Consider the following 68259-nt stretch of genomic DNA (forward strand, 5'->3'; position numbering starts at 1 on the left):
GCTTCTATCATACCCAAAGTCCTGAGAGGTGACGCTCTGCTGTCTCAAGGAGTGTTCACACCTTAAATGGCCTTTTTATGTCATCAAAATCTGTCTCTCAAATTGCGCCCTGTTCACTATATGCTGGTCAAAAGTAGTGCATGATAGAGGGAGTAGGGTGCCATTTGGGACGCAGCCAAGGTCTGGGTTGATTATGGTCAATGATTACTCCTCCCTTCTTCATCAATCGTGTCCACTGAGGGTTGATCGTAAAGGGAGGTAGGGAATGATGTGTGTATGTGTGCGTTACTCACGTGGCGCTGCCTTACCCCTCCAACCCATGATTTGACAGGCACATGACATGACAGTCTTATCTCTTTGTAGTTTTAGTCATTCCTACTGATTTCAGCACATCATTCTGTCATGGTTGCACCACAGCACATCATTCTGTCATGGTTGCACCACAGCGCATCATTCTGTCATGGTTGCACCACATCATTCTGTCATGGTTGCATCATCATTCTGTCATGGTTGCACCACAGCATCATTCTGTCATGGCGCATCATTCTGTCATGGTTGTACCACAGCACATCATTCTGTCATGGTTGCACCACAGCGCATCATTCTGTCATGGTTGCACCACAGCACATCATTCTGTCATGGTTGCACCACAGCGCATCATTCTGTCATAGTTGCACCACAGCCGTCAGTAAAACCTCTCTCCTCCTTCGACCCCTTTTTGACTCGTGACTGAAGTGAGCTTCTGAAGTTCTTTGAGTGACTGATTTTGTCAAGATATGGACAATATCCCTGATAGGGTCTCTAGATAGCACATCGTCATGTCTTTATCTGTACACTTGTCTCTTCTCATTTCTAACCCCATCCATGATGTGGTTGTATAATAAATTAGTTGGCTATAGTGTCTCAATGGTTATTTCACAAAAGGAAAGTGCACAACTTCTCTGGAAATGAATGAGCACCTGCAAAAGTTATATTTGTATTTCTATCAAAAAGAATATAATGTAAAAACATAAAAGCAACATGCAACAATTTCAACGATTTTACTGAGTTACAGTTCATATAAGGAAATCAGTCAATTGAAATCAATTTATTAGGCCCTAATCTATGGATTCCATATGACTGGGCAGGGGCACAGTCATGGGTGGGCCTGGGAGGGCATAGTACCACCCATTTGGGAGCCAGGCCCACCTACTGGGGAGCCAGGCCCAGCTATTCAGAATTAGTTCCATACAAAATAACTTTATTACAGTCAGAAATACTCCTCAGTTTCATCAGCTGTCCGGGTCGCTGGTCTCAGACAATCCCGTAGGTGAAGAAGCCAGATGTGGAGGTACTTGGTAGGCGTGGTTACACGTGGTCTACAGTTGTGAGGCCGGGTGGACGTACTGCCAAATTCTCTAAAACAACGTTGGAGGCGGCTTATGGTAGAAAAATTAACATTAAATTCTCTGGCAACAGCTCTGGTGGACATTCCTGCAGTCAGCATTGCCAATTGCACGCTCCTGCAAAACTTGAGACATCTGTGGCATTGTGTTGTGTGACAAAACTGTACATTTTAGAGTGCCCAGCAAAAGTTGCACTGATCATGCTGTTTAATCAGATTCTTGATATGCCACACCTGTCAGGTGGATGGATTATCTTGGCAAAGGAGAATTGCTCACTAACAGGGATGGAAACAAATTTGTGCACAAAATTTGAGAGAAATAAGCTTTTACTATTTTTTTTATTTCAGCTCACTTTACATGTTGCATTTATGTTTTTGTTCAGTGTATATATATATATATATATATATATATATATATATATATATATATATATATATATATATATATATATAGTATATATATATGCAGTTGAAGTTAGAAGTTAGGGTTAGGGTTAGGGTTAGTTTTTCACAATCTGTCATTTAATCCTAGTAAAAATCGGTAGGATCACCATTTTATTTTAAGAATGTGAAATGTCAGAATAATAGTAGAGGGAATGATTTATTTCAGCTTTAATTTCTTTCATCACATTCCCAGTGGGTCAGAAGTTTACATACGCTTAATTAGTATTTGGCAGCATTGCCTTTAAATTGTTTAACTTGGGTCAAATGTTTCAGGTAGCCTTCCACAAGCTTCCCACAATAATTTGGTGAATTCCTCCTGACAGAGTTGGTGTAACTGAGTTAGGTTTGTAGGCCTTCTTGCTCACACACGCTTTTTCAGTTCTGCCCACAGATTTTCCATGGGATTGAGGTCAGGGCTTTGTGATGGCCACTCCAGTGCCTTGACTTTGTTGTCCTTAAGTCATTTTGCCACAACTTTGGAAGTATGTTTGGGGTCATTTGTCACGCCCTGACCTTAGAGCTTTTTATGTCTCTATTTTGGTTTGGTCAGGGTGTGATTTGGGTGGGCATTCTATGTTCTTTTTTCTATGTTTTTGTATTTCTTTGTTATGGTTCTCAATCAGGGACAGCTGTCTATCGTTGTCTCTGATTGGGAACCATACCAGGTAGCTTTTTCTCACATGGTTTTTGTGGGTAGTGTTTTGCACCTTACAGGACTATTTCGGTTTCGGTTGTTCGCTTTGTTATTTTTGTTAAAGTGTTCAGTTTCAATAAAAAGCATGAACACTTACCATGCTGCGCTTTGGTCCGATTCCTCTTCCTCAGACGACGAAAACCGTTACATCATTGTCCATTTGGAAGACCCATTTGCGACCAAGCTTTAACTCCCTGACTGATGTCTTGAGATGTTGCTTCAATATATCCACATAATTTTCCTACCTCATGATGCCATCTATTTTGTGAAGTGCACCAGTCCCTCCTGCAGCAAAGCACCCCCACAACATGATGCTGCCACCCCCGTGCTTCACGGATGGGATGGTGTTCTTTGGCTTGCAAGCTTCCCCCTTTTTCCTCCAAACATAACGATGGTCATTATGGCCAAACAGTTCTATTTTTGTTTCATCAGACCAGAGGACATTTCTCCAAAAAGTATGATCTTTGTCCCCATGTGCAGTTGCAAACTGTAGTCTGGCTTTTTGATGGCGGTTTTGGAGCAGTGGCTTCTTCCTTGCTGAGTGGCCTTTCAGGTTATGTCGATACAGGACTCGTTTTACTGTGGATATAGAGACTTTTGTACCTGTTTCCAGCATCTTCACAAGGTCCTTTGTTGTTGTTCTGGGATTGATTTGCACTTTTCGCACCAAAGTACGTTCATCTCTAGGAGACAGAACGCATCTCCTTCCTGAATGATATGACGGCTGCGTGGTCCCAAGGTGTTTATACTTGCATACTATTGTTTGTACAGATGAACGTGGTATGTTCTGGCTTTTGGAAATTGCTCCCAAGGATGAACCAGACCTGTGGAGTCTACAATTCTTCTTCTGAGGTTTTGGCTGATTTCATTTGATTTTCTCATGATGTCAAGCAAAGAGGCACTGGGTTTGTAGGTAGACCTTGAAATATATCTACAGGTACACCTCCAATTGACTCAAATGATGTCAATTAGCCTATCAGAAGCTTCTAAAGCCATGACATAATTTTCTAGAATTGCCCAAGCTGTTTAAAGGCACAGTCAACGTCTTGTATGTTAACTTCTGACCCACTGGAATTGTGTACATTGAATTATAAGTGAAATAAACTGTCTGTAAACAATTGTTGGAAAAATTACTTGTGTCATGCACAAAGTAGATGTCCTAACCGACTTGCCAAAACTATATATATATATATATATATATATATATATATAGTTTGTTAATCAACAAGAAATTTGTGGAATGGTTTAAAAACAAGTTTTAATGACTAAAAGTTAAGTGTATGTAAACTTCTGACTTCAACTGTGTGTGTGTGTGTATATACAGTGCCTTGCGAAAGTATTCGGCTCCCTTGAACTTTGCGACCTTTTGCCACATTTCAGGCTTCAAACATAAAGATATAAAACTGTATTTTTTTGTGAAGAATCAACAACAAGTGGGACACAATCATGAAGTGGAACGACATTTATTGGATATTTCAAACTTTTTTAACAAATCAAAAACTGAAAAATTGGGCGTGCAAAATTATTCAGCCCCTTTACTTTCAGTGCAGCAAACTCTCTCCAGAAGTTCAGTGAGGATCTCTGAATGATCCAATGTTGACCTAAATGACTAATGATGATAAGTACAATCCACCTGTGTGTAATCAAGTCTCCGTATAAATGCACCTGCACTGTGATAGTCTCAGAGGTCCGTTAAAAGCGCAGAGAGCATCATGAAGAACAAGGAACACACCAGGCAGGTCCGAGATACTGTTGTGAAGAAGTTTAAAGCCGGATTTGGATACAAAAAGATTTCCCAAGCTTTAAACATCCCAAGGAGCACTGTGCAAGCGATAATATTGAAATGGAAGGAGTATCAGACCACTGCTAATCTACCAAGACCTGGCCGTCCCTCTAAACTTTCAGCTCATACAAGGAGAAGACTGATCAGAGATGCAGCCAAGAGGCCCATGATCACTCTGGATGAACTGCAGAGATCTACAGCTGAGGTGGGAGACTCTGTCCATAGGACAACAATCAGTCGTATATTGCACAAATCTGGCCTTTATGGAAGAGTGGCAAGAAGAACGCCATTTCTTCAAGATATCCATAAAAAGTGTTGTTTAAAGTGTGCCACAAGCCACCTGGGAGACACACCAAACATGTGGAAGAAGGTGCTCTGGTCAGATGAAACCAAAATCGAACTTTTTGGCAACAATGCAAAACGTTATGTTTGGCGTAAAAGCAACACAGCTCATCACCCTGAACACAACATCCCCACTGTCAAACGTGGTGGCAGCATCATGGTTTGGGCCTGCTTTTCTTCAGCAGGGACAGGGAAGATGGTTAAAATTGATGGGAAGATGGATGGAGCCAAATACAGGACCATTCTGGAAGAAAACCTGATGGAGTCTGCAAAAGACCTGAGACTGGGACGGAGATTTGTCTTCCAACAAGACAATGATCCAAAACATAAAGCAAAATCTACAATGGAATGGTTAAAAAATAAACATATCCAGGTGTTAGAATGGCCAAGTCAAAGTCCAGACCTGAATCCAATCGAGAATCTGTGGAAAGAACTGAAAACTGCTGTTCAAAAATGCTCTCCATCCAACCTCACTGAGCTCGAGCTGTTTTGCAAGGAGGAATGGGAAAAAGATTTCAGTCTCTCGATGTGCAAAACAGATAGAGACATACCCCAAGCGACTTACAGCTGTAATCGCAGCAAAAGGTGGCGCAACAGAGTATTAACTTAAGGGGGCTGAATAATTTTGCACGCCCAATTTTTCAGTTTTTGATTTGTTAAAAACTTTTGAAATATCCAATAAATGTCGTTCCACTTCATGATTGTGTCCCACTTGTGGTTGATTCTTCACAAAAAAATACAGTTTTATATCTTTATGTTTGAAGCCTGAAATGTGGCAAAAGGTCGCAAAGTTCAAGGGGGCCGAATACTTTCGCAAGGCACTGTATATACACTGCTCAAAAAATAAAGGGAACACTAAAATAACACATCCTAGATCTGAATGAATGAAATATTCTTATTAAATACTTTTTTCTTTACATAGTTGAATGTGCTGACAACAAAATCACACAAAAATTATCAATGGAATTTAAATTTATCAACCCATGGAGGTCTGGATTTGGAGTCACACTCAAAATTAAAGTGGAAAACCACACTACAGGCTGATCCAATTTTGATGTAATGCCCTTAAAACAAGTCAAAATGAGGCTCAGTAGTGTGTGTGGCCTCCACGTGCCTGTATGACCTCCCTACAACGCCTGGGCATGCTCCTGATGAGGTGGCGGATGGTCTCCTGAGGGATCTCCTCCCAGACCTGGACTAAAGCATCCGCCAACTCCTGGACAGTCTGTGGTGCAACGTGGCGTTGGTGGATGGAGCGAGACATGATGTCCCAGATGTTCTCAATTGGATTCAGGTCTGGGGAACGGGCGGGCCAGTCCATAGCATCAATGCCTTGCTCTTGCAGGAACTGTGGACACACTCCAGCCACATGAGGTCTAGCATTGTCTTGCATTAGGAGGAACCCAGGGCCAACCGCACCAGCATATGGTCTCACAAGGGGTCTGAGGATCTCATTTCGGTTCCTAATGGCAGTCAGGCTACCTCTGGGGAGCACATGGAGGGCTGTGAGGCCCCCCAAAGAAATGCCACCCCACACCATGACTGACCCACCGCCAAACCGGTCATGCTGGAGGATGTTGCAGGCAGCAGAACGTTCTCCACAGCGTCTCCAGACTCTGTCACGTCTGTCACATGTGCTCAGTGTGAACCTGCTTTCATCTGTGAAGAGCACAGGGCGCCAGTGGCGAATTTGCCACTCTTGGTGTTCTCTGGCAAATGCCAAACGTCCTCCACGGTGTTGGGCTGTAAGCACAACCCCCACCTGTGGATGTCGGGCCCTCATACCACCCTCATGGAGTCTGTTTCTGACCGTTTGAGCAGACACATGCACATTTGTGGCCTGCTGGAGGTAATTTTGCAGGGCTCTGGCAGTGCTCCTCCTGCTCCTCCTTGCACAAATGCGGAGGTAGCGGTCCTGCTGCTGGGTTGTTGCCCTCCTACGGCCTCCTCCACGTCTCCTGATGTACTGGCCTGTCTCCTGGTAGCGCCTCCAAGGTCTGGACACTACGCTGACAGACACAGCAAACCTTCTTGCCACAGCTCGCATTGATGTGTCACCCTGGATGAGCTGCACTACCTGAGCCACTTGTGTGGGTTGTAGACTCCGTCTCATGCTACCACGAGAGTGGAAGCACCGCCAGCATTCAAAAGTGACCAAAACATCAGCCAGGAAGCATAGGAACTGAGATGTGGTCTGTGGTCACCACCTGCAGAACCACTCCTTTATTGGGGTTGTCTTGCTAATTGCCTATAATTTCCACCTGTTGTCTATTCCATTTGCACAAAAGCATGTGAAATGTATTGTCAATCAGTGTTGCTTCCTAAGTGGACAGTTTGATTTCACAGAAGTGTGATTGACTTGGAGTTACATTGTGTTGTTTAAGTGTTCCCTTTATTTTTTTGATCAGTGTATATATATATACATTGTCATGTTTTTTGCTGAAAAATACACACACACACACACACACATCCCCTTTCAGCTCGAATCTTAAGAGCATATCAATATTTCACTCAATGCTTTTAGGTGCATCAGCGTGAGTGTGTCCGTCTCTCAAATCTTTGTCTTGGTTCTGAACCAACCAATGGATTGAGATTCTGCCATGTGGTCCCCCTGCGATGCACTCTCTCTCTTTGGCCTACTTTGTTGTTGCTTTACCCAGAGGCACTGGCCACCGACTTGAGGGGCGCATTCAAAGGATGGAAGCCATGTGGATGGGATAGGAGCAGTTTGGCCTCACAGAGGTGTGTCTGACTGACTGACAGACGTACAGGGGTTGTTCCCAAGTGGGCATCAAGAGGTCACGTGCAAACAAACACACACACGCACACACACTTTGTTCCTTTCATTCTTTTATCTAAGACGATGGTATTTGTTCTTACTTAAAATAGCTCAGTGTAACAGATATAAAGTTCTCACGTGTTGATCTTTGGATATTTCTGCTGAAGGGACTCTTTTACTGTACCAGGCATGTAATGTATTGACCTTGTTATTCGCTATTCTGCCGTGTTAATTCAAGGTTACCGTAAGGTTGAGTTATCATATCATATGAACATTTTGGTGTAATTAATCTTGTTGTGATAGTTGCTTCATAGGGCTGAGGTTTTTCTCTGTGTGTGTGTATGTGCATGCACTTGTATGTGTGTGTGTGCGTGCGCTTGTGTGTGTGTGTGTACACATGTGGGCATGTGTGCGTGTATGTGTCAGCGTGGCGTTACTCATAACCAAGCTGAAACGGAGTTGATTTATAACGTTTGATTCTTTCACACCTCGTTCAGCAGTTTAGTAATTACACTCTAGCCTCGGTAGAGAAGAATCTAAATCCCTATACATCCTCCTCCCCAGATCTGCCTCAGCAGAAAAAAACACACTTTAGTGCCTCAAATTCTGCAAGCCATTGGAAAATTGTTGCTGTGTCTATTGCCTTATGCAGTGTTTCAAATGTACTGATATTGTAACTAATAATATGTGATGTGTTCAAATAGGACAGGTAGGGTAATAAACATGATGTCCTAAACTTCCCCAATCTGTCATATTTACTATCTCAGCATCTTTCTAGGCAAGTTGTCATAAAACGTGCTGATGAGGATAGTGTCGGCAGTTACAGAATTGCATTGCCGTCTTGTGATCTCAACAACACTTGATTAATATGCATCCTGGCCCAGAAACATCTGCATGTTCCTATTGTACTTTCTAAAGGTCATGTGTGAGAGCAAAATTTCAAGACTATGTTATAATGCTGTAATTGCATCAAATAGTTGTTTTATGCAACAGAATATAAGGTTCTTATAACTCTATTGTGTCTGTGTGAACTGAAAGTGGGCCTCTGGGAGATTTAACACTGACAGGAGATTTACGATGTCTTGGGTGATACCGCATTCCAGAGCATGAGTTAATGTTTCTGTACTGGGTACCAGGGGGAGATGGCTCCAATATAGATTTGCTGGGCAAGGCCCTGGTCTCTACACAATGAGGACAGTTTTACAGCAGATGCTGTCAGCTGTGAATTATAAGTATCTTTCATACAAATCTTAACCTTGTGACCCATTCCATACATCTGTTGTTTGTCATGTAGGCTGAAGGAGGATGGACTTTGCTATAAAATGCTGTGGCTCAAACCAGCTGGTTGAGTTCTTAGTGATCACTTATAGAGGTGACTACCGACCAGCTCCATTACTCCTCTAATTAAATTATAAAGTTTGATTGTTTTGAAGAAATCTAAAAGTCTCTCCTTTTGATTACAATAATTCCACCACACAGGTCAGACTGTAAGACATGTATGATTGACCTAGTCCTTATTGTCTTGCAGCACAAATAGTGAGTATTGTCCCAAGCCCTCCCTGGGTTGTCTCTCTATGCTGTTCTTTTAACACTCTGAGTCCTGATAAAGTCTGTCTGGGAAGTAGCAGAGCCGGTCTCCAGTCTGAACTTACTGATGGCTTACTTGGTGTTCAGCCAGAGCTGCCATGCCGGAGATGTTATATCTCATTCTGTTGGAAAAGCATTAGAGAGAAAGAGACACACAGATGTAGTCCAATATGCATTGTGTACATACCAGCCTCACCACTTATAGATTGGAACGTCGATAATGTGCTCTACTGTCCCTCAACTAAGTGTCTGTTCTAGGCTGTAAAATAGCTGAATTTTGAGCTTCTAGAGTCCAGAGGAGGGTAATTCATCTTCTCCTAATCTGGGCTCCAGTCTCTCACACACATGCACACACACACGCGCACACACACGCATGCGTGTGCGCACACACACACACACACACACACACCACCACCACTTTTTAGAGCTGGTTCCTAATTCATCTCAGAGGAGGCCAGACACATAGTGTTGGATGATGCATGGAGCACCACTTCTCCCAGGTAGCCTACACTACACTGAGGCTGCTGCTAGAATGACTGCCGCTATAACGACTGCCGCTATAACGACTGCCGCTATAACGACTGCCGCTATATCGACTGCCATGATACGACTGCTCTGATAACGACTGCTCTGATAACGACTGCCACTATAATGACTGCTCCGATAACGATTGCTGCTATAACGACTGCTGCTATAACGACTGCTATGATAACAACTGCTGCTATAACGACGGCCGCTATAACGACGGCCGCTATAACGACTGCCGCTATAACGACTGCCGCGATAACGACTGATGCTATTAACGACTGCTGCTATAACGACTGCTGCTATAACGACTGCTCTGATAACGACTGCCGCGATAACGACTGCCGCTATAACGACTGCTCTGATAATGACTGCTGCTATAACGACTGCTCTGATAACTACTGCTGCTATAACGACTGCTTTGATAATGACTGCTGCGATAACGACTGCTCCGATAACGACTGCCGCTATAACGACTGCCGCTATAACGACTGCCGCTATAACGACTGCCGCTATAACGACCGCCGCTATAACGACTGCTATGATACGACTGCTGCTATAACGACTGCCGCTATAACGACTGCCCTGATGACGACTGCTGCTATAACGACTGCTCTGATAACGACTGCTCTAATAACGACTGCTCTGATAACGACTGCCGCTATAATGACTGCCGCTATAACGACTGCTCCGATAACGATTGCTGCTATAACGACTGCTGCTATAACGACTGCTATGATAACAACTGCTGCTATAACGACGGCCGCTATAACGACTGCCGCTATAATGACTGCTGCTATAATGACTGCTGCTATAACGACTGCCGCTATAACGACTGCTCCGATAACGACTGATGCTATAACGACTGCTCTGATAACGACTGCTGCTATAACGACTGCCGCTATAACAACTGCTGATAACAACTGCTGCTATAACGACTGCCGCTATAACAACTGCTGATAACAACTGCTGCTATAACGACTGCTATAACGCTACCTCATGCTCTCTTTGTCCTCCCTTTCTCCCCCCCTCTCTCTCTCTCATCACAAATGTGGGGCACTGGTTAGTACTGAATTATCTGTAGGACAGTACATCTGTCATGACCAAGCTGGAGTTTATATCCACTCTGAAATGTTTCAATTTTACTAATCACACTTCACAATTTCATTGTGGACTGATTTCTGATGTAGTTCACAGACACTGACTGGATAATGCATTTTTTTCCAGTTAGAGAGGGGCTTGTCAAGCAATGAGGAAAGAACCACAGTGACAACTGTTACTAACCCAAGGAGACAGAGCAATTTGAGTCAAACCTTTACTTTTATGGCACTGGAGTTAAAGGAAATATTCACCCATTTTGAATGTTGTATTGTATTTGTGCATCTCTGAGTGATCTATCGATTCCCGGGGTCATTAAATGTTTTCATGTGATGCAAAACGGGTCATACCGGCTGTAATTCTGCCTGCTTGAACAGTGAATATTTCGGCTATATGAAAACGTGAAATGACCCCAGGAATCGATAGAACATCAGTCAGAGATGCACAAATACAATATAAGATTCAAAATGGATGAATCTTTCCTTTAACTTGTCTTATAAGTTAACTCTATCTTATTCTCATCGTTCTGAATCTGCAGTTTTGCATTTCTACAAAGAATTTCTTCAAAGAAAGGTTTGTATCAGGATCAATGTTGATGTACCGAACATCTTTCAGAGTGATTATTCACAAGGCAGTGATTGTCTTATTGACATTATTTTTTAATGAATAACTTAATGTTGTCTAATGGCACATGGTACAACAGATGCTTCATGTGCTTTGTGTTGTCCATGATGTTAACTAATGTCCTTGTTTTGCCTTTTTTGTCACAAATACATGATGGCTTTTGTTTTGAATCAATAAAAACCAAGTTAGACACGATAATGGAGCAATAGTTACAGAAACACAAGACGGCCAAACAAACTGTTTTGAGCAAGCAGAGTAGGACACGTGTGAGTGAGCTGACTGGGACACCTGTCTTTTGGCTCACATCTGTCCCGTGCCCGTCCATGTCTACCGAACCAACGTGGGCACTTTTATTATGGGTCTCTGTCTCGATCATGTTCTTCCGTCAGTACATTACAGTACATCTCTTCTTGGTTAAGTGGTGCTACTTAACACTCTTTGCGGTTGTCAGGATGACTCCGTTGATTGGAGTTAGGGTGCTGGCAACACTGGGGGTCATGTTCACCGTGTAGGGAACACTAGCAATACGTTGCGAAATGAAAACAAACTGTTCTCAGTGTTGGACAGACAGTACCTCTCCATTTTGGACGGTTGGGTTTTGGGGTATTCTGGCATGGGTACATATAATGCTTGATGTACAAGGAACTGCCCAATGAAACGGAAACGCCAACATAAAGTGTCTTAATAGGGAGAATGGGGGTGTGCTTGGCTTCCTTTTCCTGTATCCCACGATCATCTTAATAGGGCGTTGGGCCAGCATGTGCCAGAACAGCACCTAGCACCTCTACTCATTTGGTGTTTTGTTGATGGTGGTGGAAAACACTGTCTTAGAAGCCACTCCAGAATATCCCATAAGTATTCAATTGGGTTGAGATCTGGTCACTGAGATGACCATCAAAATCAAATCAAATGTTATTTGTCACATGCGCCTAATACAACAGGTATGTCTAATACAACAGGTATGCGCCTAATACAACCTTACAGTGAAATGCTTACTTACAACCCTTAACCAACAATACAGTTAAGAAAAAATAAGTGTTAAAGGTTTTACTAAATGAACTGAAGTAAAGAATAAATAAATACAAATAAAAATGAAAAAAATAAGAAAATAGAAAAATAAATCACTAAAGAGCAACAATAAAATAACAGTAACGAGGCTATATACAGGGGGTACCTGTAGAGAGTCAAAGTGCGGGGGCACAGGTCAGTCGAGGTAGCTCACCTCAGATTAGACAGAGTTTTTCTTCAATGAGTCGGAGGGGAGGGATAAACTATAGACACCCGACCAGGCCCAGATACCTGTCATTCGCTGGAGAAGGACACTGAGATTTCGCGGAAAAAGATCAGGGAGCCTTGTGATGATCAGACGACAAGTGGCTAATCTGCCTTTGCCTTCCGTCCTGCTAGCTAACATTCAATCACTGGAAAATAAATGGGACAAACTGAAGGCGCGTGTATCCTACCAACGGGACATTAAAAACTGTAATATCTTATGTTTCACCGAGTCATGGCTGAACGACGACATTAAGAATATACAGCTGGCGGGTTATACACTCTATTGGCAGGATAGAACAGCAGCCTCTGGTAAGACACGGGGCGGGGGCCTATGCATATACTGTATGTAAACAACAGCTGGTGCACGATATCTAAGGAAGTTTCGAGGTTTTGCTCGCCTGAGGTAGAGTATCTCATAGACTGGGTAGCCATTTGGTTAGCTGTTCAGCAGTCTCGCGGCTTGTGGGTAGTAACTTCTTATGGCTTAGATCCCGCTAACGGGATCAATATGACAACAGCCAGTGAAAGTGCAGGGCGCCAAATTCAAAACAACAGAAATCTCATAATTAAAATTCCTCAAACACACAAGTATTTTACACCATTGTAAAGATAAACTTGTTGTTAATCCCACCCCAGTGTCTAATTTCAAGAAGGCTTTACGACGAAAGCACACCAAACGATTATGTTAGGTCTGCACCTAGTCACAGAAAAACACAGCCATTTTTCCAGCCACAAAAAGAGTCACAGAGTCACAAAAAGCAGAAATCGAGATACAATTAATCACTAACCTTTGATGATCTTCATCAGAAGACACTCATAGGACTTCATGTTACACAATGCATGTATGTTTTGTTCAATAAAGTTCAAATTTATATCCACAAATCTCAGTTTTCATTGGCGCGTTACATTCAGTAATGTTTTGCTTCCAAAACATCTGGTGATTTTGCAGAGAGCCACATCAATTTACAGAAATACTCATCATAAATGTTGATGAAAATACAAGTGTTATGCTTGGAACTTTAGATAAACTTCTCCTTAATGCAACCGCTGTGTCAGATTTCAAAAAAGCTTTACCGAAAAAGCACCTCATGCAATAATCTGAGAACAGCGCTCAGACAACAAAACAAGCCATACAGATATCCGCCATGTTGAGGAGTCAACAGAAGTCAGAAATAGCATTATAAATATTCACTTACCTTTGATGATCTTCATCAGAATGCACTCCCAGTTCCACAATAAATGTTTGATTTGTTCGATAAAGTCCATAATATATGTCCAAATACCTTCTTTTTGTTTGCGCGTTTAGTACACAATCCAAACTCACGAGGCGCGGGCAAGTCCAGGCAAAAGTTCAGACGAAAGGTCATATTACAGTTCGTAGAAACATGTCAAACGAAGTATAGAATCAATCTTTAGAATGTTTTTATCATAAATCTTCAATAATGTTCCAACCGGATAATTAATTTGTCTGTAGAAATGTGATGGAACACAGCTAACTCTCACGTGAGCGCGCTTGATCAGCTCATGGCACTCTGCCAGACCCCTGACTCAATCAGCTCTCATTCCCACCTCCTTCACTGTAGAAGCCTGAAACAAGGTTCTAAAGACTGTTGACATCTAGTGGAAGCCTTAGGAAGTGCAATATGACCCCATAGACACTGTATATTCGATAGGCAATTACTTGAAAAACTACTAACCTCAGATTTCCCACTTCCTGGTTGGATTTTTTCTCAGGTTTTTGCCTGCCATATGAGTTCTGTTATACTCACAGACATCATTCAAACAGTTTTATAAACGTCCGAGTGTTTTCTATCCAAATCTGCTAATAATATGCATATATTAGCAACTGGGCCTGAGTAGCAGGCAGTTTACTCTGGGCAACTTATTCATCCAAGCTACTCAATACTGCCCCCAGCCATAATTAAGAATCCGTTTGGACCTTTTTTTTTGTAGTTTGTTGGTGATGTGGACAACCTGCTCCACTACAGCCCTGTCAATAAGAATGGTGTGTGCTCGGCCCTCCTTTTCCTGTAGTCTACGATCAACTCCTTTGTCTTGATCACGTTGAGGGAGAAGTTATGAGCCTGGCACCACATTGCAAGGTCTCTGACCTCCTCCCTATAGGCTGTCTCATCGTTGTCGGTGATCACTGTTGTGTTGTCTGAAAAAGTAATGATGGTGTTGGAGTCATGCTTGGCCACGCAGTCATGGGTGAACAGGGAGTACAGGAGGGGACTAAGTACACACCCCTAAGGGGTCCGAGTGTTGAGGATCAGCGTGGCAGATGTGTTGTTACCTACCCTTACCACCTGGGGGCGGCCCGTCAGGAAGTCCAGGATCCAGTTGTGATGAGGTTTGAGGGCACTATGGTGTTGAACGCTGAGCTGTAGTCAATGAATAGCATTCTCACGTATGTGTTCCTTTTGTCCAGGTGTGAAAGGGCAGTGTGAAGCGCAATAGAGATTGTGTCATCTGTGCATCTGTTGGGGCGGTATGCAAATTGGAGTTGGTCTAGGGTTTCTGGGATAATGGTGTTGATGTGAGCCATGATCAGCCTTTCAAAGCACTTCATGACTACAGACGTGTGCTACAGGTCGGTAGTTATTTAGGCAGGTTACCTTGTTGTTCTTGGGCACAGGGACTATGGTGGTCTGCTTGAAACATGTAGGTATTACAGACTCGGTCAGGGAGAGGTTGAAAATGTCAGTGAAGACACTTGCCAGTTGGTCTGTGCATGCTTTTAATTTTTTTATTTGACCTTTATTTACCTAGGCAAGTCAGTTAAGAAAAAAAATTGTATTTTCATTGATGGCCTAGGAACACAGTCGGTTTACTGCCTTGTTCAGTGGCAGAACTACAGATTTTTTTACTTTTCAGCTCGGGGATTCGATCTTGCAACCTTCCGGTTACTAGTCCAATGCTCTGACCACTAGACTTCCTGCTGCTTTGAGTACGCGTCCTGGTAATCCACCTGGTCACCTCGCTGACCAAGACCCTTCTCCCCTGATTGCTCAGTTTGGCCGGTCTGCCATTTCTAGGAAGGGTCTTAGTGGTTCCAAACTTCTTCCATTTAAGAATGATGGAGGCCACTGTGTTCTTGGGGACCTTCAATGATGCAGACACTTTTTGATACCCTTCCCCAGACCTGTGCCTCGACACAATCCCGTCTTGAAGCTCTACGGACAATTCCTTCAACCTCATGGCTTGGTTTTTGCTCTGACATGCACTGTCAACTGTGGGACCTTATATAGACAGGTGTGTGCCTTTCCAAATCATATCCAATCAAATTAATTTACCACAGGTGGACTCCAATCAAGTTGTAGAAACCGCTCAAGGATGATCAATGGAAATAGGATGCACCTGAGCTCAATTGTTTCGAGTTGCATAGCAAAGGGTCCGAATACCTTTTAATTTTAATACATTTGCAAAATTTCTAAAAACCTGTTTTCACTTTGTCATTATGGGGTATTGTGTGTAGATTGCAGAATATTTTTATTTATTGCATTTTAGAATAAGGCTGTAACATAACAAAATGTAGAAAAAGTCAAGGGGTCTGAATACTTTCCGTCTGCATTAAATGTATCCCTTATTTACTCATGTGTTTCCATTATTTTGTCAGTTACCTGTAAGTGTTATTGTTAACTAGAAGTTGCTTTGGATAAAGGTATCTGCTAAATGACTATTAAAATAATGACTAGTAAGGTTTTCCCCAGTTGCCTCACTCACTCCCTAAGCTGTGTGGTCTTTTCCGGTTTCTTTCTGCTGTTGACTGTGATGCCATTTGTTAATAGGTCACCTCGTTACAACATCCAGGTTACCTTTATAGTGCACAACTTTTCACCAGGGCCCATAGCTCTGGTCAAAACTACTGCAATACATAGGGAATAGGGTGCCATTGAATCATAGAAAAGGGATGATCCATCCATTAAGCAGCTTTACCATTGGCCTATCAGCTTACATAACATAACACTGTTGTTTTTTTGGTAAACGTCTCATCCACCGACAGCCTGTTAGTCTGTCAGCTTGGAACGTGACTCACCTCACACCCCTTCCCCTAGCATATGGCTCCTGTGTCACCAAGTCAGCTCCTCTCCGACCACAGACTCACTGCCCACAGACAGACATTCAACACAGCTGTGCTAAACATACACTTCCCCTATCACTCACTCACTCACTCACCACGGTTTTAACCATTACTAAAGATATGTTCTGTTTCTGTTCTTGACTGCTTGACTGTCCTCCCACTCTTTGTTCCAATGTGTAATAATACTGTTTTTCAATGAGGAAGAGCTATGAGCAATCTGTCAAAATGTATTATTTGATGTCTATATCCTCTTAGTCACCAACAGTTGCGTTTTTGAATGTCCTATTCGTTCTGGGAAGTTTTCTTTTTAACTAGTATTTTGTTTAATGATGACATCCATGATATTGCCTTCACAGGCCACATGTCACTCAAACAAAACAGTTTTGTTTTCATTGGTATGATGTATGATATTTTGCATCATAACACTACTGATGCATATGTATACTGTATTAGAGAGTGGAACGTGAAACGTGATTGCAAATTGTATTATAGATGATTATCTTGACTCTGAAAGCCATCCCACGGCTGTCATAACATCTCTCTCTCATTCTCTCGTTTTCTCTCTCTCTCACCATCTCTCCCTCTCTGTCTGTCAGTGTATTCACACCACTGAGTACAGGTAGTCACTGTGCGGCTGCTGTCTCTATACAGCTCAGTGTGTTCCTACTTCACCTTACCTTGTGTGTCCACCTCCACACATGTCACACTTTCCTCACAAACTGATGGTGTGAACTACATACGGTAAGCTCTGTGTGTCTGCGTGCGTAACGGGTGGTTTGTTGAAAACACTTGTGTGACCTTGCCTGAGACCTGAAGGATTCCGTTGGTTCCTGGAAACAACACGTAGGGCTAATGTGTGTTATTGACTAGGGCTCAATGTCAGTCTTAATGTAGCTTTGACAAGTATCCAAACCATAACTCACTTTTACACTCTCTTCTTCCCAGAAATCTGCCTCTTTTGGTTTCCTCGGCGTCAGTGGACTTTCCATCCTGTAGTTCCTCTGACTGTTACTGTAAAGTTTGCCTGACCTCTGTGAAATGGAATGAGCTGTTGGATCAAACTGAGATACTGACGCCTCACATCTCCATACCTTCCCCCCCACCCTATATGTATATCATGTGATCTAATCTGATGTGACTTGAAACAATACAAAACGACATAATATCCGTTCTCCCTTAACTGCCTGTTCAGGGGCAGAATGACAGATATGTACCTTGTCAGCTTGGGGATTTGAACTTGCAACCTTTCGGTTACTAGTCCAACGCTCTAACCACTAGGCTACCCTGCCGCCCCATTATAGCCCTAGCTGTATGGTCTGAGGGCTGCTGTTGTGCTGGTCTGTATGACGGTGGTTGACTGGGCATTGGAGAGAGAGGAAACAGAAGGGACAGGACAGGACAGCTCCATTAGGCTGTGTTTACACTCTGCAGGCTGACTGGTTCTGTTTCTCTGTCTAACGCTCGGCGCAATCAATCACACATGTTTTCTTCCCCAAAGACCGACCAGTCTTTGATGTCTTTATGTTGCTGCTCACCACCCGCATCACTTCTCACATTTCATCACATTTTGCCCCGGACTTGCTGTTATCATCTGATGAGTAGCATTCTTGGGATTCCCGTCGTGTGAGGTGCTATTATTTTCCCGACTATCTGTCGTCTTTTTGCTGTTTTGATCGTAATAAAACACATATCTCTGTCTGTGAAGCAATGACTAATACATCTTAAAAACTATTGTACACGTTGTTGGCAAAGAGCCAAAGATGTTGAGGCGGTCATTGCCGTACAGTCTTATAGGGTAGAAGGTCTATGGACTTCCAGACCACGGTCAGAATGCATATTGAAAGTGTTTCAGGTGCGCTTGATTTGAAGTGTGCAATATATCATTGGTTCCATTGTACCAGGGAAACTAAATCAAACGAAGACCAAGTATTTGAAAGTATTTCACATATTTTCTGTATTTGACCCAAGTCTGTGGGCATCTACTTTATGCCCATAGACCTCTACTGTAGACTAATTGATCAGTGATGCTTTAATGCTCTGTTTCCTTAGGATAGTGATGGACAGAGAACTGATTACAGAAATGAAGATAATGTAAAGCACAGTTCATTTCTTCACCAGCTGTCATATAAAAGAGTTGAAATGACCTTCTATGCTTTATACTAATGGCCGACTTTTACCTTGCTGCATTAATTAATATGAATTACTTCAATAGAGAGACCTTTTCTTACTCATGTGCAGTATATTTCACAATTAAGGAGATTTCAGCCCCTGGCTTTCATTTATTTATTTTTTGTCCTCTGAAAGAAGTGTGAAGTGGACTCTATTTGTGGACACCAGATCTACACAGACAGACATGTGGGAAATAAACCAGCTGGCTATGTAATCAACCTCATTTTCTTCAGACGAGTCTGTGCATTGTATTCAACACCTTGGTCATTGGTCTTTACGTCATCTCTTGGGACTGATCCTTGGTTGGGTGGAAGGTGGAGGGTTGGCTACGCCGAAGGTGCTAATGTTGTGGCACACGGCACCTGCACAACGTGTTGTTTTCGTTGAACGCCAATCACAACGTGTTGTTGCCAATCACAGTCACCTGGTCAGTGAGACACGTACCATTCCACTTCCCAGAACATCTGGACCATTCCTCTGAATCTTTCACATCCTTTACAGTAGCTCGGGGTTGTTATGGTAATGTTGCATGTACGTTGCTAGGTAAAGACAAATATTAAAGCTGTGTATCTGTATACTGTAGATATTTTTTCCACACTAAGACCTTGTTTGTGGGTTACTTATAATGTATATATATCAGCTCCAATCTGATGCATCTCTTACAATCTGCCACTCCGGTGAATATTTTCAGACCTGTCATAATCCCCATATCAACCTCATGGTTGAAGGATTCTTCACAGGGAAGAATAAGTGTCCTTAGAGGGATCGTCTGATGTGCTGTAGTCGTCTACCTCTCTGCAAGTCCTTTACTCTTTGAAACATGTAGAATGTAGTTGGGTATTCTTCGTTCTATAGAACTAATGGAACAAGGAATCAGGAATCAGCCAAGCATTCAGTAGAGTACTAGAGCTCTGAGACCAACAGAACACATCAATCTCTGCCATATCAAGTGACAAGGCTACTTAACAAAACTGCACTTATTGCTATCTGCTGTCTTCTTCCTGTAGTGATGAGTGTGTCACACTCTGGAATGAATAGTCCAGCAATATAAAGATGCACGTACTTTTGGCTTGTTAGTGCGACCTCACTCATTATAATGATCCAATAATTATTGGTGCCCCTCCAAAACATTAAGCCTCTGGCTCCCACAGCCGAATCACCTACCTCAAAGTTAATGGTGTGTCTGATGGTTGTGATACGTAGGAGGAGGTGTTAGCAGGATCCTCATTAATACACAATGAGTTGTATTCTGATTTTAGTGCACTTAAAAATGTAAATGTCTCCCATTAAGAACAATTCAGGATTTAAATGAAAGTCAAATGTTTAGTACGCATATCTCAACTTTCACTCTGGTCGAATCCTTGTCATATTCCAAACTGCTACAGTCAGATGACGCATTAAAATGACCCAATTGGTTCAGGCGGTGTTCTTCTCTTCTGTCTAATTTCCTTCACTTGAGAACATGAGAACATGTCATTCAATGGACAAAAGGGGAAATTGGGCGATTTTGTTTCGTGGAAATAGGTTGCAGTGTTTCTCTTAGTGAGGACTTTTATTCCCAGTGAGGGACTGTAGCCCAGAGGTATGCTATATTTAAAGGAGAGCAGCTCAGTGCTTGTTCAGTAATTGGCCAGTACTGTGTCTATTCTGCCAGTTTCTCTGAGAAAAAGCACAGCAGTTGGTTTTCTGACAAGATAGTTAAAACAGCACAATTTAGCGGTCTGTTGTTTCAGTGCTAACCTGCCTCTACAGATATTTTGGCTCTCTCTCTTCACCAAGCCTGATGTCCTAGATTGTAATGGCATGTGGGAGAGATGCCCTATATTCCAATCTAATTTTACCGTGCTCACAAAGTTTGTGAAGGGTCTTAGGAACCACCTGTGAGATCTGGACTGAAGTAGTTCTGGATGGATGGTCCAAGCTGGTCCAAACACACACACTCCCAGTACTGAAGTGAGCTGTTTAGAGGATATCTGTTGCCTCAGGTTGAAGAGAGAGATGCCAGAGATGGCCATAATGAACTCTGCAGTGTTTATGGTGACTAATTCAAACAGTCCATGTTGTAGTGTTGGTGCTTGAAATGATGTTGAAAGAAGTGATGTTTCAAAGACAAGAATTCGGTTGACAGCCATTTTGTGAGATTCTCTCACAAATGACAATTATTTAACAGACAGTAAATTTGAATTAGCTCTAGTGAATTCTCCTTCGATAATGGCAATAATTTCAGCGCCGCTGTACTGGTGATGCATTAGTATCTAAACAGAGAGTGGGATAGCTGGCTACATGGGGTTTGCTGCAATCTTTGATGGAAAAACACTGAAGAGAACTGCGCTACTGGGGACCATGGGGTGGGAGGGGGATGGAGATCTATCACGTGAACTGTGAGTGACCGGCATGTGGCCAACACCCCCCTCCCCCCTGTGGAATAGCTGTTCAGGGTTGTTTATGCCCCTAATGGCTGGCTGTCACAGGGACCTCTGTGGCTCTGCATTTGTGGGTGCGTCTGTGCATGTGTGCGTGTGTGTGTGTGTGTGTGTGTGTGTGTGTGTGTGTGTGCATCCGTGCGTGTGTGCGAGAGAGGAGCCAGTGAGATTCAGTGAGTTGTATCTCTGGGTAGAGTTCCTTTGCCTGGAGAGGCAGCCGAGGTGCGCCTGAGCAGTGAGCCCTCTGATTGGCGGAGAAGGATGCAGCTTGCCCCCCCCCCCTCTTCTTTTCCCAATTGCGTTAGAAGAGGAGAAGGATGGAGAGGAGCTGAGTAGCAGGCACATAGCACAGAGCACTAACACGGAGCAGAGAAGCAAGCAAGCTCTCTCTCAACCCATTCTCACTCTACGCAGCACAGGGAGACAACACGCAGAGCTACATCAGAGAGCCATTCTGCTACAGTACAGCTCCATAGTCTTCTCTTGAGCTTCAGCGTTCAACCAGTTCTTCAGTTATCCTCTCGTGCACGGTAGAGCTGCCTGGAGACCTGTAACCTCCGCTAGAAGGCCACTTGACTCAGGTGATCAGTTGTTGATCAGTGACCATGGGTAGGCAGGGGCATGATGCCACTGCAGCGGCTGGCGCCCCGGGGTCCGGGATGCGCATGCAGCGTTCCCAGAGCAAGATGAGCCTGTCTGCGTCGTTCGAGGCGCTGGCCAACTACTTCCCCTGCATGAACTCCTTCGACGAGGAGGACGGAGGTAAGACGAGATGGCCCCCTAACCTTGGGACACTGAGGCAGACACACACAGCTGCTGCTGCTGGAGGGAGAGAGGAAGGAGCTGAGGGGGGGGGAAGAGGGAGCAAAGGGATGGGGGGATGGAGAGGGGCAGCGGGAAGAGAGGGAGCAGATGAAGGGGTGGAGAGAGATGGAGCGGGGGATAGAGGAGAGGGAGGGATGGACTGATGGTTGACTGATGACCTGACGGGGGAGAGGGAGCATGGGGAGGCTGGAGGCTGTTGTAGTATTAGCTGAAGTACAGTACTGTGTTGCTGGTGGATGGGCATGCTCAGTGTGTTTTTGGAGAGGCTTCTTTTACTTCAGTAGCTACTTCCCTGTTTGTGTCGTTGGCTACTGCTTTAGTCTGATGTTCTGTTCTGAAACACTGGCAAGCATGCTTGTCTTGTCTCGATTGGAATGAATCATTATTTGTTTTGGTGTGGGCAGTAGAATAGATTTAGATATTGTGTTGACCTCGTCTCCAGTGTCGAGTGTGTGTGTTTATAGTTGTTTTATTTCTGAGTGGGTGTTGAGAATATGTTTGATAATCCAGATAGGATGTTTTCATAAAACTAGGTTAGGGGGATTGTTTTAGCTGTGCTTGTATTAGCTGGGTTAGGGGGATTGTATTAGCTGTGCTTGTATTAGCTGGGTTAGGGGGATTGTATTAGCTGTGCTTGTATTAGCTGGGTTAGGGGGATTGTATTAGCTGTGCTTGTATTAGCTGGGTTAGGGGGATTGTATTAGCTGTGCTTGTATTAGCTGGGTTAGGGGTTAGGGGGATTGTATTAGCTGTGCTTGTATTAGCTGGGTTAGGGGGATTGTATTAGCTGTGCTTGTATTAGCTGGGTTAGGGGGATTGTATTAGCTGTGCTTGTATTAGCTGGGTTAGGGGGATTGTATTAGCTGTGCTTGTATTAGCTGGGTTAGGGGGATTGTATTAGCTGTGCTTGTATTAGCTGGGTTAGGGGGATTGTATTAGCTGTGCTTGTATTAGCTGGGTTAGGGGGATTGTATTAGCTGTGCTTGTATTAGCTGGGTTAGGGGGATTGTATTAGCTGGGTTAGGGGATTGTATTAGCTGGGTTAGGGGGATTGTATTAGCTGTGCTTGTATAAATAGACTTTAATAGACTCTTCTGATTAGTTAATTGTATTAGCTGTGCTTGTATTAGACATGATCCACTGGAATGTTGAGATAGCTGGGTTAGGGGGATTGAAATGTCTCCAGCCCCCTTCATCTCAATAGCTGTGCTTTAGCTGGGTTAGACACTGACTTTAATGTGCTTGTATTAGCTGGAGTTAAAGGTACTTGTATTAGCTCGACCCAATCCTTGTATTCTGGGTTAGACACTGACTTTAATGCTTCCTTACCTGGAGTTAAAGGTTGTATTAGCTGTGCTTGTATTAGCTGGGTTAACACTGATTTTAATGCTTCCTTAGCTGGAGTTAATTAGGTGTGCTTGATTAGCTGGGTTAATTGTCTTAGCTGGCTTGTATTAGACACTGACTTTAATGCTTCCTTACCTGGAGTTAAGCTGTGCTTGTATTAGCTGAGGGGGATTGTATTAGCTGGGTTAGGGGACCCAATACCTCTTCTGGGTAGACACTGACTTTAAATAGACTTCCACCTGGAGTTAAATAATACTAGAAATGTCTCCAGCCCCCTTCATCTCAATCCTCTTTCTGGGTAGACACTGACTTTAATGCTTCCTTACCTGGAGTTAAAGGTACTAGAGTAGTCGACCCAATCCTCTTTCTGGGTAGACACTGACTTTAATGCTTCCTTACCTGGAGTTAAAGGCACTAGAGTAGTCGACCCAATCCTCTTTCTGGGTAGACACTGACTTTAATGCTTCCTTACCTGGAGTTAAAGGCACTAGAGTAGTCGACCCAATCCTCTTTCTGGGTAGACACTGACTTTAATGCTTCCTTACCTGGAGTTAAAGGCACTAGAGTAGTCGACCCAAAATGTGCGTCCAATCAAGTTGCTGTTCACAAACATTTCTTCCTGTACTGATGATGTTTGTAAACAGTCATTTGATTGGACGGAAGTGAAACTGCAGGTGAGTCTTTGATGTGTAGTTTAACATGTTACGTGAAGACAGTATTTAAGAGTATCTTAGGACTCCTGCAGAGAATAGCTCCTCAAATGAAGTTTTTGTTCTAGCATCTAGATGGGCTCTGGGAAAATGCCGTTTCATGATTTTCCCAGAGCCCATAAATCTCTACCACTCCAAAGTGACGCATTTTCATTGAGCAGTGTTTCACGGCTGGGGCTGGATGCACTGCAGCATTTTCTAAATGCTTTACATTTTTTTCTGTCTTTCACAGATCCTTATCTCTTTGCAGAATACATATTTTTCTAGATTGTTTTCCCCTTTAGTGTGATGGGGGGGGGCTCATGGCACATACAGTCTCATCATAATCACACACTTTTATTCAGCATTAGGTATAAACTGCAGTTGGCTGGCCATTAAAAAACGATTTCATAGATTAGCTTCTCCTCCTTTATTAGTATTGCCATCCACAATGACCTCAGATACGTACAGCCATATGCATGCTAACCGCAGTACATACAGTGGCTTTGATTCAGCTGAACGAATGTTCATTGATTCATTCAGCTGATCATTCAGCACATCGCTCATTGATTGTGTTTAGGTGGTTGCTGCATGGCGGGAGCCTGACTGTCACACTGGCAGCTCATTAGATGCCTTTAGACGTCACTGTCAGCGTATCTGAATCCAGTTTGCTTTGTCAGTGCTGAGGAGAGGATGAGGAGGCGGATGTCATTGAATAGCTGAGATGCCAGGGTTCTGGCCTCAGCAGTGAGGGCCTGCCTGAGTAATAAAGGCGTATCTTCCTCTGATTCTAAGAGTCTGTACTTCCTGTGGATGGGAAGACAGGCAGGCAGAGTTAAAACAATAACACTTCTTGAACTCAATACCTCTGCTTCCTGCATTCCTTACTGAGAGACAAGACAGACACATTAGTTCACCTTTTACCATTTGACACTTTTAATTAGTCCACTGTACTCCTTATGCATTTTTGTATTTGAAGGAACTGCCATTTTGTTTCTTTAGTTCTCTGCAAAAAGCCCTGTCATGTGACTTGTGTAGAGCTCTGCAGTGGCTGACTTGTACCAGTACCTGCTCCTACAGTTCCCTGCAGTATATTCCTCTTCTGGCCCTCCTTGGTGGTTTGCAAAGAATGCCATTCAGGCCCCACGCAGCTCAAGCCACTTCCTGGCCATGTGCCCTACGCAGGGCCTGCTGTCACATAGATTGGAGATGTTCAGTGGGTCTAATGGGGGCAGTCAGCTGTCACCTTGTATCAGTTGTGGGAGGCCAGACACGGAATGGTCCTAGGTGAAACAGAGGGATGGAGGGGGGAGAGAGAGAGAGACTCTAAGCTAGAGCAAGAACCCTGCAGAGCAGGCAGCCGGTGCTCTGGCATAGCAGGAAGAGGGATGTACATGGTCTTCTTCTGTTTAGCCTATTCATACACGGACACACATACACATGCACGTATGCACACACAACTGTTTAAAAAAAAAAAATCTTTAGATACTGTAATATGGCACTTGATGTTTAATAAATCTCTTTGCTAAATGATCACATGGAAGTTGCAGTGCCTTGGTAGCACTGAGAATAGAATGCATGATGTGGTTGGTAGAATTGCCATAGAGTGGAAGTGTGATCTTCCTGTTGATGACTTCAATGAGACTTCTCGTGATAAGTGAAAATGCTATGTCTACAATGAACTTACTGTATGTAATTCGAAAGCAAAGCACACACTTGAGAGCAATGTATTGACTATTTCTCCACCCTGCTCTTTCCCTCTCTCTGTCCCTCTCTCTATCTCTTTCTCCCGCTCTGTCCCTCTGTTCTGTCCAGAAGCCGGTGGGAAGAAGCTTCGCAGCACCGTGCAGAGGAGCACAGAGACGGGCTTGGCCGTAGAGATGAGGAGCAGGATGACTCGGCAGGCCAGCAGAGAGTCCACCGACGGCAGCATGAACAGCTACAGCTCCGAGGGAAAGTAAGTGAAGTTTGACGCATACCAATGTGATAATGTACATCCCCTCCAAAAAACTGGGTTTTAGGTCAAATGTAGGTTTGGGGTGCTCATTTGAATTTCCTGTCTTTTTGGGGATCTTGCCAACTCTAAATAAGCAAGTTCAAGCTTTGAGGCCTTCTTCTTTAGTCTCCATAGTTACCAGTGTCATCTCTCCCTTCCGTTCCAGCCTGATCTTCCCTGGTGTGAGACTGTCCTCCGACGCCCAGTTCTCTGACTTCCTGGATGGACTAGGCCCAGCCCAGCTGGTTGGACGACAGACGCTAGCTACACCACCCATGGGTGGGTGGATCAGATTTCTGGAACAATGTTGTGTCAAGAGATTCTGAATGAATTATATATTTGGTTTACGTGTCAAGACGCCTTTAGCGACCCCATCCCATATGGAAAGGATATCTGTATTGTGTGAATGGAGTGTTCACATTGTGTTGGCTGTGGTGTGTGTTGTTCAGGTGACATCCAGATTGGAATCGTGGACAAGAAAGGAGCGCTGGAGGTGGAAGTGATCCGAGCCCGTGGCCTTGTGGGAAAACCAGGTTCCAAGGCACTGCCAGGTAATTTACTACGTGATGTATAATATATTAATATATGCTATTTAGCAGACACATACAGTTGAAGTCGGAAGTTTACCTACACCTTAGCCAAATACATTTAAACTCAATTTTTCACAATTCCTGACATTTAATCCGAGTGAAAATGCCCTGTCTTAGGTCAGTTAGGATCACCACTTTATTTTGTATTAATGTGAAATGTCAGAATAATAGTAAAGATAATTATTTATTTCAGCTTTTATTTCTTTCATCCCATTCCCAGTGGATCAGATGTTTACATACACTCAATTAGTTTTTGGTAGCAATGCCTTTAAATTGTTTAACTCGGGTCAAACATTTCGGGTAGCCTTCCACAATCTTCCCACAATAAGTTGGGTGAATTTTGGCCCATTCCTCCTGACAGAGCTGGTGTAACTGAGTAGGTTTGTAGGCCTCCTTGCCCACACAAATTTTCTATAGGATTGAGGTCAGGGCTTTGTGATGGCCACTCCAATACCTTGACTTTGTTGTCCTTGAGCCATTTTGCCACACCTTTGGAAGTATGCTTGGGGTCATTGTCCATTTGGAAGACCCATTTGCGACCAAGCTTTAACTTCCTGACTGATGTCTTGAGATGTTGCTTCAATATATCCACATCATTTCCCTCCCTCGTGAAGCCATCTATTTTGTGAAGTGCACCAGTCCCTCCTGCAGCAAAGCACACCCACAACATGATGCTGCCACCCGCGTGCTTCCCGGTTGGGATGATTTTCTTCAGCTTGCAAGCTCCCCCCTTTTTCCTCCAAACATAACGACGGTCATTATGGCCAAACAGTTCTATTTTTTTTTTTCATCAGACCAGAGGACATTTCTCAAAAAAGTACGATCTTTGTCCCCATGTGCAGTTGCAAATCGTAGTCTGGCTTTTTTATGGCGGTTTTGAAGCAGTGGCTTCTTCCTTGCTGAGCGGCCTTTCAGGTTATGTCGACATAGGACTCGTTTTACTGTGGATATAGATACTTTTGGACCTGTTTCCTCCAGCATCTTCACAAGATCCTTTGCTGCTGTTCTGGGATTGATTTGCACTTTTCGCACCAAAGTACGTTCATCTCTAGGAGACAGAAGGCGTCTCCTTCCTGAGCGGTATGACTGCTGCATGTTCCCATGGTATTTATATTTCCGTACTATTGTTTGTACAGATGAACGTGGTACCTTCAGGCGTTTGGAAATTGCTCCCAAGGATGAACCAGACTTGTGGAGGTCTACAATTTATTTTCTGAGGTCTTGCCTGATTTCTTTTGATTTTCCCATAATGTCAAGCAAAGAGGCACTAAGTTTGAAGGTAGACCTTGAAATACATCCACAGGTACACCTCCAATTGACTCAAATGATGCCAATTAACCTATCAAAAGCTTCTGGAATTTTCCAAGCTGTTTAAAGACACAGTCAACTTAGTGTATGTAAAGTTCTGACCCACTGAAATTGTGATACAGTGAATTATAAGTGAAATAATCTGTCTGTAAACAATTGTTGGAAAAATTACTTGTGTTATACACAAAGCAGATGTCCTAACCGACTTGCCAAAACTAGTTTAACAAGAAATTTGTGGAGTGGTTGAAAAAGTATTTTTAATGACTTAAACCTAAGCTACTTACAGTACCGCGGGTACATACATTTTTTGTATCCTGTATTTGAGTGGAATAGAATAGAACCCACAGCCCCAAACCTCATGCTAGTACAAACTGGTCACTACGGTAACCAGCGCTTGAACCAATTGACAATGCTGCCAATAGTATTGTAACTATTCTGTCTCTCTCTCTCTCTTCATAGCACCATATGTAAAGGTGTATCTTTTGGAAAACGGAGCCTGCATAGCCAAAAAGAAAACAAAAGTAGCAAGAAAAACCTTGGACCCCCTTTACCAGCAGCAACTGCCTTTCGAAGAGGCTCCTGGAGGGAAGGTTCTACAGGTAAACTATGTTCTACAAGGCCTTGATAAATACTTCACAGTTCACACATACTTTCTAAACAAATGCAGGCCTCTAACATATTATAATAACATGTCTAATAAACCCTCTTCTCCACAGATCATCGTATGGGGAGACTACGGACGCATGGACCATAAATCCTTTATGGGAGCAGTTCAGATACTTTTAGATGAGCTGGACCTGTCTAACATGGTGATTGGCTGGTTCAAGCTCTTTCCTCCTTCCTCATTGGTGGACCCTACCTTGGCCCCCTTGACAAGAAGAGCTTCCCAAACGTCATTGGATAGCCGGTCATAGCAGTGTGTGGACTGATAGCATTGTTGTAGCAGCAGCACCCAGTGTTGAGGTTAAACAAGCTGCGACAGACCGGTCACGCCCCCCGGTTACACTGCATGCTTGATGTTGTGTCTTCTGAGCCTGTTTCTAGGGGTGCAAACGTGATCCTGTGTTTTGAGCAAAATGTCGCACACATTGTGCGTAGCGAGCGTCGCTCCCTCGGCCGGGTCGGAGCGCCAGCTCAGATTGGAAGGCCGTAACGGACTCCTTAGCACCAGGAATTGTCTCTAAATCGAGCGATTCCAGGTTTTCATCCAATCTTAAGCCATGGGGGTCGAAACTGGGAACCCGCTCGATGAGTTCTACAGAAGCCCTTTTCGAATGAAAAATACATGTTTTAGTTTTTAATTAATTATTTTGTTTTTTGTTTGTATTATTGTCGATTTACTTGTATACCTGAAGGGGTGACTGACAGTGTTGTCCTGTCCAGAAGCTTGGTCACGCCACGCCAACAGAACTAGCTAGATATGTAAATGGAACTATGAGGATCATTGCAATAGGAGAGGTGGGGTGTCCCAACTAAAGCTCAAACTCTGAATATGAGGCCCTATATAAATACCTATAGGTAGTAGATCACACCAGAGAGACAATACTAAAGTTACTAAAGGCAATACAGAAGTGGCTACTGTACTATCGACACTCCAGAATCTATTGATCAGAACCCACAACAAGACTAACTTTTATGACCTAACATTATTATTTCTCTGTTGATATATTGTATGAAATTTAAATGAAGATTTAAAAAAAAAAAAAATGTAATGATTTTTTTGCATGGACAAAAATCTAGCTGAAAAAAAGAAAAGAAAATTATTTTCTTGAGGCTGCGACTTGCAAAAAAAGATGAAGAAAAACAAATAAAACACATCAGCCATTTTCAACAATTTATATTATTTTTAAATATAAATTTCACTAGTGCATGGTTTTCAAAGGGGAGTGAATGCAACAGCGTGATAAAAAAAGACACATTGTTTATCATTCTTTAGACCATCCATAACATAAGTCTGTGTTTGGCAGACATACAGTAAGAGAAACTAAAATAAAAACTTTTGGAGTGATTTATCCAAAAAAACTGTTTATGTGACAAAGTGATGATGAAAATAAATGTAAATTATTTATTTCATTGTAAAGGTTTACAAGCCTTATAAAGATAAACATTATGTGCAAATTGTACGCGTCTCTTTCTCTCCCTTGTCCCAGGGCATCCCCCTGATATTGTCCAGAGTTTCAGGACTGTTGGTTCTTTTACAGCTCTGTATCGTTTCAATATGTCTTTTTTTTTTTTTGGGGGGTTGATTTGTTTAACAAGCATGTTGTAAAGGATTTTCTGCAACATGGCTTGGGCACACCTTAAAGTAACTCAGCATGTTTTGATAAAGAGGATGTTTGGGAGTTTTGCAGTTTCTTGTACAGTGCATGTCAACTTAGTTACTTTTCCCCCCTCACCTTCAATTGAATTCTACAGCAAATGAATTAGTTACTTTCATGGCCAGACTATTAAAACGTTATAACAAAACATTCCACCAACCCCTAGATCATATTTTATTTCCACTTTTTCAAAAAGAATGACAAGGAAAAATATTTTATATTCATTGGAGGTTGACAAAAAAGTTGTGGTTGCAAGTGTATTTTATTTCAGTATTGTTAACTAACATGCAAAAATAATCTGTATTGGTACAGCAAGAAGGATATTTATATCCAAGCAAGAAGCAGCAAACATACAACTTATGTACTGTATAATGCTGTGTAGTTCAGGCACTGTTTGTGAGGATGAGTAAAACACAAGGTCAAACAACATGGGATGTTGCCACACTATATGAATTTTGTTTTTTGTTTTTGTGAAAAGAAAATTAATTTCATATTTTTATTAGTTTATTTACAAGCCAAGACCAGTTTTTATTTGTATTTTTAGTAATTATAAATGCTTCTTGTGTATGGGAGGTATATGAATCTTACAGTTATGTCTGAATGAAAATAAACTGAGACATTATTCCTTTTCCATGTTAAACCAATACATTGTAATGTCCATCCAATATCTTGATGCTATATACTTTCATTTTTGATTTACATTGTACATATTAGAAATTTGAATAAAACAAGCAAACTCAAATAGATTAATACAATATTTTGGAATAGGAATAATGTCTCACATGATGACAAAGACATGTTATTTACCCTTTTGAATGCCTTTTGTTTCTTTTGTTTTGGTGCAATGTGTTTATGCCAAGGCTATGTCTTGGTGAAGTATGGTTGAGTACAGAGATTTATGGAAGTTATTTTTCAAATAAAAAATGGATATTACACCGGCACTGAGTACCAGTGAACAGTATCAACATACAAGAGCGATTTTATCTATCTGGCCATGACTATTTCATGTTCCAAAACATCCACAAACTATTGTCTTTATTCATCCAGGTAGGTTGTTCCACAACATCCACAAATTACTATATTTATTTCTCCAGGTAGGTTGTTCCACAACACCCACAAATTACTATCTTTATTTCTCCAGGTAGGTTGTTCCACAACACCCACAAATTACTATCTTTATTCCTCCAGGTAGGTTGTTCCACAACACCCACAAATTACTATCTTTATTCCTCCAGGTAGGTTGTTCCACAACACCCACAAATTACTATCTTTATTCCTCCAGGTAGGTTGTTCCACAACACCCACAAATTACTATCTTTATTCCTCCAGGTAGGTTGTTCCACAACACCCACAAATTACTATCTTTATTTCTCCAGGTAGGTTGTTCCACAACACCCACAAATTACTATCTTTATTCCTCCAGGTAGGTTGTTCCACAACACCCACAAATTACTATCTTTATTCCTCCAGGTAGGTTGTTCCACAACACCCACAAATTACTATCTTTATTCCTCCAGGTAGGTTGTTCCACAACACCCACAAATTACTATCTTTATTTCTCCAGGTAGGTTGTTCCACAACACCCACAAATTACTATCTTTATTCCTCCAGGTAGGTTGTTCCACAACACCCACAAATTACTATCTTTATTCCTCCAGGTAGGTTGTTCCACAACACCCACAAATTACTATCTTTATTCCTCCAGGTAGGTTGTTCCACAACACCCACAAATTACTATCTTTATTTCTCCAGGTAGGTTGTTCCACAACACCCACAAATTACTATCTTTATTCCTCCAGGTAGGTTGTTCCACAACACCCACAAATTACTATCTTTATTTCTCCAGGTAGGTTGTTCCACAACACCCACAAATTACTATCTTTATTCCTCCAGGTAGGTTGTTCCACAACACCCACAAATTACTATCTTTATTTCTCCGGGTAGGTTGTTCCACAACACCCACAAATTACTATCTTTATTTCTCCGGGTAGGTTGTTCCACAACATCCACAAATTACTATATTTATTTCTCCAGGTAGGTTGTTCCACAACACCCACAAATTACTATCTTTATTTCTCTGGGTAGGTTGTTCCACAACACCCACAAATTACTATCTTTATTCCTCCAGGTAGGTTGTTCCACAACACCCACAAATTACTATCTTTATTTCTCCGGGTAGGTTGTTCCACAACACCCACAAATTACTATCTTTATTTCTCCAGGTAGGTTGTTCCACAACACCCACAAATTACTATATTTATTTCTCCAGGTATGTTGGGAGTAAAAAGAAAACCCCATTGTCTTTTACAATAGCAAACTGTCTGGCAAGTATCAACGTGGTCACAAACTGTGGCCCACTAAAGGTTCCTGTTCCCAAGAAAGCTAAGGTAACTGAGCTAAACGACTACCGTCATCATGAAGTGCTTTGAGAGACTAGTCAAGGACCATATCACCTCCACCCTACCTGACACCCTAGACCCACTCCAATTTGCTTACCGCCCAAATAGGTCCACAGACGATGCAATCTCAACCACACTGCACACTGCCCTAACCCATCTGGACAAGAGGAATACCTATGTGAGAATGCTGTTCATCGACTACAGCTCAGCATTTAACACCATAGTACCCTCCAAACTCGTCATCAAGCTCGAGACCTCGGGTCTCGACCCCGCCCTGTGCAACTGGGTACTGGACTTCCTGACGGGCCGCCCCCCAGGTGGTGAGGGTAGGTAACAACATCTCCACCCCGCTGATCCTCAACACTGGGGCCCCACAAGGGTGCGTTCTGAGCCCTCTCCTGTACTCCCTGTTCACCCACGACTGCGTGGCCAGGCACGCACGCTTCCAACTCAATCATCAAGTTTGCGGACGACACAACAGTGGTAGGCTTGATTACCAACAACGACGAGACGGCCTACAGGGAGGAGGTGAGGGCCCTCGGAGTGTGGTGTCAGGAAAATAACCTCACACTCAACGTCAACAAAACTAAGGAGATTATTGTGGACTTCAGGAAACAGCAGAGGGTACACCCCCCTATCCACATCGATGGAACAGTAGTGGAGAGGGTAGTAAGTTTTAAGGTCCTCGGCGTACACATCACAGACAAACTGAATTGTTCCACCCACACAGACAGCATCGTGAAGAAGGCGCAGCAGCGCCTCTTCAACCTCAGGAGGCTGAAGAAATTTGGCTTGTCACCAAAAGCACTCACAAACTTCTACAGATGCACAATCGAGAGCATCCTGTCGGGCTGTATCACCGCCTGGTACGGCAACTGCTCCGCCCACAACCGTAAGGCTCTCCAGAGGGTAGTGAGGTCTGCACAACGCATCACCGGGGGCAAACTACCTGCCCTCCAGGACACCTACACCACCCGATGTCACAGGAAGGCCATAAAGATCATCAAGGACAACAACCACCCGAGCCACTGCCTGTTCACCCCGCTATCATCCAGAAGGCGAGGTCAGTACAGGTGCATCAAAGCTGGGACCGAGAGACTGAAAAGCAGCTTCTATCTCAAGGCCATCAGACTGTTAAACAGCCACCACTAACATTGAGTGGCTGCTGCCAACACACTGACTCAACTCCAGCCACTTTAATAATGGGAATTGTTGTAAAATGGGAATTGATGTAAAATATATCACTAGCCACTTTAAACAATGCTACTTAATATGTTTACATACCCTACATTATTTATTTCATATGTATACGTATATACTGTACTCTATATCATCTACTGCATCTTTATGTAATACATGTATCACTAGCCACTTTAACTATGCCACTTTGTTTACATACTCATCTCATATGTATATACTGTACTCGATATCATCTACTGCATCTTGCCTATGCCGCTCTGTACCATCACTCATTCATATATCTTTATGTACATATTCTTTATCCCTTTACACTTGTGTGTATAAGGTGGTAGTTTTGGAATTGTTAGTTAGATTACTCATTGGTTATTACTGCATTGTCGGAATTAGAAGCACAAGCATTTCGCTACACTCGCATTAACATCTGCTAACCATGTGTATGTGACAAATAAAATTTGATTTGATTTGGTTCCTACCTATTCTACAGTCTACGCTACAAATATGTTGTCTTTCAGAAATGTATACAGCATGTGAACAAATCAAGACTTAGGTCAAGCTGGGGGAAGTTAAGAGACAAGAAGTAGCAGTCAGTTCCACTTCCCCTCATATGAGTGCAAAGTTGTGTTTCCACTAAATTCTTTGGCAACACTACAGATGAAAGAACAACCTATACTTTCAGAGAGCCAGGAATACATTTTACTACAGAACTAAAAAGAAAGTTCCTCTTTTACTGTTTTAACACCACCTACTCAGCTGTGTAGAGTGGTATGTTGGAATGACCAACAATGCTCTATGCTTCTTATATTGAAGGTTGTACTAGTAAGTAAGTAAGTAAGTAATTAAGTATGTTAGTTAGTTAGTTAGGTGGTTAAATAACTAACTATCACAAAATACTTTACTTCAACAATGACAGTACTGTATTTTGAGTTTATTCTTCACGTGTTTGTTGAGATGAACTCCTGTAGTGTGGTTAGACAGTTAAGTGAGCGACACCACGATGATAACTGGGAGGTGACTAAGTTATGAAATTTTAAATGGGAAATGAGTAAGTGTTGAGGTTAAAATTGGTATGAAAGCTTGAGAGTTCTGCTTATCATTTCACATAGTCTACTATCCAGACATACCACACAGGACCAGCAGGTAAGGGAGACACTGTTGTGATAATGCTGAATTTGTGAGGCTCTAGTAATGCTTTCCAAAGTATTGGTGGATGGTTATGAAAAACTATGTTTAATGTATAAGGTTGGACACACCTGTGTCTGCCCAAGATAGTCAACAGTTACTGTAGCTTTAAAGCTACTTTTGGTTCCCTCTAACTATTTGTTATGCCAAACTTTACCCAAAATGTTTATGGAAATGATCAATCAAATGAAATCATGTGTATTTATCCTCTTGGATTTCAGGCATATCTCAGTCCTCTTGATATTAATAGATTGTTTGATTATTCTTTCTGAATGACTGGTTGGTTGTGTCGTGTCTTTACTATCATTAACTGAAGACTGATAGTTTTTATCAAAGATTCTCTGTAATTAGTTACTACGCGATCAACTGATTAATCACGTAACTAATTAACTAGGAAGTCGGGGCAGCAAGGAAAAATATTCAGATTATTTTATCTGATCAATTAGTCTTTGAATTAATTAATTATTTACTTCATCTAACGTTAGTCTCATTCCAAATGTCGTAAATTGTTGGTTATCTGCACGAACCCAGTCTTCACTATGAGTCATACATGCATCAATTGTCTTAAATCATTTATTTATTACTAACTAAGTAATTCACAGAAACGCATAAACAAACAAACAAGGTAAATGTAATGATAGGAGAATGTGCCCTATTGGGCTAAACCGGCATGGCGGCTTGCTAGACAAAAGGGGAAGTGGGGATCAACTAAGAAGTCACTACAAAGTGATAATTATAACAATTGAAATACTAATCCTTTGCACATGAATGCTCACTCATTTAGGAACAATTGCAATCAATATATATATTTATGCTCACCAGTTGTCACGCCCTGGTCTTAGTATTTTGTGTTTTCTTTATATATTTGGCCAGGCCAGGGTGTGACATGGGTTTATTTTGTGGTGTGTTTTGTATTGGGGGTTTTCGTAGGTTTTGGGATTGTGGCTTAGTGGGGTTTTCTAGCAAAGTCTATGGTTGCCTGAGGCGGTTCTCAATCAGAGGCAGGTGATTCTCGTTGTCTCTGATTGGGAACCATATTTAGGCAGCCATATTCTTTGAGTGTTTCGTGGGTGATTGTTCCTGTCTCTGTGTTTATTGTTCACCAGATAGGCTGTATAGGTTTTTGCGTTACGTTTCTTGTTTTTGTGTTGTTTGTGTTTTTTTGTGTATTAAACATGTATCGAATTAACCACGCTGCATTTTGGTCCGACTCTCCTTCGACGGAAGAAAACCGTAACACCAGTCTTGATCGCTGGTGAAAAGTTCATTTATTTTGTAGAATTGTCCGTCTCTCTCCCTCTCTCTATCGGTTGTGGTTAGAGGGGATTGTTCAGAGTGACATTGGTTATAGAATGGATTTTTCGTTCTTCGCGTTCAATGATGCCGAATTCCTAGCTGCAGACTAGTAATCAATATCAAAGACTTGTTCTTATTCTGTCGGTATCGATAGTCTAAGAGTTTAACCACGTGGTATGGTTAAAAGATTCAGCAATGGTCTTACAACCTTTGTCCTCCTAATGGAGAAAAACATGGTCTGCAACCTTTAGCCATCTCGTAATTGAGGTAAGCTTGGTCTGCTGATCGAAAACCCGAGTGGGTTTTTTATTTGGAATGGCAGAAAAGGCTGTCCCAGGATGTCTGACTCTAATTGGGCTCAGGGACGGTCCTCTGATTTAGTTCAAATCCAATTCCCTTTTTGAGTTTACCTTCATTAAACAGTCCAAAATCACATTGCAAAATAGTGTAAACAGTATCATACTCACTCATTCATCTTATACAACAATTAGATGTACACCTCATATCTGAGACTATTATATAAACAGCGTTATGGTAATGTGGCCACACCGTCTTCCATGAGCTTCCCCAAGTTGTGACAAATGGACCAGTTTGTAGCTGGATTCTTCACCGATCTTTTACACTTTCTCTGGAACATGAAATTTGTTCGTACCTCAAGTTCTGTGAGGTGGAAGGATTTCCTTTGTCCTCTATGAAAACTTACTCTCTCTATACTATGTGGCAGGGTCTTCTCAGGAATTTACGACCTCTGACCACAGCAGCCTAGTTAAAGGAGGCAAGGGGGAGGCAGGGAGAGGGGGATGGGTTTGCTATACCCAAAGAGGCCAACATCATGACAGTTGTTTTGATCTTTTTTTTCAGTGTGCTTAGGTACCTTATTTTACGTAAATAAATGACCAGATATTTACCAAGAAATTACATGGTTAAATGACACAGTTCTAACCTATGAATTACGTGTTTCTTTTGGATACCTTCAATCTTCTTTTTTGCCACTTAGTCTGAGACCATTTCAGTAATGGAATTTCCGAGGATTTTACAGTATTATCACACAGATATTTGTCCTTCTTTTCTCAGGTACTGTCTCATCAATGATGAAAACAACTTGCCCTCAATTGAAACAAGCCCTGTATCACTCCTGGTCCTCTGCTGCAGACCTGTACACAACAAACACCAGGCAGGGCTGGAGAAACCGATCAGTCCTCTTGATCATCTGTCTCACCTTCAGTCTCATCCTGAGCTCCTTCCTCCTCCTCTACCTGCTCTATGTCCTGCAGTACGGCCTGATGGTGGCTGCTGGGATAGCAGGCTCCTGTTGGGTGGCAGTGGGGGCCTCTCTGTTCCTCTCTAAGAGGGTGCGGTGCTTTGGGGTTCTGTTTGTGCTGTCTTGTGGGATGAGGCAGGGCCGGAACGTTCTCATCACCGCCGGGACAAGTTTGGTGGTTCTCAAGCACGTCCAGAACACGCTGGAGAACATCACAGGGCTCAGTAGGAGTATGGTGTGCAACCTGCAGGCCAAGAGGGTGTCCATCGACACCACGCCGCTCTGTAACTACGTCAGGATGTTGAGATGGGTTGGTGACGTACTCCGAGCGTTCACAGATTTCGGAGTGGCGGAGTTGGTTTCTGATCTGGAGGTCACGTCCAGAGGAGACTCTGAGAAGTTGAGGGAGAGGCTGGTTGAAGCTGAGAGGACTCTAAATGGAACTGCAAAGAGCATCTGGGCTGCGGTGGACACGCTGTCCTCTGTAAGTCAGAGACTTTTCCCTGCCTTCAGTTTCCTCCTGCTGATGGGCTTCACAGTGCTGCACTTGAGGAGATATTGCCACAACAAGAAATATGAAAACGTGTACATAACCAGGATGTTCATAAATTTTGATGAGAAGCAGAAGGCAGAAGGAAGGCCTCCAGTGCTCCCCCTCACACCGAAGGAGGCTAGACGCTACATCACCATCCCTTCCCCTCGACTCAGGGCCACGGAAGGGAAAGCTATACTGAAATTCAGTTTCCCAGTGTTCACCCATTGTCTAGCCTGGGTCTTGTTCATAGGTGTTGATGTACTCATGTTCTGGTTTGTTGAGGTCATCAGAACGCGACTTCATGAGCTAGAGCCATTTCATGTTCCTTTGATTATGAACATAAACGTAAGTATCTGTTAGTAAAACACACAACAAGATACGGTCTTAATTCATTCAATACAATCTAGCCACTAGGCTTTAACCCTGTTGCTCTACTGACCAATTGTTGTTTCAGGAAGACATGACCATTATTGGTGTCCCCATTTCAGAGGAGATCAACAGGAGGGATTTCTCCTACCAGGTGTCCATCTTTGAGAAGAGTTGCCTTCCTAAACCTAGATTAGTACTCTATGACTCCATCCTGCCTCTGGTTGTGTTACTAGCTGCCCTTCTCAGCATGTCCCTGATGTCTGCCAAGCTCACACAGATCAGGCTCGTGGTGTGTGAGCAGTTCTTCTCCACCAATGCCGAGGAGAGGGTGGAGTTTCTGCATGCTAAGATCCTGAAGAAGAGATCAAGAAAGGAAGGGAACAGGAAAGCTGAGGAAAGCAGTCTGAGATCCCTCATCAAGAAGGTCTGTATAATCCAGAGATCATTGATAAACATTGATGGAGACCTTAGAATGGTATAATACCATATATTACATAGATGTCCTTACGTGGCCTACAGTACTGCACATTGTCATAATTTGTCCCAGGGAAAAAGTGCAGATTAATTTCTCAGTACAACAATAGATACAGTATATGTAAGTTACTAAAGTACTGTTTGATTAATCCATACTTTCTTCATCAGCCAGATTTCTGGTGTCCAATACTCTACAGACCACAGGAGTATGACAATGTTCAGCAAGCAAACTAGACTTTCTGCTGCCACAGGAAGAAGTGAGAGACACACTTTTTTTTTGAAAATGTGAAATGTGAGTTATGAAACATGTTACATTATATAACAACTCAAATCTAGACTAATGACATGTTGTCATTGTAAATACATACAGTATTTCAGTTTGTTAATTCATGTACCTGTATAAATAAAGGTTAAAAAACATGTTTTTATAATAATAAAAATAAAGGTTAAATGATGGTTACCAAGGTTTCCAAGCAACTTTTTGAAGCAATCTAATGTGAGATGAAAATAGTTCAAACATTGAATAATTGGTACAGAATTACACTTAATTTTAAAGAATAAAAACACCTCAAAAACAGCCATCAATCCCAGTAACTGAGATATAAACGTCTTGTATCTCTATGTCATGTCTTTAACTTCTGCATTTTCTTCGTTGTTACCATGCCCATGGAGTTTGGATGATCATAAGTGCACAGGGTAATTGTCTGCAATGAGAACACAAAGCTCTGCAAAACATGATATCTGTTTCAGTTGTTTAATGTCGATCAAAAACGACAGGGACAGTTGTGCTGACATCATCACGCAAACCATACCTTCCCTAAATGTGCACGCCACTATTCAGTTCCCATCATGCACTTGGTGTTTAGTCACACCCCATTAGCATTATATCCAGACGCCACAATGCTCATCTACCACAGTGATTGTAGTGGGTCCTGACAGTGACACATTCCCCTTCACAGAATGCTGACAGTCAGTCAGGAGACGTACCCCTCTAAGCTTCTGTAACGTTGAAATATGACGTTACATTTACCAGATTATTTCGTGTCAAGGTATTTACAGTGGAGTTCGAAATTATTGGCTACCTTTTTTAAGATGAACAAAAATGACTGCTTAAAATAAATCATTCAAATGCTGAGCTATATTGTATACTCCAAAAATTTGGGAAATTATATTATTTATACTAATACAATTTCTGAGAGAAGGATTTTGCTTAATTAACAAGTAATATATTTTTTTCTCAAACATTTAGGGGTAAAAAATATTGACACCCCTGTTTTCAATACCTTTTAATATCTCACCTTGCGAGAATAATGACACTGAGCTTTTTCAAAGAAAAATCTGAGTTGGAGAACACATTGGGAGGGATCTTAAACCATTTCTCAATACAGAATCCTTCCAGATACGTGCTCCTATGGACTGCACAAATTCATTCAAACCACAGGTTTTCAATGGGTTTCAAGTCCGGAAACTGAGATGACCATTGCAAAATTTGGATTTTTCCAAATAAATAATATAATTTCCCATTTTTTTGGAGTGTACAATATAGCTCACTATTTTAATGATTTACTGAAAACATGTGGTTTGAATTGAAGACGGCAGTCCATAAGCGCATACTAAGGATCCGAAAAGGATTCTGTATGGAGGAAGTTTCTAAGATTGCTCCCAATGTGTTCTCCAACTCATGAAACATTTTAGAAAAAGGCTCAGTGCCGTTATTGAAAGGTATTGAAAACCGGGGTGTCAATCATTTTGACCCCTACCTTTTCTCTTCAGCAATTGCATTAGTATGAAATAATATAATTTTCTAACATTTGGGGAGCATACAATATAGCTCAGTATATTCATTATTTATTTTTGCTCATCCTAATCAAGGGCGTCAATAATGTCGGACCCCACTGTATATGAAGATAGAGGATAATGTGAAAAATGTTGCCTAATACCAGAATTGGACATGTCATTGCTTAATTGTGCTAGGCAGGTCAACTCAGTAAAGTGCAGTGTGAGTGTTTGAAAGAAAATATATACTTATTTTAACCCAGTTCTATTACTGAGAGAAGGCACAGTGAAAGAGAAGGCAGAGTGAAGGAGAAGGCACAGTGACAGAGAAGGCAGAGTGAAGGAGAAGGCACAGTGACAGAGAAGGCACAGTGAAAGAGAAGGCAGAGTGACAGAGAAGGCACAGTGAAAGAGAAGGCAGAGTAAAGGAGAAGGCACAGAGATGAGTGGGCCGACTGTGACTCACACACTGCTGCCACTGACCCGTAGCATTCCCTCTGATAAACTCACATTATGTCTGCAGAGCCCTAGCGGCTCAGTACCACGCCAGCATGTCAGTATGCCCAGTAGGAGACAATCCCAATGTGTAGTGTGATGCTGTGTGACAGCAGAACTGGGCCTTTTTTACATAGGCCAGGATGCAATCCAAGGCGCGTTGCAGCACTGCACTACCGACAATTTCCCCGGCGTTTGTGAAGCTCGCATTCATGGTAAATGCTGTGAATGTCTGATGATAATTTCCAATTGAAAGCTATTTTCAAGTGGAAATGAGCTTTCAATGTAAAACACTGTGCGCTTCTAGACAACCTGCATTTGATGGTATCCCGGCCATAGTTTAACACGGAGGTAAGGGTAGACTGTTGAAATGGGTATCACCATCATCATCAAATATAACTTTGCAAGTGTTTATTTCACATAGAAATAACATAATAGATTTTATGCAATTGCATAAATTGTACTAAATAGTTTGGAAACATAAACATTGAAATAAATCATTCTCTCTACTATTATTCTGACATTTCACATTCTTAAAATAAAGTGGTGATCCTAAGTCCCCTAAAACAGGGAATTTTACTAGGATTAAATGTCAGGAACTGAGTTTAAATGTTTTTGGCTAAGGTGTATGTAAGCTTCCGACTTCAACTGTGTGTGTATATATATCTATATATTTACTGAGTGTACAAAACATTAGGAACACCTTCTCTTTCCATGATAAACTGACCAACAGTGGCGTGTGTTCGTGGATGCCAAGGGAAGCCAGGCTTTCCCAAATATTTGACCAATAAAAACATTAAAATGATAAAATATTGTATCTTTTGTCTCTCCCTGTGTTTTCATAATTTTCTGTCAATTCGCAAGTGGCTGAATCTCACCAGAAAAATCACCCGAGCGAGGAAAACAGTGCCCCTCTGTCTCAGTATGTGACGACCATGTATTTGATGCTGTCCGGACCAAAAGAGTATCACATGTTGCCGCTGTACCATTTGATTGATTGATGCCAGCAAATATTTAGCCTTCCTTGATAAACAAATTATAAAATCATTTGCCAATCAGCGTTGAGCTGAGCTCAACTGTGGGTTGTCCTGGTGTAGCAAAACGCCCCCCAAGGGAGGCCTGTTTGGATTTGGCTTCAGACCAATCAAATAATTTCCTTTGCAAAACGCCATCTTCTGAAAAACGTGTCTGTTTCTGCTCTGCTTGTGTTGATGTCCTGCAGTATATTGCTTCCTAAATCAGCCCTTTCCTAAACCATGGATGGAGATGGGGATTTGGACTTGTGGTTTTGACTTGATTCTCTTTATAAATTGGGTAGTTTGAGCCTTGAATGATGATTGGCTGAAAGCCGTGGTATATCACACAGTATACCATTGGTTATGACAAAATATTTATTGTTACTGCTCTAATTACATTGGTATTCAGTTTAAAATAGCAAAAAGGCTGTAAGATTCTGTATTTATTTTCTTAGTCAACCTTGTGTTCTGTTTCGTTGTTCTTGAACGTAGCCCTGTTTATTTGTGTTCATTCTTTTTGTGCCTTTGTGAGGTATTGTTTGTTTTGACTCTACAAAGCATTTTCCTCTCTTTGTGAGAACCCATTATAGCCTTCGGTCCTAGTTTTGATTCACTTGCCTGTTTGCCTACCTGTGTATGACCATTGCCTGCCTGTGACCACGATTCCTGCCTTCTGTGAAATAAACACCTGCCGTGCCCTGCGCGTGAATCTATACCTTTTTCTCCCTGAGTGTTCATTACAGAATACAGTGCCTTGCGAAAGTATTCGGCCCCCTTGAACTTTGCGACCTTTTGCCACATTTCAGGCTTCAAACATAAAGATATAAAACTGTATTTTTTTGTGAAGAATCAACAACAAGTGGGACACAATCATGAAGTGGAACGACATTTATTGGATATTTCAAACTTTTTTAACAAATCAAAAACTGAAAAATTGGGCGTGCAAAATTATTCAGCCCCCTTAAGTTAATACTTTGTAGCGCCACCTTTTGCTGCGATTACAGCTGTAAGTCGCTTGGGGTATGTCTCTATCAGTTTTGCACATCGAGAGACTGACATTTTTTCCCATTCCTCCTTGCAAAACAGCTCGAGCTCAGTGAGGTTGGATGGAGAGCATTTGTGAACAGCAGTTTTCAGTTCTTTTCACAGATTCTCGATTGGATTCAGGTCTGGACTTTGACTTGGCCATTCTAACACCTGGATATGTTTATTTTTGAACCATTCCATTGTAGATTTTGCTTTATGTTTTGGATCATTGTCTTGTTGGAAGACAAATCTCCGTCCCAGTCTCAGGTCTTTTGCAGACTCCATCAGGTTTTCTTCCAGAATGGTCCTGTATTTGGCTCCATCCATCTTCCCATCAATTTTAACCATCTTCCCTGTCCCTGCTGAAGAAAAGCAGGCCCAAACCATGATGCTGCCACCACCATGTTTGACAGTGGGGATGGTATGTTCAGGGTGATGAGCTGTGTTGCTTTTACGCCAAACATAACGTTTTGCATTGTTGCAAAAAGTTCAATTTTGGTTTCATCTGACCAGAGCACCTTCTTCCACATGTTTGGTGTGTCTCCCAGGTGGCTTGTGGCGAACTTTAAACAACACTTTTTATGGATATCTTTAAGAAATGGCTTTCTTCTTGCCACTCTTCCATAAAGGCCAGATTTGTGCAATATACGACTGATTGTTGTCCTATGGACAGAGTCTCCCACCTCAGCTGTAGATCTCTGCAGTTCATCCAGAGTGATCATGGGCCTCTTGGCTGCATCTCTGATCAGTCTTCTCCTTGTATGAGCTGAAAGTTTAGAGGGACGGCCAGGTCTTGGTAGATTAGCAGTGGTCTGATACTCCTTCCATTTCAATATTATCGCTTGCACAGTGCTCCTTGGGATGTTTAAAGCTTGGGAAATCTTTTTGTATCCAAATCCGGCTTTAAACTTCTTCACAACAGTATCTCGGACCTGCCTGGTGTGTTCCTTGTTCTTCATGATGCTCTCTGCGCTTTTAACGGACCACTGAGACTATCACAGTGCAGGTGCATTTATACGGAGACTTGATTACACACAGGTGGATTGTATTTATCATCATTAGTCATTTAGGTCAACATTGGATCATTCAGAGATCCTCACTGAACTTCTGGAGAGAGTTTGCTGCACTGAAAGTAAAGGGGCTGAATAATTTTGCACGCCCAATTTTTCAGTTTTTGATTTGTTAAAAAAGTTTGAAATATCCAATAAATGTCGTTCCACTTCATGATTGTGTCCCACTTGTTGTTGATTCTTCACAAAAAAATACAGTTTTATATCTTTATGTTTGAAGCCTGAAATGTGGCAAAAGGTCGCAAAGTTCAAGGGGGCCGAATACTTTCGCAAGGCACTGTACCTCACCTAAAAACGGAATGGACTTAGCGGAGATACAGCGGGGCCTAACCCAGCAGAGGAGCTTATGGAGGAAATCTGCCATCCTCTCCGCCAGCCTATCCCTACTCTTCCCATGACAGGTATCGTAACCCATAGCCCTCCTTCATTCATATCCATGCCTGGAAAATATGACGGTTCACCTGGGAAATGTCAGGGATTTCTGATGCAATGCAGAAAATACATTGAGCACAACCTCACTAACTTCGCCACCAACAAGAGCAGGATTGATTTTGCTGTCTCTACTCACAGGCAAAGCCCTGGATTGGGCCACCACTATTTGATCACTCTCCTTCCGGTCGTCCTATAGGAGACCTCCTCATAGAACTTCACAAGGATGCAATTCAGCTGCCAGTATGCCCTCGAGTTCCTCACCATGGCTGCAAGGAGTGGATGGAGTGAGGCTGCTTCAGGCGGAGCTGGCTTGTAGAGGTGACCTTCAGGATTTAAATCAATACATTCGTATGTCCATCTCCATCGACCACCTCATCTCCGACCGCCGAAAAACTCTGCCACCCAGGAACCCGAAACCTTCTCTTTCCATGATTCCGTCATCCTGTCCGAGTCTTCCAGAGCCCATGCAGTTGGGCCATGCTCCTCTCCTGTGTATCGAACGTCAAAGGCGGATACAAGAAGGGCTCTGCCTATAATGTGGAGCGAAAGATCATCTATTCAGCCATTGCCCTGTTCGCCCCCAACGGAGAGATGAGAAGGGTCCCTCCACTGCCATGCAGTTAGGCGTGTCCTTATTTCTAAATATCACCCAGAAGCAAATCCCCATCCCAGTATTGATAACCGTGAAGGGGGTTACTAAGTACGTAGAGGGCTTGATAGATTCGGGAGCAGCAGGTAATTTTATCGATCACCAGCTAGTACAAGAGCTTGACATTGATCTAACACCTGTCACCCCTCCCTTAAGGATTAACACCCAGGACGGACAGCCATTGGGCACGGGCTTCATTACACACCTGACACAGAGCGTCACCCTCCAGATTGGAGTCTTCCACACCGAAACCATTCAACTCATGGAACTCTCATCCCCCAAACAGCCACTCATCCTCGGACACCCCTGGCTTTGTCATCACGACCCTGCCACCTCGTGGCGACAATGTGAACTACTGTCCTGGTCTTCTAACAGCTTCACCAGTTGTCTCAGCCTACCCTGCAGAGCCACCACCATTGAGGCCTCTGCCTCTGCAGTGCCACCAGGATGGTGGCTCTGCAGGGTAGGCTGAGACAACTGGTGAAGCTGGTAGAAGACCAGGACAGTACCATCTGAATACGCCCAGTGCAGCAATGTCTTCAGCAAAATCAAGGCCTCCACTCTGCCATCACATCGCCCAGGGGACTGTTCTATTGACTTACTCCCTGGAGTGTCCCCACCGAAGGGCTGTGTTTACCCCCTATCTATCCCGGAAAATGAGGCAATGGAGAACTACATTGATGAAACACTTAAACGGTTTCATTCATCCTTCTTCCCCAGCTGCATCCAGCTTCTTCTTCATTGTAAAAAAGGACGGTGGTCTCCGTCCATGTATTGATTACCATTCCCTGAATGACGTCACGGCCAAGAACCTCTTCCTCTGATCCCAGCGACCATTGAACAAGTGGGCCCTGCCAACATCTATACAAAACTCGACCTGCGAAGTGCATATAACCTTGTCCCTATACTTGAAGGCGATGAATGGAAGACGGCCTTTATCAAATCACGAGGGCACTATGAATACCTGGTCATGCCCTACGGCCTTACTAACGCCCCCGCTGTCTTCCAATCCTTTATGAACAGGATTTGCCTGGATATGATCAACCGCTTTATCATCGTCTACATTGATGACATCCTGATATAGTCCAACTCCCTGAAGGAACACATACAGCATGTGTAAAGCTTCTTCAACAGCTCCTTGACCATAACCTTTATGTGAAGACTGAAAAGAGCACCTTCCATGCAAACTCTGTAAACTTCCTCGGTTTCGTACTGACACCTGGAGGGGTCGGCATGGATGAGAACAAAGTCCCCGCCGTCAGTAACTGGCCCAAACCCACCACGGTTAAGGAACTCCAACATTTCATTGGGTTCTCCAACTACTATCGCCGGTTCATTTTGGAACTTCAGTTCTACTGCCGCTCCCCTCACTGCCCTTACCAGCCAAAAGACCCGGACCCTTCAATGGACTGATACCGCCCTGACTGCATTCAACAACTTGAAACGCCTCTTCACCTCAGCTCCTGTCCTTCGCCAACCGGATCCGGCCCTTCCTTTCACCTTGGAGGTGGATGCCTCTTCACCTCAGCTCCTGTCCTTCACCAACCTGATCCGGCCCTTCCTTTCACCCTGGAGGTGGATGCCTCCGAAGTAGGAGTAGGAGCCATACTCTCTCAGCGGGTGGGAACACCTCCAAAATTACATCCCTGTGCCTTCTTCTCCAGGAAGTTATCCTCCGCTGAGAGGAATTACGATGTGGGGAACAGAGAACTACTCGCCATCAAGCTGGCCCTCAAGGAGTGGCGCCACTGGTTGGAGTGAGCACAACATCTCTTTCTCGTCCTAACAGATCATCGTAATCTGGAATATATCAGAGGGGCCAAGAGGTTAAACTCCAGACAAGACCGCTGGGCTCTTCTTCACATGCTTCCATTTTCATGTTACTTATATCCCTGGAAAGAAAAATGTAAAAGCTGATGCTCTCTCCCGCCAGTTTGACCTTCCGACCAGTAATTCAGACCCTACATCCATTCTTCCTTCCTCTTGCATTATGGGACCGGTACAGTGGGAGGTTCACTCTGCCATACAAGAAGCCCTAACCTCAGACCCAGCTCCTTCTGAGAGACCAGCTGGGAGGAGTTACGTACCAGCAGTTGTTAGACCCCAACTGATGCAATGGTGTCACACGTCCTTGGAGTCAGGACATCCAGGCATTACACGAACCACCGAACTTCTAGCCCGTAAGTTCTGGTGGTCCTCACTGGCATCCGATGTAAGGGATTACATACTCTCCTGTCCAGTCTGCGCCCAAACCAAAAGCCCTCGTCATCTCCCTTCCGGTAAGCTTCAACCTTTGCCAATCCCTCACAGACCCTGGTCCCACATAGCTGTTGACATCCTCAGACCTTCCTTAATCCCATGTTAATACCACCATCCTTGTCCTAGTAGACCGTTTTTCAAAAATGTGTCATCTTCCTCATTTACCTAACACCATGGAATTGGCTGAGTGTATGTCCCAGCAAGTGTTCCGTCTGTATGGGATTCCGGAGGACATCATCTCTGACCGCGGGCCCCAGTTTGTCTCCCGGGTGTGGCGAGCGTTCTGTGACCGACTGGGGATCGCCCTCAGCCACTCCTCTGGGTACCATTCCCAGACCAATGGGCAGACGGAACGCCTGAACCAAGAAATAGGGAAGTACCTCCGCCAACAATGTTCTGCCTCTCCACACGACTGGAGTCCGTATATGGCCTGTTCCGAATATGCTCAAAACTCACTCATGCATTCATCCCTCCACCTTACTTCATTTCAGTGTGTACTTGGTTACGAATCACCCATGTTTCCCTGGGAGGCGGAGCCTGGTACTGTCCCAGCTGTCCATGACTGGTTTCGGCGTAGTGAGCGGGTATGGGAGAAAGCAGGAAGCCTCTAATAACCAGAAATGCTTTGCCGACAGACGCCGCCGACTTATGCCACTCTTTCACCCCGGACAGCGTGTGTGGCTCTACCACAGACGTCCTCGCTTCATTGGTCCCTTCAATATAACCCTTCGCATCAACTCTATCACGCACCGCCTCTAGTTACCCCGTCAGTATAAAATCTCCTCGTCCTTCCATGTGTCTCTGTTAAAACCGGTCACCTACAGTCCTATTCACCCTCCAGTCTCTACCCACACCGTTGGACGTCAGAGGGGAACCTACCTACGCCATTCAGGCCATCCTTGATTCCAAACACCTGAGGTCGCATCCACTATCTAGTGGACTGGAAAGGTTATGGGCCTGAAGACCGGTCCTGGGTCCCCAACCAGGACATCCTCGACCCAGAGATGATTCAGGCATTCCACCGTAACTGTCCGGATCGTCCCACTCCCCGATCGCGGGGTCGACCCCCGAACAGAACCACTGGACATCATCCTTGACGCAGAATGTCGGTTCATTCCATGACCTTGTCAAACCGGCCTGCCAGACCTCTGCTCCGCCTCCTGCCTCCCGCCCGCTCCACCCTCCAGTGCTGTTGGGTCATCAGGAGCCTCCCTTGGGGGGGCTCTGTATTTATTTTCTTAGTCATTACAAAGGCACCTCTGGGGTTTGTAATATATGGCTAATATACCATGGCTAAGGGGATTAGTGTTCAACTAGTCTATAAGCCAGGTGAGTAAAAAATACATGGTCTTCTATGACATGGATTGTATCTTTAAGTTTGTTTTCAGTGTATTAAACTTAGTATATATAGCCTTGTTGATTTGATGTTTAAATATATTTTGTGCCGGAATCGAAGTGATCCTGTTGACTTTGAGCTGACTTGCAGTAACTCTGTGGTTCTAAATCAGCAGTTGTTTAGTAAACTGTCTAAAGTGTTTATTTCCTTGACCATGCTGTAGGTGATAACTGTTTGTGTGCAATATTTGCTTTGTGGATTTCACCGGACAGATGCTGCTCTCCGGTTTTGTGATGAGTTGACTTTATTCTGCCACTGAGACTGTGTTTTTGTTGTAACGACCTCATTTCCCAGTGTCTTTAAATTGACATAATATTTAATCAGCTTTTTACGTGAGGTATGAAATGACCTCATGTTTCCTCTCTAAATGTCACAGGGTTTGTGTTCTCTCTGTAACGGCTTTCTTCCTGGGAAGGAGAGGTGGACCAAAACGCAGCGTGGTTAGAGTTCATGTTCTTTAATAAGAGACACTTAACATGAACTAACTACAAAACAATAAATGTGAAAACCGAACACAGTCTTATCTGGTGCATAGACACAAAGACAAGAAACAATCACTCACAAAACCCAACACAAAAAAGACTACCTAAATATGGTTCCCAATCAGAGACAATGACTAACACCTGCCTCCGATTGAGACCCATATCAGGCCAAACATAGAAATAGACAAACCAGACACACAACAATGAATGCCCACCCAGCTCACGTCCTGACCAACACTAAAACAAGGAAAACACAAAAGAACTATGGTCAGAACGTGACACTCTCCAGGAAAATATTCACAAAGGATTGGTAGTGCTGAGCAGAGCACACTGTTTGATTTAGTCCATGCAGTATTAAATACTTCATAATAAAATGTACACAAATTTGAAATCCCGATATTTAATTTCATGCAACATTTTGATTCTATATACACTGAGTGTACAAAACATTAGGAACACCTGCTCTTTCCGTGACATAGACTGACCAGGTTCAAAAGGCACTCACACATCTGAGCTATCTTTGTTGCAGGTGCATGGTAACAGTTAAATAAGATGAGAAAAATGAAGAAACCCGCACACTGCTCTTGCTAGTATCACTGCTCTTTAAAACCTCTTGAGACTAGGCAGTATTTTGATATTTGGATGAAAAACGTGCCCAAATGAAACTACCTATTTCTCAGGCCCAGAAGCTAGAATATGCATAGAATTTAGGGTAGAAAACACTCTAAAGTGTCCAAAACTGTCAAAATATTGTCTGTGAGTATGACAGAACTGATATTGCAGGCGAAAACCTTAGGAAAAACCAACTAGGAAGTGCTGTTATTTTGAAACCCTCTCTGTTCCATTGCATGCCTTCCCTCCATTTAAAAGGGATATCAACCAGATGGCTATGGCTTCCACATGGCTTCCACATGGTGTGAACAGTCTTTAGACATAGTTTCAGGCTTTTATTCTGAAAAATGAGTGAAAATGATCACATCGCGTCAGTGCACAGCTGGGTGTCCCCAGAGTTTTGCATGCGCCAACAACTTGGAGCAGACCTTTACTCTCTCTCTCCTATTGAAAAAGCTACCGTCCCGTTGAAATATGATCGAATATTTATTGTAAAAACAACCTGAGGATTGATTATAAAAAAACTTTGACTTTACGGATACTATTTGGAATTTTCGTCTGCCCGTCGTGACCTGCACGAGCCTGTGGATTACTGAACAAAATGCGCTAACCAAATGGAGGTTTTTGGATATAAAAATAATTTTTATGGAACAAAACAAACATTTCTTGTGTAACTGGGAGTCTCGTGAGTGCAAACATCCGGAGATCATCGAAGGTAAGCGATTAATTTGATAGCTTTTTTGACTTTTGTGACCAATCTACTTTGCTGCTAGCTCTTTGTAGTGTTTTGTCTGCTGAGAGAGCTGTCCTAACATAAATGCTTGGATAGCTTTCGCTGTAAAGCTTTTTTGAAATCTGACACGCCAGGTAGATTAACAACAAGCTAAGCTGTGTTTTGGTATATTGCACTGGTGATTTCATGAAAATTAAATATTTTTGGTAATTTAGTAATTTGAATTTGGCGCTGTGCAATTCAGCAGATGTTGACGAAAATTATCCCGCTAAAGTGATGGGTGCGCCAAGAAGTGAACAAGCTTTACGTATCGGCCTCAAGGCCTTCGTCAGAGCTTTTGACTGACCAGGTGAAAGCTATGATCTGTTATTGATGTCACTTGTTAAATCCACTTCAATCAATGTAGATGAAGGGGAGGAGACAGGTTAAAGAAGGATTTTTAAGCCTTGACACATGGATTGTGTATGTGTGTCATTCAGAGGGTGAATGAGCAAGACAAAATATTTAAGTGCCTTCGAACGGGGTATGGTATTAGGTGCCAGGCGCACCGGTTTGAATGGGTCAAAATGCAATGCTGCTATGTTTTTCACAATCAACAGTTTTCCGTAATTATCAATGGAGTCAACATGGGCCAGTATCCCTGTGCAAAGCGTTCAACACCTTGTAGAGTACCTGCCCAATGAATTGAGGTTGTTCTGAGGGCAATAAGGGGGTGCAACTCAATATTAAGAAAGTGTTTCTAATGTTTTGTACACTCAGTGTACTGTACATTTATATTCCAGACACTGTATGTTCAGTGGGGTCGAAATTATTGACAACCTTGATAAAGATGAGAAATAATGACTGTATAAAATAAATATTTAAAATACTGAGCTATGTTGTATGCTTAAAATAATATTTAGGGGTGTCAATAATTTTGACCCCTACCATATTACTTGTTAAACAAAATCTTTCTCTAAGTAATTTTATTAATATAACTTAATTTCCCCTTTTTTAAAAATCAATATACCTATAGCTCAATATTTGAATTATTTATCTTTAACAGTCATTATTGCTCATCTTTATCAAGGGTGTCAGTAATTTCAGACCCGTGTGTGTGTGTGTGTGTGTGTGTGTGTGTCTGTCTGTGTGTGTGTTTGTGTGTGTGTGGTACCAGTCAAACGTTTGGACACCTACTCATTCAAGGGTTTTTATTTGTTTGTACTATTTTCTACATTGTAGAATAATAGTGAAGACATCAAAACTATGAAATAACACACATGGAATCATGTAGTAACCCAAAAAGTATTAAACAAATCAAAATATATTTTATTCTTCAAAGTAGCCAACCTTTGCCTTGATGACAGCATTGCACGTTCTTGGCATTCTCTGAACCAGCTTCACCTGGAATGCTTTTCCAACAGTCTTGAAGGAGTTCCCACGTATGCTGAGCACCTGTTGGCTGCTTTTTCTTCTCTCTGCAGTCCAACTCATCCCAAACCATTTCAATTGGGTTGAGGTCAGGTGATTGTGGAGGCCAGGTCATCTGATGCAGCACTCCATCACTGTTCTTGGTCAAATAGCCCTTACACAGCCTGGAGGTGTGTTTTGGGTCATTGTCCTGTTGAAAAACAAATGATAGTCCCACTAAGCGCAAACCAGATGGGATGGCATATCGCTCCAGAATGCTGTGGTAGACATGCTGGTTAAGTGTGCCTTGAATTGTAAATAAATCACTGACAGTGTCATAAGCAAAGCACCATCACACCTCCTCCTCCATGCTTCACGGTGGGAACCACACATGCGAAGATCATCCGTTCACCTACTCTGCATCTCATAAAAACACAGCGGTTAGAACCAAAAATCTCAAATTTGGGCTTCAGACCAAAGGACATATTTTCCACTGGTGTAATGTCCATTGCTTGTGTTTCTTGACCCAAGCAAGTCTCTTCTTATTATTGGTGTCCTTTTGTAGTGGTTTCTTTGCAGCAATTCAACCCTGACTCACTCAGTCTCGTCTGAACAGTTGATGTTGAGATGTGTCTGTTATTTGAACTCCGTGAAGCATTTATTTGGGCTGCAATTTCTGAGGCTGGTAACTCTAATGAACTTATCCTCTGCAGCAGAGCTAACTCTTTGTCTTCCTTTCCTGTGGCGGTCCTCATGTGAGCCAGTTTTGCCATAGTGCTTGATGGTTTTTGTGACTGCACTTGAAGAAACTGACTGACCTTCATGTCTCATGGCTTATTTGAGCTATTCTTGCCATAATATGGACTTGGTCTTTTACCAAATAGGGCTATCTTCTGTATACCACCCCTACCTTGTCACGAGACAACTGATGTCACAATGTGCTGTACAGAAACCCAGCCTAAAACACCAAACATCAAGCAATGCAGATGTAGAAGCACCGCAAAGGGTGGCTACTTTGAAGAATCTCAAATATAAAATATATTTTGATTTGTTTAACACTTTTTTTGGTTACTACATGATCCCTTGTGTGTTATTTCATAGTTTGGATGTCTTCACTATCATTCTACAGTGTAGAAAAATATTCTAAATAAATAAAAACCCTTCAATGAGTAGATGTCAAACCTTTGACTGGTAGTGTATGTATGTATGTATGTATGTATGTATGTATGTGTGTGTGTGTGTGCGTGTGTGCGTGTGTGTGTGTTCCCTCCGCTGGCACGTCATCTGCAATAACATTGAAAGTCAATGTAATTTTTTTTTCTCAGTTCTTAACAGGGTGTGTGTTTTTTTTACCCTCACATGTGTCGTCTCCTTCAGACATGAGCTCGGCGTCAGAGCAGATGTTGAGCACGTTAACCAGCATCTCTGTCACTTTCTCGCCTACAAAGGGCAGAGACCAGGCCATGACGTCCATGTATGTATGTATGTATTATGATTTCTGTTCTGATTTGAAAAAATTGAAGAATAAAATAACATTATAACAGAAGATATGTTTTACAACTGTGTTTTTCTATACACACAGTTTAGAAGATAATATACACAAAATGAGTGTTTCCTCTAGCTATGATTCTGAAAGCTACTGGCAAATGACATTCTCTGGTCTAATTACCAATACTTCATAATAGTATTTGGAACATGACGAGAAAAAAAGCATGTCATCTGCAATATTTTTCAGTCAATAAATTGTGTCTAAACATTTTCAGCGTTTTCTTACAGTACTATTATGGCAGCTATTTGAGAAGTGCTGCAAAAGCACAGTAAAAAAGAATAGTGCTGCCTGCTACCCAGGTATCCAGACATTATTCTGTCTGCCATATGCCTAGGGCTGCTGGAATAAGACGTTAAATCGAAATGAGCTGACAGATGATACAGATCACTTTTAAAGTATGCATTTAAAGTATGCATTTAAAGTATGCATTTAAAGTATGCTTTTAAGAAAAGCGGTGTCTAATGGAAGGTAAAACTTTATCCTTTAATTGGTTGCTGCAGAGAAATTACAACTATGAAACTACATGAGCAGCTAGAGGAGAGAAAGCAAACTTACAATTCAAATCATTTGTGAAAAACAAATCATTGTTTCAATAAATGATTAATGACAATGCTTTTATGACAGGTAATATTTCCCTCCACAGTCATCTTGTGCAGCGCCAATAAAATAAAAACGAACAATTCTAAAAAAGGGGAAGGAGAAGGACACTAGGCTAAAAGACTAAATAATTAAGACGAATAGAGAGAGTTATTTTCTCCATCTCTCCAGTACCCTAATGACACAAACCCAAAGGATATGTCCGAAATGGCACCCTATTTCCCATAGTGCACTACTTCTGATCAGCGCCTTACGTAGGGAATATGATACCATTTGGCATGTAGAACTACTGTAGCTTTGTTGCATTGCATAACTGAGTCTTGCCTCCGGACCCTGATGTTTTTAAGCCACATTTAGGCCAATTAATTACGCAGTTTCACAGATGAATTCATAGTTACAAAAATCTAACATGAAGAGCTACAAAGACTCAATCCCACTATAGGACTAGAACAAAGTGGTAGCACACATACTGTACAACAAACAATGCTACTATACTGTACTACAATATGTAATTGTATACTATAGGATTACTATACAACCGCTAGTCTCTCATCACAATCCATTAAAATGTTAAACGACATAATCCAGTAGTTGATTTGGTTCTGGGTGCTGAGACTTTACGACCTCACAAGCCTGGGACACTAAAATAGATCTGAAATAAAATTGGACATGATGTCGTCATCAAGGCTAAGAGGATAGGTAGGGACTAGATCTCTTCCTTATTCCAGAGCTGCATAGACACATGCACTACAGGGACACACTGTATCTCTGTCTGTTCGGATTGGGGAGCACAGTTCCACATCTACGGTCTCATATAGATTACAAATGTCACTTTCTTTCTTACTCTAGGAATGACACTTATGCAACCCTTCCCTTTGGCCAATTCAAAACAACACCATATATTTGATTTAATGTAACTTTAAATCTATACATTCAGGTATTTTGTATTGTGATGAAGACTCAGAATAAACAGGTCTCAATTTATGAGAAAATGTGTCAACCTCAACATAAAGAAAATGACTACATCACAACCGGATATTACTATCTCACTCATGCCCCAAAAATCAGTACTTACATGAGCATGTTGAATTGCTCACTGGGATTATTCATAACCCTATTATTTAATTTCCCAAAACATTACTAATATGCCCAATGGATACAGTGCAAAAAGAGATCAAATGGTGCAAATCTAACTGTTTAAATTGTCTTAATCTGAACGATGCAGATGACACAGCAGTGTTGCCACGGCTAATTATATCCAGGCTGTACAATGGTTAGTTATATCAAGGCTGTACCATAGTTAGTTATATCCAGCCTGTACCATGGTTAGTTATATCCAGGCTGTACCATGGTTAGTTATATCCAGCCAGTACCATGGCTAATTATATCCAGGCTGTACCATAGTTAGTTATATCCAGCCTGTACCATGGTTAGTTATATCAAGGCTGTACCATAGTTAGTTATATCCAGCCTGTACCATGGTTAGTTATATCCAGGCTTTACCATGGTTAGTTATATCCAGGCTGTACCATAGTTAGTTATATCCAGGCAGTACCATAACTAGTTATATCAAGGCTGTACCATAGTTAGTTATATCCAGCCTGTACCATGGTTAGTTATATCCAGGCTGTACCATAGTTAGTTATATCCAGGCTGTACCATAGTTAGTTATATCCAGGCTGTACCATAGTTAGTTATATCCAGCCTGTACCATGGTTAGTTATATCCAGGCTGTACCATGGTTAGTTATATCCAGGCTGTACCATGGTTAGTTATATCCAGCCTGTACCATAGTTAGTTATATCCAGCCTGTACCATGGTTAGTTATATCCAGGCAGTACCATGGTTAGTTATATCCAGGCTGTACCATGGTTAGTTATATCCAGGCTGTAACATAGTTAGTTATATCCAGGCTGTACCATAGTTAGTTATATCCAGGCAGTACCATAGTTAGTTATATCCAGGCTGTACCATGGTTAGTTATATCCAGGCAGTACCATAACTAGATTTATATCCAGGCTGTACCATGGTTAGTTATATCCAGGCTGTACCATAGTTAGTTATATCCAGGCTGTACCATGGTTAGTTATATCCAGGCAGTACCATAACTAGTTATATCCAGGCTGTACCATAGTTAGTTATATCCAGGCTGTACCATAGTTAGTTATATCCAGGCTGTACCATAGTTAGTTATATCCAGCCTGTACCATGGTTAGTTATATCAAGGCTGTACCATAGTTAGTTATATCCAGCCTGTACCATGGTTAGTTATATCCAGGCTTTACCATGGTTAGTTATATCCAGGCTGTACCATAGTTAGTTATATCCAGGCAGTACCATAACTAGTTATATCAAGGCTGTACCATAGTTAGTTATATCCAGCCTGTACCATGGTTAGTTATATCCAGGCTGTACCATAGTTAGTTATATCCAGGCTGTACCATAGTTAGTTATATCCAGGCTGTACCATAGTTAGTTATATCCAGGCTGTACCATGGTTAGTTATATCCAGGCTGTACCATGGTTAGTTATATCCAGGCTGTACCATGGTTAGTTATATCCAGGCTGTACCATAGTTAGTTATATCCAGGCTGTACCATGGTTAGTTATATCCAGGCTGTACCATAGTTAGTTATATCCAGGCTGTACCATGGTTAGTTATATCCAGGCTGTAACATAGTTAGTTATATCCAGGCTGTACCATAGTTAGTTATATCCAGGCAGTACCATAGTTAGTTATATCCAGGCTGTACCATGGTTAGTTATATCCAGGCAGTACCATAACTAGATTTATATCCAGGCTGTACCATGGTTAGTTATATCCAGGCTGTACCATAGTTAGTTATATCCAGGCTGTACCATAGTTAGTTATATCCAGGCAGTACCATAACTAGTTATATCCAGGCTGTACCATAGTTAGTTATATCCAGGCTGTACCATAGTTAGTTATATCCAGGCTGTACCATAGTTAGTTATATCCAGGCAGTACCATAACTAGTTATATCCAGGCTGTACCATAGTTAGTTATATCCAGGCTGTACCATAGTTAGTTATATCCAGGCATCACCATAACTAGTTATATACAGGCTGTACCATGGTTAGTTATATCCAGGCTGTACCATAGTTAGTTATATCCAGGCAGTACCATAACTAGTTATATCCAGGCTGTACCATAGTTAGTTATATCCAGGCTGTACCATAGTTAGTTATATCCAGGCAGTACCATAACTAGTTATATCCAGGCTGTACCATAGTTAGTTATTTCCAGGCTGTACCATAGTTAGTTATATCCAGGCTGTACCATAGTTAGTTTTATCCAGGCAGTACCATAACTAGTTATATCCAGGCTGTACCATAGTTAGTTATTTCCAGACTGTACCATAGTTAGTTATATCCAGGCTGTACAATAGTTAGTTATATCCAGGCTGTACCATAACTAGTTATATCCAGGCAGTACCATAGTTAGTTATAGCCAGGCTGTACCATGGTTAGTTATATCCAGGCTGTACCATGGTTAGTTATAGCCAGGCTGTACCATAGTTAGTTATATCCAGGCTGTACCATAGTTAGTTATAGCCAGGCTGTATCATAGTTAGTTATATCCAGGCTGTACCATAACTAGTTATATCCAGGCTGTACCATGGTTAGTTATATCCAGGCTGTACCATAGTTAGTTATATCCAGGCAGTACCATAGTTAGTTATAGCCAGGCTTTACCATGGTTAGTTATATCCAGGCTGTACCATAGTTAGTTATATCCAGGCAGTACCATAGTTAGTTATAGCCAGGCTGTATCATAGTTAGTTATATCCAGGCTGTACCATAACTAGTTATATCCAGGCTGTACCATGGTTAGTTATATCCAGGCTGTACCATAGTTAGTTATATCCAGGCTGTACCATAGTTAGTTATATCCAGGCTGTACCATAGTTAGTTATATCCAGGCTGTACCATGGTTAGTTATATCCAGGCAGTACCATAACTTGTTATATCCATGCTGTACCATAGTTAGTTTTTCCAGGCTGTACCATAGTTAGTTATATCCAGGCAGTAGCACAACTAGTCATATCCAGGCTGTACCATAGTTAGTTATTTCCAGGCTGTACAATAGTTAGTTATATCCAGGCTGTACCATAGTTAGTTTTATCCAGGCAGTACCATAACTAGCTATACCCAGGCTGTACCATAGTTAGTTATATCCAGGCTGTACCATAGTTAGTTATATCCAGGCAGTAGCATAACTAGTTATATCCAGGCTGTACTATAGTTAGTTATATCCAGGCTGTACCCTAGTTAGTTATATCCAGGCAGTACCATAAATCTAGTTATAGCTAGGCTGTACCATGGTTAGTTATATCCAGGCTGTACCATAACTAGTTATATCCAGGCAGTACCATAACTAGTTATATCCAGGCTGTACCATAGTTAGTTATATCCAGGCTGTACAATAGTTAGTTATATCCAGGCTGTACCATAACTAGTTATATCCAGGCAGTACCATAACTAGTTATATCCAGGCTGTACCATAGTTAGTTATATCCAGGCTGTACCATAGTTAGTTATAGCCAGGCTGTACCATGGTTAGTTATATCCAGGCTGTACCATGGTTAGTTATAGCCAGGCTGTACCATAGTTAGTTATATCCAGGCTGTACCATAGTTAGTTATAGCCAGGCTGTACCATAGTTAGTTATATCCAGGCTGTACCATAACTAGTTATATCCAGGCTGTACCATGGTTAGTTATATCCAGGCTGTACCATAACTAGTTATATCCAGGCTGTACCATAGTTAGTTATATCAAGGCTGTACCATAGTTAGTTATATCCAGGCAGTAGCATAACTAGTTATATCCAGGCTGTACTATAGTTAGTTATATCCAGGCAGTACCATAAATCTAGTTATAGCTAGGCTGTACCATAGTTAGTTATATCCAGGCTGTACCATGGTTAGTTATATCCAGCCTGTACCATGGTTAGTTATATCTACCCTGTACCATGGTTAGTTATATCCAGGCTGTACCATAGTTAGTTATATCCAGGCTGTACCATGGTTAGTTATATCCAGGCTGTACCATGGTTAGTTATATCCAGCCTGTACCATGGTTAGTTATATCCAGCCTGTACCATGGTTAGTTATATCTACCCTGTACCATGGTTAGTTATATCCAGGCTGTACCATAGTTAGTTATATCCAGGCAGTACCATAACTAGTTATATCAAGGCTGTACCATAGTTAGTTATATCCAGCCTGTACCATAGTTAGTGATATCCAGGCAGTACCATAACTAGTTATAGCTAGGCTGTACCATAACTAGTTATATCCAGGCTGTACCATAGTTAGTTATATCCAGGCAGTACCATAACTAGTTATATCCAGGCTGTACCATAGTTAGTTATATCCAGGCTGTACCATAGTTAGTTTTATCCAGGCAGTACCATAACTAGCTATATCCAGGCTGTACCATAGTTAGTTATATCCAGGCTGTACCATAGTTAGTTATATCCAGGCAGTAGCATAACTAGTTATATCCAGGCTGTACCATAGTTAGTTATATCCAGGCTGTACCATAGTTAGTTTTATCCAGGCAGTACCATAAATCTAGTTATAGCTAGGCTGTACCATGGTTAGTTATATCCAGGCTGTACCATAACTAGTTATATCCAGGCAGTACCATAACTAGTTATATCCAGGCTGTACCATAGTTAGTTATATCCAGGCTGTACAATAGTTAGTTATATCCAGGCTGTACCATAACTAGTTATATCCAGGCAGTACCATAACTAGTTATATCCAGGCTGTACCATAGTTAGTTATATCCAGACAGTACCATAACTAGTTATAACCAGGCTGTACCATGGTTAGTTATATCCAGGCTGTACCATAGTTAGTTATATCCAGGCTGTACCATGGTTAGTTATATCCAGGCTGTACCATAGTTAGTTATATCCAGGCTGTACCATAGTTAGTTATATCCAGGCTGTACCATAGTTAGTTATAGCCAGGCTGTACCATGGTTAGTTATATCCAGGCTGTACCATGGTTAGTTATAGCCAGGCTGTACCATAGTTAGTTATATCCAGGCTGTACCATAGTTAGTTATAGCCAGGCTGTACCATAGTTAGTTATATCCAGGCTGTACCATAACTAGTTATATCCAGGCTGTACCATGGTTAGTTATATCCAGGCTGTACCATAACTAGTTATATCCAGGCTGTACCATAGTTAGTTATATCAAGGCTGTACCATAGTTAGTTATATCCAGGCAGTAGCATAACTAGTTATATCCAGGCTGTACTATAGTTAGTTATATCCAGGCAGTACCATAAATCTAGTTATAGCTAGGCTGTACCATAGTTAGTTATATCCAGGCTGTACCATGGTTAGTTATATCCAGCCTGTACCATGGTTAGTTATATCTACCCTGTACCATGGTTAGTTATATCCAGGCTGTACCATAGTTAGTTATATCCAGGCTGTACCATGGTTAGTTATATCCAGGCTGTACCATGGTTAGTTATATCCAGCCTGTACCATGGTTAGTTATATCCAGCCTGTACCATGGTTAGTTATATCTACCCTGTACCATGGTTAGTTATATCCAGGCTGTACCATAGTTAGTTATATCCAGGCAGTACCATAACTAGTTATATCAAGGCTGTACCATAGTTAGTTATATCCAGCCTGTACCATGGTTAGTTATATCCAGGCTGTACCATAGTTAGTTATATCCAGGCTGTACCATAGTTAGTTATATCCAGGCTGTACCATAGTTAGTTATATCCAGGCAGTACCATAACTAGTTATATCCAGGCTGTACCATAGTTAGTTATATCCAGGCTGTACCATAGTTAGTTATATCCAGGCATCACCATAACTAGTTATATCCAGGCTGTACCATGGTTAGTTATATCCAGGCTGTACCATAGTTAGTTATATCCAGGCATCACCATAACTAGTTATATACAGGCTGTACCATGGTTAGTTATATCCAGGCTGTACCATAGTTAGTTATATCCAGGCAGTACCATAACTAGTTATATCCAGGCTGTACCATAGTTAGTTATTTCCAGGCTGTACAATAGTTAGTTATATCCAGGCTGTACCATAGTTAGTTTTATCCAGGCAGTACCATAACTAGCTATACCCAGGCTGTACCATAGTTAGTTATTTCCAGACTGTACCATAGTTAGTTATATCCAGGCTGTACAATAGTTAGTTATATCCAGGCTGTACCATAACTAGTTATATCCAGGCAGTACCATAGTTAGTTATAGCCAGGCTGTACCATGGTTAGTTATATCCAGGCTGTACCATGGTTAGTTATAGCCAGGCTGTACCATAGTTAGTTATATCCAGGCTGTACCATAGTTAGTTATAGCCAGGCTGTATCATAGTTAGTTATATCCAGGCTGTACCATAACTAGTTATATCCAGGCTGTACCATGGTTAGTTATATCCAGGCTGTACCATAGTTAGTTATATCCAGGCAGTACCATAGTTAGTTATAGCCAGGCTTTACCATGGTTAGTTATATCCAGGCTGTACCATAGTTAGTTATATCCAGGCAGTACCATAACTAGTTATAGCCAGGCTGTACCATAGTTAGTTATATCCAGGCAGTACCATAACTAGTTATATCCAGGCTGTACCATAGGTAGTTATATCAAGGCTGTACCATGGTTAGTTATATCCAGGCTGTACCATAGTTAGTTATATCCAGGCCGTACCATAGTTAGTTATATCCAGGCATCACCATAACTAGCTATATCCAGGCTGTACCATAGTTAGTTATATCCAGGCTGTACCATAGTTAGTTATATCCAGGCTGTACCATAACTAGTTATATCCAGGCTGTACCATAGTTAGTTATATCCAGGCAGTACCATTACTAGTTATATCCAGGCTGTACCATAGTTAGTTATATCCAGGCTGTACCATAGTTAGTTATATCCAGGCTGTACCATGGTTAGTTATATCCAGGCAGTACCATAACTTGTTATATCCAGGCTGTACCATAGTTAGTTTTTCCAGGCTGTACCATAGTTAGTTATATCCAGGCTGTACCATAGTTAGTTTTATCCAGGCAGTACCATAACTAGCTATACCCAGGCTGTACCATAGTTAGTTATATCCAGGCTGTACCATAGTTAGTTATATCCAGGCAGTAGCATAACTAGTTATATCCAGGCTGTACTATAGTTAGTTATATCCAGGCTGTACCCTAGTTAGTTATATCCAGGCAGTACCATAAATCTAGTTATAGCTAGGCTGTACCATGGTTAGTTATATCCAGGCTGTACCATAGTTAGTTATATCCAGGCAGTAGCACAACTAGTCATATCCAGGCTGTACCATAGTTAGTTATTTCCAGGCTGTACAATAGTTAGTTATATCCAGGCTGTACCATAGTTAGTTTTATCCAGGCAGTACCATAACTAGCTATACCCAGGCTGTACCATAGTTAGTTATATCCAGGCTGTACCATAGTTAGTTATATCCAGGCAGTAGCATAACTAGTTATATCCAGGCTGTACTATAGTTAGTTATATCCAGGCTGTACCCTAGTTAGTTATATCCAGGCAGTACCATAAATCTAGTTATAGCTAGGCTGTACCATGGTTAGTTATATCCAGGCTGTACCATAACTAGTTATATCCAGGCAGTACCATAACTAGTTATATCCAGGCTGTACCATAGTTAGTTATATCCAGGCTGTACAATAGTTAGTTATATCCAGGCTGTACCATAACTAGTTATATCCAGGCAGTACCATAACTAGTTATATCCAGGCTGTACCATAGTTAGTTATATCCAGACAGTACCATAACTAGTTATAACCAGGCTGTACCATGGTTAGTTATATCCAGGCTGTACCATAGTTAGTTATATCCAGGCTGTACCATGGTTAGTTATATCCAGGCTGTACCATAGTTAGTTATATCCAGGCTGTACCATAGTTAGTTATATCCAGGCTGTACCATAGTTAGTTATAGCCAGGCTGTACCATGGTTAGTTATATCCAGGCTGTACCATGGTTAGTTATAGCCAGGCTGTACCATAGTTAGTTATATCCAGGCTGTACCATAGTTAGTTATAGCCAGGCTGTACCATAGTTAGTTATATCCAGGCTGTACCATAACTAGTTATATCCAGGCTGTACCATGGTTAGTTATATCCAGGCTGTACCATAACTAGTTATATCCAGGCTGTACCATAGTTAGTTATATCAAGGTTGTACCATAGTTAGTTATATCCAGGCAGTAGCATAACTAGTTATATCCAGGCTGTACTATAGTTAGTTATATCCAGGCAGTACCATAAATCTAGTTATAGCTAGGCTGTACCATAGTTAGTTATATCCAGGCTGTACCATGGTTAGTTATATCCAGCCTGTACCATGGTTAGTTATATCTACCCTGTACCATGGTTAGTTATATCCAGGCTGTACCATAGTTAGTTATATCCAGGCTGTACCATGGTTAGTTATATCCAGGCTGTACCATGGTTAGTTATATCCAGCCTGTACCATGGTTAGTTATATCCAGCCTGTACCATGGTTAGTTATATCTACCCTGTACCATGGTTAGTTATATCCAGGCTGTACCATAGTTAGTTATATCCAGCCTGTACCATGGTTAGTTATATCCAGCCTGTACCATGGTTAGTTATATCTACCCTGTACCATAGTTAGTTATATCCAGCCTGTACCATGGTTAGTTATATCCAGCCTGTACCATGGTTAGTTATATCCAGCCTGTACCATGGTTAGTTATATCTACCCTGTACCATGGTTAGTTATATCCAGCCTGTACCATGGTTAGTTATATCTACCCTGTACCATAGTTAGTTATATCCAGCCTGTACCATGGTTAGTTATATCCAGCCTGTACCATGGTTAGTTATATCTACCCTGTACCATGGTTAGTTATATCCAGGCTGTACCATAGTTAGTTATATCCAGGCTGTACCATAACTAGTTATATCCAGGCTGTACCATAGTTAGTTATATCCAGGCAGTACCATTACTAGTTATATCCAGGCTGTACCATAGTTAGTTATATCCAGGCTGTACCATAGTTAGTTATATCCAGGCTGTACCATGGTTAGTTATATCCAGGCAGTACCATAACTTGTTATATCCATGCTGTACCATAGTTAGTTTTTCCAGGCTGTACCATAGTTAGTTATATCCAGGCTGTACCATAGTTAGTTTTATCCAGGCAGTACCATAACTAGCTATACCCAGGCTGTACCATAGTTAGTTATATCCAGGCTGTACCATAGTTAGTTATATCCAGGCAGTAGCATAACTAGTTATATCCAGGCTGTACTATAGTTAGTTATATCCAGGCTGTACCCTAGTTAGTTATATCCAGGCAGTACCATAAATCTAGTTATAGCTAGGCTGTACCATGGTTAGTTATATCCAGGCTGTACCATAACTAGTTATATCCAGGCAGTACCATAACTAGTTATATCCAGGCTGTACCATAGTTAGTTATATCCATGCTGTACAATAGTTAGTTATATCCAGGCTGTACCATAGTTAGTTTTATCCAGGCAGTACCATAACTAGCTATACCCAGGCTGTACCATAGTTAGTTATATCCAGGCTGTACCATAGTTAGTTATATCCAGGCAGTAGCATAACTAGTTATATCCAGGCTGTACTATAGTTAGTTATATCCAGGCTGTACCCTAGTTAGTTATATCCAGGCAGTACCATAAATCTAGTTATAGCTAGGCTGTACCATGGTTAGTTATATCCAGGCTGTACCATAACTAGTTATATCCAGGCAGTACCATAACTAGTTATATCCAGGCTGTACCATAGTTAGTTATATCCAGGCTGTACAATAGTTAGTTATATCCAGGCTGTACCATAACTAGTTATATCCAGGCAGTACCATAACTAGTTATATCCAGGCTGTACCATAGTTAGTTATATCCAGACAGTACCATAACTAGTTATAACCAGGCTGTACCATGGTTAGTTATATCCAGGCTGTACCATAGTTAGTTATATCCAGGCTGTACCATGGTTAGTTATATCCAGGCTGTACCATAGTTAGTTATATCCAGGCTGTACCATAGTTAGTTATATCCAGGCTGTACCATAGTTAGTTATAGCCAGGCTGTACCATGGTTAGTTATATCCAGGCTGTACCATGGTTAGTTATAGCCAGGCTGTACCATAGTTAGTTATATCCAGGCTGTACCATAGTTAGTTATAGCCAGGCTGTACCATAGTTAGTTATATCCAGGCTGTACCATAACTAGTTATATCCAGGCTGTACCATGGTTAGTTATATCCAGGCTGTACCATAACTAGTTATATCCAGGCTGTACCATAGTTAGTTATATCAAGGTTGTACCATAGTTAGTTATATCCAGGCAGTAGCATAACTAGTTATATCCAGGCTGTACTATAGTTAGTTATATCCAGGCAGTACCATAAATCTAGTTATAGCTAGGCTGTACCATAGTTAGTTATATCCAGGCTGTACCATGGTTAGTTATATCCAGCCTGTACCATGGTTAGTTATATCTACCCTGTACCATGGTTAGTTATATCCAGGCTGTACCATAGTTAGTTATATCCAGGCTGTACCATGGTTAGTTATATCCAGGCTGTACCATGGTTAGTTATATCCAGCCTGTACCATGGTTAGTTATATCCAGCCTGTACCATGGTTAGTTATATCTACCCTGTACCATGGTTAGTTATATCCAGGCTGTACCATAGTTAGTTATATCCAGCCTGTACCATGGTTAGTTATATCCAGCCTGTACCATGGTTAGTTATATCTACCCTGTACCATAGTTAGTTATATCCAGCCTGTACCATGGTTAGTTATATCCAGCCTGTACCATGGTTAGTTATATCCAGCCTGTACCATGGTTAGTTATATCTACCCTGTACCATGGTTAGTTATATCCAGCCTGTACCATGGTTAGTTATATCTACCCTGTACCATAGTTAGTTATATCCAGCCTGTACCATGGTTAGTTATATCCAGCCTGTACCATGGTTAGTTATATCTACCCTGTACCATGGTTAGTTATATCCAGGCTGTACCATAGTTAGTTATATCCAGGCTGTACCATAACTAGTTATAGCTAGGCTGTACCATAGTTAGTTATATCCAGGCAGTACCATAACTAGTTATATCCAGGCAGTACCATAACTAGTTATATCCAGGCTGTATCATAGTTAGTTATATCCAGGCAGTACCATAACTAGTTATAACTAGGCTGTACCATGGTTAGTTATATCCAGGCAGTACCATAACTAGTTATATCCAGGCTGTAACATAGTTAGTTATATCAAGGCTGTACCATAGTTAGTTATATCCAGGCTGTACCATAGTTAGTTATATCCAGGCTGTACCATAGTTCGTTATATCCAGGCTGTACCATAGTTAGTTATATCCAGGCAGTACCATAAATCTAGTTATAGCCAGGCTGTACCATAGTTAGTTATATCCAGGCTGTACCATAGTTAGTTATATCCAGGCTGTACCATAGTTAGTTATATCAAGGCTGTACCATAGTTAGTTATATCCAGGCTGTACCATAGTTAGTTATATCCAGGCTGTACCATAGTTAGTTATATCCAGGCTGTACCATAGTTAGTTATATCAAGGCTGTACCATAGTCAGTTATATCCAGGCTGTACCATAGTTAGTTATATCAAGGCTGTACCATAGTTAGTTATATCCAGGCTGTACCATAGTTAGTTATATCCAGCCTGTACCATGGTTAGTTATATCCAGGCTGTACCATTGTTAGTTATATCCAGGCTGTACCATAGTTAGTTATATCCAGGCTGTACCATAGTTAGTTATATCCAGGCTGTACCATAGTTAGTTATAGCCAGGCTGTACCATAGTTAGTTATATCCAGGCTGTACCATGGTTAGTTATATCCAGGCTGTACCATGGTTAGTTATATCCAGGCTGTACCATAGTTAGTTATATCCAGGCTGTACCATAGTTAGTTATATCCAGGCAGTACCATAACTAGTAACTTAGCTAGGCTGTACCATAACTAGTTATATCCAGGCTGTACCATAGTTAGTTATATCCAGGCTGTACCATAGTTAGTTATATCCAGGCAGTACCATAACTAGTTATATCCAGGCTGTACCATAGTTAGTTATTCCAGGCTGTACCATAGTTAGTTATATCCAGGCAGTAGCATAACTAGTTATATCCAGGCTGTACCATAACTAGTTATATCCAGGCTGTACCATAACTAGCTATATCCAGGCTGTACCATAGTTAGTTATATCCAGGCTGTACCATAGTTAGTTATATCCAGGCTGTACAATAGTTAGTTATATCCAGGCAGTAGCATAACTAGTTATATCCAGGCTGTACCATAGTTAGTTATATCCAGGCTGTACAATAGTTAGTTATATCCAGGCTGTATCATAACTAGTTATATCCAGGCAGTACCATAACTAGTTATATCCAGGCTGTACCATGGTTAGTTATAGCCAGGCTGTACCATAGTTAGTTTTATCCAGACTGTACCATAGTTAGTTATATCCAGGCGGTACCATACCATAGCCAGGATGTACCATAACATAGCCAGGATGTACCACACCATAGCAAGTTGTATCCAGGCTGTACCTTAGCTAGTGAACATGATACCTTTTTCTTATTTAGCCAAATGTTTTTCACCCTGAAGACAGGCTTTGTGGGAAGCTCAATTTGGCAGCACCATCTGCAGTGTAACACGCAGTTAATAGTAGTGATGAAATGCTACTTGTTGG

General features: G+C 41.9%; 2 protein-coding genes across 43 annotated transcripts in view; both read left to right on the top strand.

Annotated features, from left to right (window-relative positions):
* Positions 1-29701, top strand: part of LOC112222529 (regulating synaptic membrane exocytosis protein 2-like) — a 223015-nt gene extending 193314 nt beyond the window's left edge. For 38 of the 41 annotated variants that reach the window (XM_042304750.1, XM_042304741.1, XM_042304747.1 and 35 more), the window contains 5 exons: positions 25888-26029; positions 26235-26347; positions 26518-26619; positions 28426-28565; positions 28683-29701. In XM_042304750.1, coding sequence (XP_042160684.1) covers positions 25888-26029; positions 26235-26347; positions 26518-26619; positions 28426-28565; positions 28683-28880 — 695 coding nt within the window. In that variant the 3' untranslated portion in view covers positions 28881-29701. Of the gene's footprint in view, positions 1-21514; positions 21974-25887; positions 26030-26234; positions 26348-26517; positions 26620-28425; positions 28566-28682 lie in introns of those variants that run through there. The other 3 variants (XM_042304783.1, XM_042304785.1, XM_042304742.1) reach the window with 3 other exon arrangements.
* A 4972-nt stretch (positions 29702-34673) lies between these two features.
* LOC112222608 (dendritic cell-specific transmembrane protein) lies at positions 34674-39427 on the top strand. 2 transcript variants are annotated; one of them, XM_042304786.1, is made up of 4 exons: positions 34674-35020; positions 37433-38499; positions 38609-38947; positions 39170-39427. In XM_042304786.1, the coding sequence occupies exons 2-4, from the start codon at positions 37447-37449 to the stop codon at positions 39284-39286; spliced, it is 1509 nt and encodes a 502-aa protein (XP_042160720.1). In that variant the 5' UTR covers positions 34674-35020; positions 37433-37446; the 3' UTR covers positions 39287-39427. The 2 variants fall into 2 exon arrangements, with proteins under 2 accessions (XP_042160720.1, XP_042160721.1); XM_042304787.1 differs by having other exon boundaries at positions 34678-35020; positions 39166-39413.
* Positions 39428-68259: the final 28832 nt, after the last annotated feature.

Source organism: Oncorhynchus tshawytscha, linkage group LG23 (genome assembly GCF_018296145.1).
Source record: "Oncorhynchus tshawytscha isolate Ot180627B linkage group LG23, Otsh_v2.0, whole genome shotgun sequence".
In the NCBI taxonomy this organism is placed as follows: domain Eukaryota; kingdom Metazoa; phylum Chordata; class Actinopteri; order Salmoniformes; family Salmonidae; genus Oncorhynchus; species Oncorhynchus tshawytscha.

What these genes read in the sequence shown, in the direction of transcription:
- LOC112222608 (XM_042304786.1), top strand. Translation starts at nt 37,447, where the DNA reads ATGATGAAAACAACTTGCCCTCAATTGAAACAAGCCCTGTATCACTCC. An exon ending in CTTTGATTATGAACATAAAC is followed by an intron (nt 38,500 to 38,608) that starts GTAAGTATCTGT and finishes TTGTTGTTTCAG; the next exon opens with GAAGACATGACCATTATTGG. An exon ending in TGAGATCCCTCATCAAGAAG is followed by an intron (nt 38,948 to 39,169) that starts GTCTGTATAATC and finishes TTCATCAGCCAG; the next exon opens with ATTTCTGGTGTCCAATACTC.